This window comes from Rhinoraja longicauda, chromosome 16, assembly GCF_053455715.1.
Source record: "Rhinoraja longicauda isolate Sanriku21f chromosome 16, sRhiLon1.1, whole genome shotgun sequence".
Classification (NCBI taxonomy): Eukaryota; Metazoa; Chordata; class Chondrichthyes; order Rajiformes; family Arhynchobatidae; genus Rhinoraja; species Rhinoraja longicauda.
In genome coordinates, this window is record NC_135968.1 from 16,024,348 (window position 1) to 16,096,436 (window position 72,089).

The window sequence follows — 72,089 nt, forward strand, 5'->3', positions numbered from 1 at the left end:
TCGGTCTGAAGAAGAGTCCCGACCTAAAACATCCTTTTTCTCCAGAGATGCTGCCTGACCCACTAAGTTACTCCAGCACATCTATCTTCCGTACGTACCAGCATCTGCAGATCCTTCCGACACACTCAATGACATCCTTCCGGCAGCTGGGCGACCAAAACTGCACACAGAACTGCAAGTGTGGTCTCACTCACGACATGTACAGCTGCATCATGATGTCCCAACTTCTGTACTCAACACCCTTTCCAATGAAGGCAAGTTTGTAGCTCTCCGTTGCATTAATCTGTGCATTCTTTATGTTCTTAAGAACCCACGAAGATCCAGCTAGCTCACTGGCGATGAGGAAGGGGTGAACCAATGTCAGCTTGCTTGAGCAACTCATTGAAGGTCTGGAGCAGCTGTATCCTCAGGAGGTTGGGAGAGACTTGGTGAAACCATCCTGTAGACCAGAGGTGATGGACACTGGATTGCACTCAGGATCAAGGGGAGTCAAGTTATGAAGCAAGTCCGATGGCTATCAGATCGTAAACAAAATCATGAGTGGAATAGGTCGGGTAAACGCACAGAGTCTCTTGCCCAGACTAGGGGAATCGAAAACCGGAGTATATGGGTTTAAGGTGAAAGGGGAAAGATTTAATAAAAACCTGAGAGGGATAACTTTTTTACATAAAGGATAGTAGGTGTATGGAACGAGCTGCCGGAGCACATAGTGGAGACAAGTACTATCGCAACGTGTAAGATTGAGACAGGTACATCGATAGGGTAGGTTTGGAGGGACATGGGCCAAACGCAGGCAGGTGGGACTAGTGTAGATGGGACTTGTTGGGTGGTGTGGTCAAATTGGGCTGAAAGTCCTGTTTCCACACTGTGTGACTCCATCCAACCCAGCCACGCCAGGAGCCGTGCATCTATGATGATACATACCTTCCATACTTTAGACAGCCCAGCGGTAGAGTTGCTGCCTTACAGCCCCAGAGGCCCGGGTTTAATCCCGACTACGGGTTTTGCCTGTACGGAGTTTGTATGTCCTCCCCGCGGCCTGCGTGGGTTTTCTTCGAGATCTTCGGTTTCCTCCCACACTCCAAAGGCGTACAGGTTTGCATGTTAATTGGCTTGCTAAATGTAAAAATAGTCACTAGTGTGTGTGTGTGTGTTATAGGATAGTGTTAATATGTCGAGATCACTGGTCGGCACGGACCTGGTGGGCCGAAGAACCTTTTTCCGCGGTGTATCTCTAAACTAAACTAAACTAAATTGGGCAGAAAGCACGTACCACCAGATTTAGTAACAGCTTCTTCTCTGCTGTTATCAGACTACTGAACGCACCTCCCATAAGCTATGGTGCAGTCCCGACCAACCAAACTACCTCTTTGCAAACTTGCACTTTTTTTCCTCTGCAGTCCTGGGTATTGCCTGGACGTTGTGTCAAACAAAGGTTCGCGAGTTGATCAGTTCAGTTTAAACAGCAGGTGAAATTTGGATCATGGAACATTGGTCCACACCTCCGTCCAGTCCAAACTCAGCTAGGGAAACGGAGAGCTCCGTGTGTGCGGAGAACGAGGCACCGGCGATCATCTCTCCAGAAGCTCAGCTTCAACAATGAAGACTTGGCCCGCACGTTGTACCAGGGACACAGCCCGCAGCAGCCTACCCCTCACCCCGGGCCGGCACATGGTGAGATTGGTTCAGCCATGGCTCTTCCTCAATCCCACCTCACTCACTGACCCTCTCCCCACTGACCACTCCCCACTGACACCACTCCTTACCAACTGACCCCTCTCCCCCACCGACCCACTACGCACCGACCCCCCTCTCTCACCGATCCCTCTCCCTCACTGACCCCTCTCCCCCACCGACCCACTCCTCACTGACTCATCTCCGTAACTGACCCCTCCCCCACCGCCCCCTCTCCCCTCCAACCCCTCGTCCCACTGAGCCCTCCCCACTGACCCCCTCTCCCCACTGACCCCACTCCCCCACTGACCCCTCTCCTCACGGACCCTCTCCCCACTGACCCCTCTCCCCACTGACCCCTCTCCCCACTGACCCCTCTCCCCACTGACCCCTCTCCCTCACTGACCCCTCACCCTCACTGACCCCTCTCCCTCACTGACCCCATTCCCTCACTGACCCCTCTCCCTCACTGACCCCTCCCCCCACCGCCCCCACTCCCCTCCACCCCCTCTCCCCACTGACCCCTCCCCCACTGACCCCTCCCCCCACTGATCCCTCTCCCTCACTGACCCCTCTCCCCTCCACCCCCTCTCCCTGCTGACCCCTCCCCACTGACCCCTCACCCCACTGACCCCTCACCCCACTGACCCCTCTCCCCACAGACCCCTCTCCTCACTGACCCCTCCCCCCACTGACCCCTCCCCCACTGACCCCTCCCCCACTGACCCCTCTCCCCACTGACCTCCCTCCTCACTGACCCCTCTCCCCCACTGACCCCTCTCCTCACTGACCCCTCCCCCACTGACCCCTCCCCCACTGACCCCTCTCCCCACTGACCCCTCTCCCTCCCTCCCCACTGACCCCTCTCCCTACTGACCTCCCTCCTAATTGATCCTTCTCCCCACTGACCCCTCTCCCCACTGACCCCTCTCCCTACTGACCTCCCTCCTCATTGATCCCTCTCCCCACTGACCTCTCTCCCCACTGACCCCTCTCCCCTCTACCGACTCTACGCCCTCACCGACCCCTCCTCCCAACGACCCCTTTCTCCCCATGAAGCACTTGACCATCTCCACTTCAGCACTATTGATGCTGACTGGGGTACCAAACCTACCAAAGCTGGTGTAAAATAAACCTGGCAAATTCTTTGACAAAACTACTTCCTCTCACCTTAAACCTGAGCCCTCATTTTCACCCCATGGGATGGCATGGTGGCGCAGCTGGTAGAACTGCTGCCTCACAGCGCCAGAGACTTGGGTTTGATCCTGACCCTGGGTGCTGTCTGTGTAGAGTTTGCACGTCTTCCTGTGACCCTGTGGGGTTTCTTCGGGTGCTCCAGGTTCCTCCCATATCCCAAAGATGTGCTAGTTTGTAGGTTAATTGGCTTCTGTAAATTGTTCCGAGTGTATAGTATGCAAACGTGGAATAACAAAGAACTGGTGTATGGGTGATCGATGGTTAGCATGGACCTGGTGGGCTGAAGGGCCTGTTTCCATGCTGTTTCTAAAACTAAAATTAAACTAAAACCCCCTTCTTTCTTAATTTGTGGGACATGGATTCGTCACACCTCTGCTGAATTAATTAGAACCTTCCAATCCCCAGGAACAATTTAATAATCAATCTACAGAATTTGGAAAATGATAGCCAATGTGTCTGCAGTTACTTCTTTAACTCTGGGATGTAGGTCAGATCAGCTTTCAAACCAACCATTTCTCTGAAAATATATTTTGCCTAAAAGTCTTTAGGTCTAGGTTTATTATTGTCATGTGTACCGAGCTATAGCGCAGAGCTTTGTTTTCCATGCTATTCAATCATATCAGATAATATTACACATAAATACAATCAAGTCAAACTCAAGTACAATCGGTAGAGCAAAGGGGAAGATACAGAATGTAGCATATAGTTCTCAGCATTGTAGCACATTAGTTCTACAGACAAAGTCCAATGTCCGCAATGGGGTAAAGGTGAATCGGACAGTACCCTAGCTTATGGAAGGACTGTTCAGAAACTAGTGGGGTGCAACAAGGCTCATTGCTGGGACTCCAGTTATTTACAATATATATTAACGATTTAGATGAGGGAATTAAATGTGACATTTCCAAGTTTGCGGATAACACGGAGCTGGGTGGCAGTGTGAGCTGAGATGAGGATGCTATGAGGCTGCAGGGTGACTTGGATAGGTTGGGTGAGTGGGCTGATGCATGGCAGATGCAGTATAATGTGGATAAATGTGAGGTTATCCACTTTGGTGGCAAGAACAGGAAGGCAGATTATTATCTGAATGGTGTCAGATTAGGATAAGGGGAGGTGCAACGAGACCTGGGTGTGCTTGTACATCAGTCACTGAAAGTAAGCATGCAGGTACAGCAGGCAGTGAAGAGAGCTTCATTGCGAGAGGATTTGAGTTTAGGAGCAAGGAGGTCCTACTACTGATCTACAGGGCCCTGGTGAGACCGCACCTGGGGTATTGTGTGCAATTTTGGGCTCTAAAATTTTGGTCCTAATTTGAGGAAGGACAGTCTTGCTATTGAGGGAGTGCAGCGTAATTCCAGGTTAATTCCCGGGATAGCGTGACTTGCATATGATGAAAGAATGGGTCAAATGGGCTGGTACTCACTGGAATTTACACGGATGAGAGGGGATCTTATGCAAACATATATAATTCTTCAAGGATTGGACAGGCTAGCTGCAGAAAAAATGTTCCCGATGATGTGGGAGTCCAGAACTAGGGGTCACAGTTTAAGAATAATGGGTAGGCCATTTAGGGCTGAGATGAGGAAAAACCTTTTCACCCAGAGAGTTGTGAATCTATGGAATTCTTTCAGTTTGAACAGTAGGTGAAATGTGGATCATGGAACATCGTTCCACCCCCCCCCCCCCCCCCCCCGTCCCGTCCCGTCCCGTCCAAATTCAGCTGGAGAAACGGAGAGCTCCGTGTGTGCGGAGAACGAAGCACCAGCGATCATCTCTCCAGGAGCTCAGCTTCAACGATGGAGACTTGGCCCGCACGTTGTCCCGGAGATACACCCTGCAGCGGCCTACCCCTCACCCCGAGACGGCACATGGTGAGATTGGTTCAGCCTTGGCTCTTCCTCAAATCCCACCTCTCTCACTGACACTCTCCCAATTGACCTCTCCCCACCGACCCCACTCCTTACCAACTGACCCCTCTCCCCCACCAACCCACTGCGCACCGACCCCCCTCTCTCACCTACCCATTCCCCACTGACTCATCTCCCTCACTAACTCCTCTCCTCCACCGACCCCACCACCTCACAACCCCTCTCCCCCACCGACCCCACTCCCTCACTAACCCCTCTCCCCCACCAACCCCTCTCCCCCACCAACCCCTCTCCCCCACCAACCTCTCTTCCCCACTGACTCCCCTCCCCTACCGACTCCCCTCCCCCACCAACCCCTCTCCACAACCAACCCCTCTCCCCCACCTATCCCTCTCCCCCACCAACCCCTCTCCCCCACCAACCCCTCTCCCCCACCAACCCCTCTCCCCCACCGTCCCCTCTCCCTCACCAACCCCTCTCCCCCACTGACTCCCCTCCCCCACTGACCCCACTACCTCACCTACCCCTCTCCCCCACCAACCCCTCTCCCCCACCAACCCCTCTCCCCCACCAACCCCTCCCCCACCAACCCCTCTCCCCACCAACCCCTCTCCCCCACTAACTCCCCTCCCCCACTGACTCCCCTCCCCCACCAACCCCTCTCCCCCACCAACCCCTCTCCCCCACCGTCCCCTCTCCCTCACCAACCCCTCTCCCCCACTGACTCCCCTCCCCCACCAACCCCTCTCCCCCACAGTCCCCTCTCCCCCACCAACCCCTCTCCCTCACCAACCCCTCTCCACCACTGACCCCTCTCCCCCACCGACCCCTCTCTTCCACCGACCCCTCTCCCCCACCAACTCCTCTCCCCCACCGACTCCTCTCCCCCACCGACCCCTCTCTCCCACCGTCCCCTCCCCCACCAACCCCTCTCCCCCACCAACCCCTCTCCCTCACCAACCCCTCTCCCCCACCGACCCCTCTCCCCCACCGACCCCTCTCCCCCACTGACTCCCCTCCCCCACTGACTCCCCTCCCCCACCAACCCTTCTCCCCCACTGACCCCTCTCCCCCACCAACCCCTCTCCCCCACCAACCCCTCTCCCCCACCAACCCTCTCCCCCACTGACTCCTCTCCCCCACAGACCCCTCTGCCCCAGACATGTCTTCCCTACCGACCTTGTGCTCAGACCCCTCCCCCTCAGATCCCCTACACTCTCCGATTCCCTCCCTCCCTCATAGTTGTGCTACAAGCGTTCTGCCGATCCTTTCTCAGGTTAAAACACAAAATTAATGTTCTCCCCCTGTGGGTTGGATGTGCCCGCTGGTCGGGACGGTGTGTCACAGTTGATCCCTGTAGAAATGTGAAGCCCCGTGTATAATAGGCATGGAGCTGTGCCGTTTAACCTCTCGCTGGGACAAATTATTTCTGGGCTTCCAGAACCCTCAGTGCACAGAGCCTGAATGATCCGGGTCACATCGAGGTATATCTGCTTACAAAAAACAATCACATCTGTTCCAAAAATCTAAGCAATTTTTACGATGTTAAAACGGCAAAGTTACTGAGAATACGCATTGTACTGCCACTCAGTACCACCCCTCCCCCAGTGCGGCGCTCCCTCATTACCGCCCCTCCCTCAGTGCGGCGCTCCCTCATTACCGCCCCTCCCTCAGTGCGGCGCTCCCTCATTACCGCCCCTCCCCCTGCGCGGCGCTCCCGCACTACCGCCCCTCCCTCAGTGCGGCGCTCCCTCATTACCGCCCCTCCCTCAGTGCGGCGCTCCCTCATTACCGCCCCTCCCCCAGTGCGGCGCTCCCTCATTACCGCCCCTCCCTCAGTGCGCCGCTCCCTCATTACCGCCCCTCCCTCAGTGCGGCGCTCCCTCATTAATGCCGATGTGAATTGTAAATTGTCCCTGGTGTGGGATATTGCTAGTGTACGGGGGTGATCGACGGTCGGCAAGGACTAAGTGGACTGTGGGGCCTGTTTCCACTGTATCTCTCAAGGCCTCTGTCGAAGCAGCTCTCTGCAGAATCAGTCGGTTCCCTGGACTAAAGAGCAGTTGTCAGTAACAGTGCGGTGGATCCATTGATACCAGGAATCCCCAGTGGGTCACCATGTCGCATCGTGAAGGGGCTCAGCCTGAAGCTAAGAGGGTTCCCGGACTTCCCTTCCTCAGAATGGTGATGGGAGCTACTTCCTCGCCTCATCGACACCCCAGACACCCGGGAACCGAGAGGAAGCATCCCCAGACTTTTTCACCATGTCTCCATTGGAGAAATAAAGAACTTCAGATACTGGATAACAAAACACCCTCAGTCTGAAGAAGGGTCCCGACCCAAAACGTCTCCTCTCCATGTTCTACAGAGATGATGCCTGACCCACTGAGTTATTCCAACACCTTGTGCCTTCTTTTGCAGGTCAATAGGACTAGCGTAGTTGGGGTATCTTGATCAGCATGGATATGTTGTGCTGAGAGACTTGTTTCCATGCTGTAGAGTTCTACGATTCTATGAATTACTTTACAAATTTTAATTATTGTGGACGCAGCATCACACAAACCAATGTCTCTTCCATTTACTCCATTTACACTTCACGCTGCCTCGGCAAGGCCACCAGCGTAATCAAGGATGAATTTCACCCAGGTCACTCCCTCTTCTCCCCTCTCCCAACAGGCAACAGGTACAGAAGTGTGAAAACACACAATTCCAGATACAGGGACAGTTTCTTCCCATCTGTTATCAGGCAACTAAACCATCCTATCACCAACTAGAGAGTGGTCCTGAGCTACAATCTACCTTAGACTATCTGTAATCAGACTTTACTGGACTTTGTCTTGCACTAAACATTATTCCGTTTATCCTATATCTGTACACTGTGGACGGCTTGTATATAATCATGTATTGTTGACTGGATAGCATACACACTTTCAAGAGAGAGCTGGATAGAGCTCTTAAGGATAGCGGAGTGAGGGGGTATGGGGAGAAGGCAGGAACGGGGTACTGATTGAGAGTGATCAGCCATGATCGCATTGAATGGCGGTGCTGGCTCGAAGGGCTGAATGGCCTACTCCTGCACCTATTGTCTATTGTCTATTGTCTATAAAAGCTTTTCACTATACCTCGGTACATGTCACAATAAACTAAACTAAACTAAACTAAACTTATTCCTGTTTTATTCATTTTTACTTCAATTTGTTTTATTCTTTTACATCTCCATTGGACATCCACATCACCAATTAAGAGTCAAGAATTAAATCAAGAGTGTTTCATTGTCATAAATATAGCAAGCACATAATGAAATTATCATTGTTGTGGCTTAACAGGCCCATTAATACAAAAACATACAAATAAATATATAATAATCAATAGTACAATATATTAATGTCATAATGCAGGGTAACCATAATAGTGCAAAACTGAAGTCCATAGTTCAACCAAAGATACTTAGAAGATCACAGTTGCTGAAGTTGGTGTTGTGCAGTGTTCAAGAGCCTGATGGTTGCTGGGAAGAAGCTGTTCTTGAACCTGGAGGTCACAGTTTTCAGGTTCCTGTACCTTCTTCCCGATTATAGCAGCGAGATGAGAGCATGGCCAGGGTGGTGTGGGTCTTTGATGATGCTGGCTGCCTTTTTGAAGCAGCACCTCCTGTAGATGCAATTGATGGTTTGGAGGTCAGTACCCGTGATGGACCGGGCAGGGTCCACCACTCTCTGTAGTCTCCTTCGTTCCTGGGTGAAGAGTTCAAATTTCACCTGTCCATTCCCTCCACAGATGCTGCCTGACCCGCTGAATTCCTCCAGCATTTTGTGTTTTGATCAAGATTCCAGCATCTACAGTTTCTTGTGCCTCAATGTTAGAAGCTTGGGAGTTTAGGGAGGAGAGGAAAGAGAGGGCCGGCACAATGATGCAATGGTAGATTTGCTGCCTCGCAGCTCCCGAGACCCGAGTTCGAATCTGACTATGGCTGCTGTCTGTACAGAGTTTGTACGTTCGCCCTGTGACTGCGAGGGTTTTCTCCGGGTGCTCCGGTTTCCTCCCACACTCCAAAGACGTGCAGGATTGTAGGTTAATTGGCTTCTGTAAATTGTAAATTGTCCCTAGTGTAGAATAGTGCTAGTGTATGGGGATCGTTGGTCAGCGCGGGTTTGGTGGATCGAAGGATTGTTTCCGCGCAGTATCTCTAAAGTAAACTAAACTAAAGAAGGGGAGACGAGGGGTGAGGAGGCAGCTTTGGAGACTGGGGTCCAATGGAGGGGGAGGGGGCGTGCGAGGGTGAGGACTAGCGGGAGCTTGGAGATGCAAGTGTCCCGTCAGGCCTAAGGTTCAGTGAGAGTCCACGCACCTCCCAGCCACCATCAATCTGGGAATGTGGGCTCGGCACGGTTAGCCTGTCGGCTGTGATGTGAATGGATTGTGCTGCGCGCCGTGCCGTGTGTCAGTAACCCGACACCCAGCTCGTTACTGAGGAGTCTGTCGGCTGGCGGGGAGCACTCCCCTAATCCCCGCTCCATGGCCAGAGGCACGTGTGGCACGGGAGCTGTGCTCCAATCATTAATCTGCGGCCGGTAATATCCCACTTCAATATCCCTTCATGCCAGCTCAGTTTTCACCGGGTTGCCAACAGGCCCCATCCACCCAACTTCAGGGAAAACCATTTATTACATTATTAACTGCTGTTGTTGAAATCCATCTCCGTATAATTGTCATGAAGACTCACTCATCGAGTCATAGATTCACAGAGTCACACAGCGTGGAGACACTCTGCAGCCCAACTTGCCAATACCGACCAACATGTCCCATCTACACTAGCCCCACCTGCCTGCATTTAGCCAATAGCCCTCTCAACCTGTCCTATCCATGTATCTGTCTAGATGTTTCTTAAACATTTAGCATTTAAGGCACTCATCAGGCATTAAGGGACTACTAACAGTTTAGTTTAGTTCAGGAATACAGCATGGAAGCTGGCCCTTCAGACCACCAAGAAAGGCCCAGATAAAGGCCTAGGTAGACTGGATGGGGAGAGGACATTGCCACAGACTGCAGTGGAGGCCAAGTCTGCAGGTGTTTTTAAAGTGGAGATTGATAGGTTCTTGATTACTAAGGGTGTCAAAGGTTACAGGGAGAAGGCAGGAGAATGGGGTTGAGAGGGAAAAATAGATCAGCCATGATGGAATGGTAGAGCAGATTCGATGGGCTGAATGGTCGATTTCTGCTCCTATGTGTTATGTTTTGATAGCAATTTCTTCCATTTTCTATTTCATGAGCCAAGGCTGAAAAAAGTAGTTTGAAATCCGAGATATTTCCATCCGTGGCAGGCAGCATCTCTAGAGAACATGGATGGGCGTTTCACGTTAGGACCCTTCTTCGGACAATACTTCACCCCCACTACAATCAATTTTTAAATATTTTTAAAAGATACAGGATGAAACAGGCCGTTTGGTCCACCGAGTCCATGCGAACAACCAATCACTCGTTCACACTAGTTTAAAAATAGTGGAAGGGCCTGTTTCCATGTCGTATCTTAAAACTCTCAAAATGAACTTTTTTGTGTTTAAAGAGTGATTGGTTGTTGAAGAGTGCTATATAAATGCAAGGGATGCCATGGATAAGCCTATTCAGTTGCCAAGGTAGCAAGTGATGATACACGCAAATGCACACAGAAACCGAAGAAGGGTCTCGACCCAAAACACCACCCATCCTTTTTCTGCAGAAATACTGGCTGACCAGCTGAGTTACTCCAACACTTTGTGTCTATCTTTGGTATATACTAGCATCTGCATTTCCTTCCTACACACTGAAATGTGGTGTTGCAGGATTAATTGGGCCTTGTCAAATCCTTGTCTAATAATAGCCCATTCCAACAGCTCCCTTTAGCAGGGCCAGTGGTGTTGCCAAGCTGAAGATCGCTGTGTTAATGCGGTCTATATTAAGCCAACACTCCTCGGTTAATGAGATCTAATGCGACGCAAAGCTATACTTAGGCATCCAATCCCTCAGATAACAAGCCTTTGGTTTGGTGCCAGGGTGGTTATAAGTGAGTCCTGTCACCGTTTGAGGCAGTGATTAGGGTGTGAGCGGGAGGAATGTTTCTGTGGAGGTTGTGAGTGGGGGCAGGGGTGTAGGGAGCACACTCTGCCTCTGGCTGAGAGATCCTTTGACACGCGATGTGGTGAGGTTGGATTTCAGGACGAGGGTTGAGCTCGAGGGGAATGCGGCCGTCGCTGATAAATGGGGCAGCTGTCCAGAGCACGGGGTTGGGACCGCACTGGCTGGGGAGGCTAGGCCAAGGATGGTCTTTACACTGTAGAGATACAGCCCTGAAACAGGCCCTTCGGCCCACCGAGTCTGTGCCGGCCAGCGATCACCCCCTACACTAGCACTATCCTACACACTCGGGACAATTTATAATTTTGCAGAAGTCAATTAACCTGCAAACCTGCATGTTTTTGGGATGTGGGAGGAAACCGGAGCACCCGGAGTAAACCCACGTGAAATGTGCAAACAACGTACAGACAGCACCCGGAGTCAGGATCGAACCCGGGTCTCTGGCGCTGTAAGGCAGCAACTCTAACATTGTGCCACTGTGCTGCCTGCATGGTAACTGAAGGACTGGGACCCCTGCAACTACCAGCAGCCTCGGGGTGTAACCCCACCTCCCTGCTGCTCCTTCATTAACTTACACATTTACAGAACAGTGCAGCACGGGAACAGGCCCTTCAGCCACAATGTCCTTACCGAACATGATGCCAAGTCAAACTAATGCCCTCTGCCTGCACATGATCCATATCCCTCCATTCCCGGCGTAGCATGGAACATAGAACAGTACAATACAGGGATAGGCCCTTCAGCCCACAATGTCCATGCTGAACATGATGCCAAGACCAACTCTGACGGCACAGTGAGCTGCAGTAGAGTTGCTGCCTCACAGTGCCAGAGACCCAGGTTCGATCCTGACTACGGGTGCTGTCAGTATGGAGTTTGTACATTCTCGCCATGATTGCGTGGGCTTTCTCTGGGTTCTCCAGTTTCCTCCCACACTCCAAAGACGTACAGGTTTGTAGGTTAATTGTCTTCATTAAAATTGTAAAATTGTCCCAAGTGTGTAGAATAGTGTGGGGCGTATGGGGTGATCGCTGGTCAGCACAGACTCAGTGAGCCGAAGGGCCTGTTTCCACGCTGTATGTCTAAAGTCTAAATCTCCACGTGAGTCGGGAAAATGTATTTTAGGAGAGGCTGGACAAGCAGAGGAGAGAGAAGGGGACAGAGGGACAGAGGATGGGAACACAGTTCAGGAAGTTCAAGTGGACTTATAGAGTCATAGAGTGATACAGCGTGGAAACAGGCCCTTTGACCCAACTTGCCCACACCGACCAACATGTCCCAGCTACGCTAGTCCCACCTGCCTGCATTTCGTTCATATCCCCCAAACCTGTCCAATCCATGCACCTGTATAACTGTTTCTTAAATGTTGGGATAGTCCCAGCCTCAACTACGTCCTCTGTTTCATACTTCATACTATTTCATGTTTCATGTTTCATACTACCTCCTCTTGTTTCATACACCCACCGCTAGAACTGTTTCTTAAATGTTGGGATAGTCCCAGCCTCAACTACCTCCTCTGTTTCATACTTCATACTATTTCATGTTTCATGTTTCATACTACCTCCTCTTGTTTCATACACCCACCGCCCTTTGTCTGAAAAATTTACCCCTCAGATTTCTATTAAATCTTTTTCCCTTCAACTTAAACCTATGTCCTTTGGGCCTTAATTCCCCTACTTTGGGCAAGAGACTCTGTGCATCTACCTGATCTATTCATTTCATGATTTTATACACTTCTATAAGATCACCACTCATCCTCCTGCGCTCCAAGGAATAGAGTCTCAGCCTACTCAACCTCTCCCTACAGCTCAGACCCTCTAGTCCCGGCAACATCCTCATTTATCTTCTCTGTACCTTCCAGCTTGACATCTTTTCTATAACATGGTGCCCAGAACTGAACACAATACTCTAAATGCGGACTCACTAACGTCTTCTACAACTGCAACGTAACCTCCCAACTTCTGTGCCAAAAGCCTTTCTGACCACCTTATCCTCCCAACCTTCAAGGAACTATGCACCTGCACTCCTAGATCCATCTGCTCTACAACACTCCCCAGAATCCTACCATTTACTGTATAGGTCCTGGCCATGTTAGGCTTCCCAAAATGCAACACCTCAAATTGCATCTTGCAATTATTAATACATTATTAATACATAATACCTCTGTATTAAATTCCATCAACCATTCCTCCGCCCACATGGCCAATCGATCCAGATCCTGCTGCAATCTTTTACAACCATCTTCACTATCTGCAAAACCACTCACCTTTGTATCATTAGTAAACTCGCTAATCTTGCCCTGTCTGTTCTCATCCAGATCATTGATGTAGATGACAAACAGTAACGGGCCCAGCACCGAACCCTGAGGCACACCACTCGTCATAGGCCTCCAGTCTGAGAAGCAACCTTCCACCGTCACCATCTGCTTCCTTCCATGGAGCCAATTTGCTATCCATTCAGCTATCTCTCCTTGGATCCCATGCGAACTAACCTTCCAGAGCAGCCTACCATGCAGAACATTGTCGAATGTCTTACTGAAATCCATGTATACAACGTCTACAGCTCTGCCCTCATCAACCTTTTTGGTCACGTCTTCAAAAAACTCAATCAGATTGGTGAGACACGATTTCCCACGTACAAGACAATACTGATTATCCCTACTCAGCCCTTGTCCAGCCAAATGTCTGTATATCCTATCCCTCAGAATACTCTCCAGTAACTTTCCGACTACAGATGTTAAGCTCACCGGCCTATAGTTCCCAGCATTTTCCCTGCAGCCTTTGTGTCCCAGACTTATGTCCCAGCACAGGCTTGATGGTATGAATGGCATGTTTCACGGCTGTATGTCCTGGTGATTCACTCAAAGGACTGTCTCTGCAAAATGAGAACCTAACAATGGCAATGAAACCTCCAGCTGATGAATTTTATAAAACTGTGACAGCACAAGGATGCAATTTCATAAATGTTGGATGTGTGTGTGGAGATGTCATGAAAGATTTATCAGGAATCCAGTCAGGAGGTTAGTTGGTGAAGGGAGGGGGTGCCAGGGTTGAATTCTGTGCCAATGGCTTATTAGCTCCTCACAAGGCAACAGCTTCTCCATTGATATACTGTGGCACCTTCAGTGCTGCAAAGTATCCTGCAGGCACTTCGCACGACGAGATCAAATGCCGGAGAGACAAGTAACTGCAGATGCTGGAATTGTGGGTCGAAGGGCTCATTCCTGTGCTGTGAACACCTTCAGAGGGTGAAAGGTGTTCCAATGAACCAGGGGACACAGGTTTAAGGTGAGAGGGGAAAGGTGTAATAGGAAGCTGAGGACAACTTTTCTGTTGCTGTGCGGTTCTGTGTTCAGTCAGTGGTGAGTGGCTTGGGGCTTTGTAAATAATCTGTCTGAAGCACACTTTATACAAAGCCACCGCACTACATATTGTCTGCTTTCCTTCCTACATGTTATCTTGTCTATCTATTTAACAACAGATTATTTCAAAATTTGCTCTGGTCTCATGAGTTAATTATCACACAACTCCTTCCCCTCTAGTTACACTCCCGTGGCCATTTGGTTGCCTGAATAACACAGATCAATGTACACAAACGCATGCACACACACATAAAAACATGTATGTGCGTACGCACGCACACACACACATGCCCGCAAACACACACGGACACATGCACAAAACACACACATGCTCACACATACCCACACACGCTCACACAGTGACACACAAATACACAAACACGCACACACAGACAGACACACTCACAAACACACACACTAACACACATAGAAACACACACAGAAACACACACACAAATACACACAGACACATACGCACAGGCAAACACACACACACGCCCACACGCACACAGTCTGTGACCCATTTGCAGTTACAGACTTACTGAGTTTGACGTTGTAAATTACGTACGACTCAGGCCGGCCCTTTGCACTGGCTGCACTGTTTCCATTCCATTCATGGGATCCGAATGTTACTGGCAAGACCATTGCCCCTTGGGAGGATGGGGCGCGCGGTCTGCTTGAGCAGCTGCCCTTCTGCTGAGAAGCTCAGAGAGGGCTGCCTGGGAGGAAGTTCTGTGATCCTCGTGGTCATAGAGTCATAGAGCATGGAAAAAGGCTCTTCAGCCCAACTCCGTGCTGAACGAGATACCCCATTAAAGCCAGTCCCATTTGTCCACATTAAGCCCATATCCCTCTAAACTCTTCCTATCCACACACATCTGTCCAAATGTCTTTTAAATGTTGTAATTGTGTCTGCTACTGTAGCTTTCTCTGACAACTCGTTCCAGATATGGACTAACTTCCATGTGGAAAAGTTCCTCTGAGGACCCTCTTTAAAGTCTCCCTTCTCACCTTAAGCCTGTGTCCTCTTGTGAAAAAGACTGTGAGCGTTCATAGGTACTATCACACGTTTAAAAAACATTTGGACAGGTAAATGGATAGGAAATGTTTAGAGGGATATGGGCCAAACGTAGGCAGATGGGACCAGTGTAGATGAGGGATGTTAGTCGGCGTGGGCAAGTTGGGGCGAAGGGCCTGTTTCCACACTGTATAACTCTATGCATTTATCCAGGCTCCTCATGATCTTGTCCACCTAAACGAGGTCACCCCGCAACCTCCTACACTCCAAACAAAAAGTCTCAGCCTATCCAGCCTCTCCCTATAACTCTGGGCAGCACAGTGGTGGAGCGGTAGAGTTGCTGCCTTACAGTGGCAGAGATCCGGGTTAGATCCTGACCATGGGTGCTTTCTTTACGGAGCTTGTACGTTCTCCCTGTGATGTTTTCTCCGTCTGTTTACTCCGGGTGCTCCGGTTTCCCCCCATGCTCCAAAGACTTGCGGGTTTGTAGGTTAATTTGCATTGCTGGTCGGCGCAGATTCGGTGTGCGAAAAGGGCCTGTTTCTGTGATGTATCCCTAAAATCTAAAGTCTAAAACTCAAGCCTGAAGCCCAGGTGACATCCTGGTGAATCTCATCTGCACCCTTTCCAACCTAATGACTTAAGGACAATAGAGTCCACTAGATGGTGTGAACTTCCTGAGGGGTGTTGGAGATGCACTCACCCTGATAACGGAGAGAGCTTCATCCTGCTCTTACTCGTAGCTGGTAGGAAGATCGGAGGTTGGCAGGAGGTGAGACACTCATTGCAGTTAACTGTGCATTCAGTTTAGTTTACTATTGTTTAGAGATACAGCGCGGAAACAGGCCCTTCGGCCCACCGAATCCGCACTGACCAGCGATCTCTGCACATTAACATTATCCTACACAACTAGGGACAGTTTACATTTATATCAAGGCAATTAACCTACAAACCTGTACGTCGTTGGAGTGTGGGAGGAAAACGAAGTTCTCGGAAAAAACCCATAGTCGGGTTTGAACCCAGGTCTCCGGCGCTGCAAGCACTGTAAGATAGCGACTCTACTGCTCCCTGCACCATGAATGATGGGAGGGTTCCTGAGATGGTGCTGGAGAGATCCGTGGAAGGTTCCAGTGTTGAAGAGTGTAGCTCTGGGGTTAGCCCGGATAAGCCTGAATTAGTTTATTGGAGGTGGGTTGACAGGTGGATAAGCTCACCACGGGTGCAGGGAGGAGAAGGCCTTCTTCTACCCTGAAGGTCCCAAGCCTGACCTGGGCCTACTATTATCCTAAGCACTGGTGCACTGGTGCTTATTTCCACACTGCAGTCCCAGGCTTCATTGGGGCCTACTCCCCCTTTCCAGTCCCAGGCCTCTCTGGGGCCTACTTCGCCCCACTAGGCCCAGGCCCCTCCTCCCTCCAGGCCCTGGCCTCTCTTGTGCCTACATTCATCCTGCCCAGCCAGACCTTGCTGTCAACCACCTCTCGTCCTGTCACCTGTCTCCCGAATGCTAATCCAGTTTATTTTAAACCCTGAAGCAAAATGAACACTTTAGCATTTATTTGAAGCAGCGATGGGGAAAAAAGATGAGAACAGCTGAGAGAGGCTGGGGGCTGCGGGAGCCTTGTCTTCATCTGTCTCCGCTGGGTTACCCTCTGACCTGCTCCTAAAGCCAAGGCTTAGGCCCAAGCTGCTTCCTGTCCCGGGTTTGAACGAGACAGGTTTAGTCAGTTTGGTTCAGGAGGGCGTTACTAAGCCCTGGTCTATCTGTGTGTCCCTAGTTATCTGATCCAGGGCTTGCACAGTATAGTTTAGTTTAGTTTAGAGATACAGCGCGGAAATGGGGCCTTCGGCCCACCTAGTCCGCGCCGACCAGCGATCACCCGTTCACAATAGTTCTACCCTGCACACGCTAGGGACAATTTGCAATTTTACAGAAGCCAATTAACCGACAAACCTGAACGTCTTTCGAGTGTGGAAGGAAACCGGAGCACCCAGAGAAAACCCATGCATTCACGGGGAGAATGTTCGAAGTCCATACAGACAGCACCCGTAGTCAGGATCGAACCCGGGTCTCTGGCGCTGTAAGGCAGCAACTCTACCGCCTCACCACTGTGCCGCCCCTAAACAGGTTGCATCTGATTTGTGAATCACCAGATGCCTGCAAACTCCCAGAGAGGGTTCCACACAGGACCAGGAGGTGGGGGGTTGGGGGGTGACAGAAACAGGCAGAAGTTCCTGCCAACAGATGATGCACCCACATTTGTGGGACAAAGGCAGCTCCGTGAATGCGTCCAATGCAAGCACAGCGACCATAATTACGCTCCTCACTGCCCTCATAGCGATGCATCACAGCTTGATTTAGGAACAGCTCGATCCAAGAAATTGCAGCGAATTGTAGAACGCAGCCCAGACCATCATGCAAACCAATTGTAAATTGTCTCTCGTGTGCAGGATAGTGCTAGTGTACGGGTTGATCACTGGTCAGCACCGACTCGGTGGGCCGAAGGGCCTGTTTCCATACTGTTTCTCTCAAGTCTAAAGTCTAAAGGTATGGAGGCGTCGAGGGTTGATTGTGAGTCTTAGCCCTGTTTGATGTCTTTACGAATTGACCCCAGGAGGAAGTGTGAGCAATATTCCTGGATTAAGGTGCCGAAAACAACAGCCAGTTAATGACCAGTTAGTAAATCTACCCAACAAATGTGTCAGAAGTTTAAAGCCACAGCCATGAAGTTGTAAATAAACTTTTCTCATGTTTGATACCCAAACGTTAAAGACAAAATGCGTCTCAGGTTTCCCTGGTCGTTCTGCAGGGATTCATAAAGAACGGCCGATATTAACCAGCGTGTCCACACCGACTGTGGCACCATCCATCATCTTCGCTCATCGACGGCCTACAAAATACGGCCCTTCCTGAAAACACCCGCGGCCTCAGGAAAGCAGGATTGTCATCAAGAATGCGGGGCGAGAGTCAGGATGGAGTTTAATGTGAGGAGGGATGAGGTGTGAGATTGTTTCAGACTAGATATACAGTGCAGAAACAGGCCCTTCGGCCCACCGAGTCCGCGCCGACCCGCGATCATCCCGTACACTAGCACTATCCTAAACACTAGGGACAATATTGCAATTTCACCTAAGCCAATTAACCAACAAACCTGCACAACTTTGAAGTGTGGAAGGAGCACCCGGACAAAACCCACGCGGTCACGGGGACAATGTACAAACTCTGTACAGACAGCACCTGTAGTCAGGATTGATCCGGGTGTCTGGCGCCGTGAGGCAGCAACTCTGGCGCCGTGCGTGAGATGAGAAGTGTGAGAAGTGAGGTGTTGCACTTTGGGAGGTTGAATGTACGGGGAAAGTAAACAGTTAATAGAGTAATCCAGTAGAATATTGCCGTACCTAAGCACAGCCCCAATTTTCAAGTGCACAGAAATAGTCTACTTATCCCATGTGCAAGAAACACCAAGTTTTGACACCATTTTCAGAGTCCCAGTCAATGCTCTAGTTGTATGAGCAGGTCCCGATCCAGGCAAGCCCCAGGCTGCTGCGGCCCTCTAGCCATTCCCTTCCCTTGGACGTGTGGATCGACCAGCGAAACTCCCTCTCCTCGCCCGTCCACCCTTGTTTCCCGAGGGTGCCTCTCGCAACTGACCTCGAGGGCTCAATAAGCCAAACCTGATTCCTTCTCCTCTCCTGCCGGCCTCGCTCCTTGTCCGTCGCGGCCGTCATCGGAGCCAGCTCCATCCTCCCTGTCTCTAGTCTTCGGTGGGCGAGCAGGGGCTGGCTTGGTGGGCTCCTTCTTCCAGGCCGCGGTCCAGGTTGCTGAGGTTAGTGTTGTGCGGTGTTCAAGAGCATGATGGTTTAGTTAAGTTTATTCTCACGTGTACTGAGGTACAGTGAAAAGCTCTTTTGGTTGCATGTTATAGAGTCAGCAGAAAGGCTATACATGATTACAATCAAGCCATCCACAGTGCACAGATACAGGGTTTTATTAAAGATAGCTTGCTGGGAAGAAGCTGTTCTTGAACCTGGTGGTCACGGTTTTCAGGCTCCTTCTTCCCACTAGTAGCAGTGAGATGAGAGCGTGGCCAGGGTGGTGTGGGTCTTTGATATTGGCTGCCTTTTTGAGGCAGTGTCTCCTGTAGATCCCTTCAATGGTGGGGAGGTCAGTACCCGTGATGGACCGGGCAGTGTCCACCACTCTCTGTAGTCTCCTTCATTCCTGGGCGATCGAGTTACTGAACCAGGCCTCGATGCAACCGGTTAGTGTGCTCTCTACTGCAGGAGTCCGATTGATCAGTGGTCAACATGCCGAAGACATCGATCGATATCTGCACAGCAAGCTCCCAGAAACAGAGTCAGGAGATGAAAGGTGCAAATATATTCAACATTATACTATAAGTAGCGAAATGACAAGGGAAGATACAAGAGTCGGCAGGGTAATAACTGATGAAACCTTCTTGTTATTCTACAAAGCTCACTTGAAGCTGATGTTAAAAGCATCTTATAACTCACTCTCATGAGATGCGTAATTATTAATACAGGCAGCAGCACGAGTGACAGAATGTTTCTATATTTTATTTCAATAAAACCTTTACACATCAGGCAGGTGCCTGGAGATATTTTGTAATGGGTTCCTGCCTACAAGGATGTGCAGAGTTAATCAGAAGCTCTCTCTCTCTCTCTCTCTCTCTCGCCGTGCGGACAAGGGTAGAGGATGCATCATCTGACGGCCCAACAGTGTCTGTCAGAAGCCGAGAGGATGAGCTGCCATTCCGATCATTTCCGCACAGCCGTGATAGGCTTGAGGCCATCAAAGGCGCTTTTCAAATACACGCCGGTTGCTTCTGCTCCCCTAGCATGGGACTGTGAGTCCAGGTGCACGGCTCCCCTCAAAGTGGAGGGCCGCCGAGAATAAATGGGGACCCGGCCTAGGGTGAAGACACAGAGAACACAGGTGGGCCTGGTGTGTAGGGGCCAACAAGAACACAGGGGGGGCTCGGCATGTGGGGGCCAACAAGAACACGGGGGGGGGGCTCGGCGTCTGGGGACCAACAAGAACACAGGGGGGGCTCGACGTGTGGGGGCCAACAAGAACACAGGAGGACCCGACGTGTGGGGGGCAACAAGAACACAGGGGGACCCAGTGTGTAGGGGCCGCCAAGAACACAGGGGGACCTGGTGTGTGGGGGCCGCCAAGAACAGAGGGGGACCTGGTGTGTGGGGGCCGCCAAGAACAGAGGGGGACCATTAGGGACTAAATGTAATACTTTGTAACTTTGTCGACTCTTTGCATACCTTGTGTATGCAAAACAAAGCATCTCACTGTGACATGTCAAATGTGATAATAAAGTATCATTCATCCATTCAGGTGGACAGGGTGGTGAAGAATGTGTTTGGCATGTTTGCCTTCATTGGGAAGGGTGTAGAGTACAAAAGTTGGGACATCATGATGCAGCTGTACAAGTCGTTGGTGTGACCACACTTGGAGTTCTGTGTGCAGTTCTGATTGCCCAGATATAGGGAGGATGCCATTGAGTTGGAGAGGTTGCAGAAGAGATTCACTGGGATGTTACCTGGGCTTGTGGACTTGAGTGACAGAGAGAGGTTGGATTGGCTGGGATTGTTTTCATTGGAGTGTAGGAGGCTGAGGGGTGACATTGTTGAGGTGTACAAGATCATAAGGTCAGAAATGATAGGAGTAGAATTAGGCCATTCAGCCCATCGTCTACTCCGCGATTCAATCATGGCTGATCTATATCTGCCTCCTTACTCCATTCTGCCTTCTCCCCATGACCTCTGACACTTGTATTAATCAAGAATCTATCTATCTCTGCCTTAAAAATATCTACCGACGGCCTCCACAGCCTTCTGTGGCAAATAATTCCACAGATTTATCACCCTCTGACTAAATAAATTTCTCCTCATCTCCTTCCTAAAAGAACGTCCTTTAATTCTGAGTCCATGACCTCTCGTCCTAGACTCTCCCACTAGTGGAAACATCCTCTCCACATCCACTCGATCCAAGCCTTTCACTATTCTGTATTTTTCAATGAGATCCCCCCTCATTCTTCTAAACTCCAGCAAGTACACGGCAAGTGCCAACAAATGCACATCATAGGTTAACCTACTCATTCCTGGGATCATTTTTGTAAAACTCCTCTGGACCCTCTCCAGAGCCAGCACATCCTTCCTCAGATATGGTGCCCAAAATTGCTCACAATATTCCAAATGTGGCCTTACCAGCGCCTTATAGAGCCTCAGCATTACATCCCTGTTTTTGTATACAAGCCTTCTTGAAATAAATGCTAGCATTGAGTTTGCTTTCTTTACTACCGATTCGATTTGCAGATGAACTTAATATTTTGGGAATCCTGCACCAGCACTCCTAAGTTCCTTTGCACCTCCAATTTCTGGATTCTCTCCCCATTTAGAAAATAGTCTACGCCTTTATTCCTGCTGCCAAAATGCATGACTCCACACTTTGTAACACTATATTCTATCTGCCACTTCTCTGCTCACTCTCCCAACCTGTCCAAGTCCTTCTGCAGAGTACCTGCTTTCTCTACACTACCTGCCCTTCCACCTATTTTCGTGTCATCTGCAAACATGGCCACAAAGTCTTCAATCCCCTCGTCCAAATCATTAATATACAAGAGTAGCGGCCCCAGCACTGACCCCTGTGGAACTAGTCACTGGCAGCCAACTAGAAAAAGCCCCCTTTATTGCCACTCTTTGTCTTCTGCCATCCAGCCAACCTGCTATCCATGCTAGTATCTGCCCTTTGATACCTTGGGCTCTCGTCTTCCTTCAAAATATGGCACCTTATCAAAGGCTTTCTGAAAATCTATGTAAAGAACATCTACTGACGCTCCTTTGTCTGTGATTTTTGGAATATCACTGTCAATGCCTCCACAATCTCTTTCAGAACCCCAGGGTGCAGTCTGGTCCAGGTGACCTGTCCACCTTCAGCCCTTTCAGCTTCCCAAGCACCTTCTCTCTAATAATAGCCTTCCAACAACTTCCACCCCTTGACTCTCTTGAATTTCATACACGTTGCTGGTGTCTTCCACTGTGAAGACTGATGCAAAAAGATAATTCAACTCCTCTGCCATTTCTTTATTCCCCATTATCACTTCTCCTCCATCATTCTCCAGCAGTCGAACGCCCACTCTTGCCTCTTTCTTACTCTTTATATAACTGAAGAAACTCTTGCTGTCCTCTTTTATATTATTGGCTAGCTTACCTTCGTATTTCATCTTTTCTCCCCTTATTGCCTTTTGAGTTACCTTCTGTTGTTCTTTAAAAGTTTCCCAATCCTCTGGCTTCCCACTAATCTTTGCTATGTTATACGGCTTCTCTTTTAGTTTTATACTATCCTTGACTTCCCTTGTCAGCCACGATCGCCCCTTTCTCCCCCTAGAATCTTTCTTCCTTTATGGAATGAAGAGATCCTGCATCTTCTGGGTTATCCCCTGAAATTCCTGCCATTGCCGTTCCACCGTCACCCCTTTCCAATCAACTCTGGCCAGCTCCTCTCTCGTGTCTCCGTAGACCCCTTTGCTCAACTGCAATACCGACGCATCCGATTTCACCTTCTCCCTCTCAAATTGCAGAATAAAACGTATCATGTTACCTCCTAATGGTTCCTTTACCTTGAGTTCCCTTATCAAATCCAGTTCATTACATATCATGGGGGGCATGGATAAAGTGAATGCTCACCGTCCTTTTTCCCTAGGGTAGAGGATTCTAAAACTAGAGGGCACAGGCTTGAGGTGAGAGGGGAGAGATTTAAGAGGGACTCTGGCAGTCCAGGAAGGATCTGACTGGGAATGTCCCCCTCAGCTCCTGCCACGGGAGGTCTTGGTGACACAAGGAACTGCAGATGCTGGAATCTTGAGTAACACACAAAGTGCTGGAGAAACTCAGCGGGTCAGACAGCATCTCTGGAGAACGTGAATAGGTGATGTTTTGTGTTGGGACCCTTCTTCAGACTGATTCACCTATCCATGTTCTCCGGAGATGCTGCCTGACCCGCAAGTACTTTGTGTCCTTTTTCTTTACTGTTTCAGGTTGATGTTTGGGAAATGGAGACACAAGAGACAGCAGATGCTGGAGTCTTAAGCAAAACACAAAGTACTGGCGGAACATAGTGGGTCAGGCTGCATCTGTGGAGGGAATGAACTGATGATGTTTCCGGTCGGGACCCTTCTTGGCTCGCTTGACAACCTTCTTCTGATGTTTTGGTTTGTTGCTGGGTTCTGGTGATGGTTTGGAGGGGGGACCTCCTCACAGTCATAGAGTCTAGGTATGAGTCTATGACTCATACAGCATGGAAACAGACCCTTCCGCCCAACTTGCACGGGGTGAGAGTGGCCCCTGATTATGCTGGAGGCCTTGCCCAAGCAGCGTGAGGTGTAGATGAAGTCAATGGAGGGGAGGTTGGTTTGTGTGACAAATGGTCCTCTTCTGGAGTAAGGTCTCTCTCACCATGTGGGCTTCGGGCCCACGCCCTTCTGAGACAGGACAGAACAATGGCCCAGACTTGGTGGAGATAGTTAAAACAATCCCAGATCCAGCTAGCTGCGGGCAAATGTGAAGCAGGCAAATAAAAAAATGACACAATGGAAAGATACAAACAAAATGCTTGGATAATGAGCTAACTAGCGACCTGCCCTCTAATTGTGTGAACAGCATGGGTTGTTTTATGATATGATCTGATTCTGCATTGTACGTACAGTGTCTCATAATCTCTCTTGCATGACGTGATAGAGTTGTTAGTCCTGTTAGTTTAAAGAGTGTTTGAATTCTATTAGAATATTACATTATCCCACTCAGTCCCCCAGCAAACCGTCTGTTCTCTGCACCGTTTGTCTGCCTGATTGATCAGCTGTCAGTCTCCCACTAACTTATCCATGTTTAAGAGATTAAAAAATTCTGTTATATTGTCCTTGAAAATTGACTCATCTCCCGATGGGTAACATTCCTGCTCCTCTCTCTACCTGTCTGCTGCCGCCTCGTCTGTCTGCTTCGACTTTACTTTACTTTGGAGATACAGCACAGAAACAGGCCCTTCGGCCCACCTGTTTATCCTTGGCTCTATCTCAACTCAATACGGATGCAAAAAAACAGACCGGGCTCTGGGGAGGATTGAAGTCCAGATGGACAATGGATCTCTAAAGGTGGCAACACAAGTAGACATGGTGGTGAAGCCTGAGGAGATACTTGCTTTCATTGGCCATGGTGTAGAATAGTAGGGATGTCTTGGTCCAGCTTTTTAACTCATTGATGAGGCCACGTTTGGAGTGTGGTGAGCATATCTGGCCACCACATTGTTGGAGGTTTGGGTGCAGAGGAGATTTACCAGGTGCTTGGAGTCGGAGAGTAGTCACAGTAACAGTTCACATTCCGAATTTTTAATGCTATTCCGAATGTTTAGGCTATTTCTGCTCCTATAACTTATAGCCCATTCGGCCCATCAAGTCTACTCCACCATTCAATCGTTGCTTATCAATCTTTCCCTCTCAACACCATTCTCCTGCCTTCTCCCCAAAACTTTTGACAACTTTACTAATCAGAATCTGTTAATCTTCACCATAAAAATATCCATTGATGGCCTCCGCCGCCTTCTGTGGCAATGAATTTCACGGATTCACCACCCTCTGACTAAAGAAATTCCTCCTCATCTCCTTTCTAAAGGTACATCTTTTCATTCTATTTCAGGCTATGGCCTCTGGTCCTAGACTCCCCCACCAGTGGAAACATCCTCTCCATATCCACTCTATAGAGGCCTTTACTCCTTGGAGCGCAGGAGGATGAGGGATGATCTTCTTGAGGTGTATAAAATCATGAGAGGAAGAGATTGGGTAAACGCTTAGTCTTTCAGTCTTTTAACCAGAGGAGGGGAATCGAGAACCAGATGACAGGTTTAAGATGAGGGGGGGAGGTTTTAATAGGAACCAGAGGGGTAACCTTTTTACACAGAGGGTGATGGGTGTATGGAACGAACTGCCATAGTTGAAGCAGGTACTATCACAACGTTTAGACATGTACATGAATAGGATAGGTCTAGAGGGATAAAGGCCAAATGCAGGCAGGTGGGACTAGTGCAGATGAGGCATGTTGGTCAGCATGGGCAGGTTGGGCCAAAGGGCCTGTTTCCCTGCTGTATAACTCTATGTCTCTAAATCTTTCCCCTCTCACCTTAAGCCTACACCATCTAGTTCTTGATTCCCTTACCCTGGGAAAGAAGACTTTGTGCATTCACCTTGCCTATGCCCCTCTGAGCTTTTCCACTTAAAAGAAGCTTGCAGATCTTCAATGAGAAGGGGTTTTACACGATATCCACCCGGGGGTAGATGCCTGGTCCATGAACATGTTTGCCTTGTACAAAATGGCACGGTTCGCAATGACCCAGTAAGCGAAAGTCAAAAGTATCACATTGGCTGCAAAGTGCTCTGAAACGCTCTGAAAGGAATCTAAAAGGCAGGACTTTCAGCGAAGGGGTCACCTCTCTCCTTGCGATCAAAGCAGTCAGGAAGAGAATTTCACGTCTGCAACTAAATCACTATGTAAATTTTTGAAATATGGCCCATTTGATGAATGTTCTTGGGAAACTGCCTTTGCACCCGGCAAAGGACATTCATATTGTTCAAATTTATAATGTAATCTCACTTTCCTTTTCATATTTATGAGTTGTGTTGATGGAAGTCTTTATGCAATAATTTCAAAAATGTGCTAAAACATTGCCTCCAACCACTTCAAAGTTGTGTAATTGACATTGGCACATTCTTTCATTATAAGAGATTTAGCATATGTCTGCTGGAAGAACTCACACCATTGAGAAACATATTACTTTCTCATCCTCCTCCATTACAAATTCAAATTACCTCTCCCTCCTCCAGCTACTGCGCTATTCTCTTCCTTTCAGCTGATTTTTTTGGGGCTTTGATTTTGTTTTAACAGAAACATGGAATATTACAACAGTTTTGAATAATTTAGTCGGGCTGGCAGTTCACTCATCTCGGGTACGGAGCCAGAATGACGACAGATAGAGGCCATATTTACAGCGGGCAATGGTATTGAGACACTCTCTCAATACCATCTTTCACTCGTACACTCACATAGTCGTACGGCACAGAAACGCTATTCAGCCCAACTCCAAGCACGTCGACCAAGATGACTCATCTTGCAATTTAGTTATTTTAGAATTTAGAACATTGAGGGGCCGCGCCGCCCAGGGACTATCCTACACACACTAGGGACAAATTTTTTTTTTTTTTACATTTGCCCAGCCAATTAACCTACATACCTGTACGTCTTTAGAGTGTGGGAGGAAACCGAAGATCTCGGAGAAAACCCACGCAGGTCACGGGGAGAACGTACAAACTCCGTACTGACGGCGCCCGTAGTCAGGATTGAACCTGAGTCTCCGGCGCTGCATTCGCTGTAAGGCAGCAACTCTACCGCTGCGCCACCGTACAGCAAGAATATGGAGGCTTTAGAAAGCGTGTGGAGGAGGTTTACCAGAATGATGCCTGGATTAGAGGGTTTTAGCTACAGGGTTGGACAGACTTGAATTGTTTTAACTGGAACACCAGAGGGTGCAGGGAGAACTGATAGAAGTATATAAAATTATGAGAGGCATAGGTCGGGTAGACAGTCAGAGACTTTTTCCAAGGATACCAGAGGGCCTACCTTTAAGGTGAGAGGGGCAACGTTTAAAGGAGATGGGCAGGTACAGGTTTTTATTCACAGAGCGGTGGGTGCCAGGAATATGCTGTCAGAGATGGTGGTGGAGGCAAATATGTTAGTGGCATTTAAAAGAGGTTTGGATAGGCACATGGATATGTAGGGAATGGAGGGATACAGGCTATGTGCAGATAGATAAGGGACGGTCATGGCATCCTGTAGAAACAAAGAACTGCAGATGCTGGTTTATACCAAAGATAGACACAAAGTGCTGGAGTAATTCAGCGGGTCAGGCAGCATAGAAACATAGAAAATAGGCGCAGGAGGAGGCCATTTGGCCCTTGGATTATCGTGATCATGGCTGATCATCTACAATCAGTAACCTGTCCCTGCCTTCTCCCCATATCCCTTGATTCCACTAGCCCCTAGAGCTCTATCTAACTCTGGGAGATTATTTGTGTCTTCCTTTGTGAAGACAGATCCGAAGTACCTGTTCAACTCTTCTGCCATTTCCTTGTTACCCATAATAATTTCACCCGTTTCTGCCTTCAAGGGACCCACATTTGGCTTTACTAATCTTTTCCTCTTGACATACCTAAAGAAGCTTTCACTGTCCTTCTTTATATTCTTGGCCAGCTTACCCCCGTACTTCATCTTTTCAGCCCGTAATGCCCTTTTTGTTACCTTCTATTGTCCTTTGAAAGTTGCCCAATCCTCTGGCTTCCTGCTACTCTTTGCTATGTTATACATATTTTCTTTTAGTTTTATTCCATCTCTAACTTCCCTTGTCAGCCACAGCTGCCTCTTACTCCCCTTGGAATCTTTCTTCCTCTTTGGAATGAAATAATCCTGCATCTTCTGGATTATGTCCAGAAATTCCTGCCATTGCTGTTCCACCATCATTCCTGCTAGGATCCTTTTCCAGTCGACCTTGGCTACCTCCTCTCTCATGCCTTCATAGTCCCCTTTGTTCAACTGCAACATTGACACTTCTGATTTAACCTTCTCCCTCTCAAATTGCAGATTAAAACTAATCATATTATGGTCACTACCACCAAGCTGTTCCTTTACCTTGAGTTCCCTTAGTAAATCTGGTTCATTGGACAACACTAAATCCAGAATTGCCTTCTCTCTGGTAGGCTCCAGTACAAGCTGCTCTAAGAATCCATCTTCGAGGCACTCTACAAACTCCCTTTCTTGGGGTCCAGAACCAACCTGATTTTCCCAGTTTACCTGCATATTGAAATCCCCCATAACCACATTGGCATTACCTTTGTTACATGCCAGTTTTAACTCCTGCTGCAACTTACACCCTATATCCGGGTTACTGTTTGGGGGCTTGTAGATAACTCCCATTAGTGTCTTCTTACCTTTACAATTCTTCAACTCTATCCACAGTGACTCTACATTGTCAGTCCCTATATCACACCTCGCAAGGGACTGAATTTCATCCCTCACCAACAGAGCTACCCCTCCTCCTCTGCCCACCTGCCTGTCCTTTCTACAGGACGTATAACCCTGAATATTTAGTTCCCAGTCCTGATCCTTCTGCAGCCACATCTCAGTAATCCCCACAATGTCATACCTACCAATCTCTAACTGAGCCTCAAGTTCATCCACTTTACTTCTTATACTTTGTGCATTCATATATAATACTTTTAATCCATTACTCACCTCACCTTTCACATCGGTTCTTATTACACTTGGCAATACTCTCCTATCCCTTCATGAGTTTTCTGTCCCGTTAATTCCAGGGTCTTTCTTAACATTTCCTATACTCTCTTTCCCTGTAACTCCATCCTTGTCTATACTATTTGACACCCCCCCCACTATTTAGTTTAAAACCACCCGTGTAGCAGTGGCAAACTTGCCTGCCAGAATGCTGGTCCCCCGTCTGTTGAGGTGCAACCCGTCTCTTTTGTGCAATTCACCCTTACCCCAAAGAGATCCCAGTGGTCTAAGAATCTAAATCCCTGCCTCCTGCACCAGTTCCTCAGCCACACATTCAGATCCCCTATCTCCCTGTTCCTGCCCTCACCAGCACGAAGAACTGGAAGCAAACTGGAGATAACCACCCTGGAGGTCCTGCTTTTAAGCCTTCCTCTGAGCTCTCTAAAGTCACGCTGTAGAATCTCTTTCCTCTTCTTCTCGACGTTGTTTGTGCTGACATGCGCTACCACTTCCGGCTGCTCACCTTCACCCTTGAGGATGCTCTACAATCGGTCTGGGACTTCCTGGATCCTGGCACCAGGGAGGCAACACACCATCCTTGAATCCCACTTGTTGCCGCAGAAACCCCTGTCTGTACCTCTCACGATGGAGTCCCCTACTACCGCGGCTCTACCTGACGTCGGTCTATTCGGCTTTGCCTCAGCAGACGTCCTTCGCTCAGACTGGCAGTGTCTTCTGTCCCGACAGCTTCCAATAGGGTCCTGTTTTCAAGAGGTACAACCCCTGGGGTCTCTTGTACTCCAAGGTTCCTTCCCTTCCTCACCGTCACCCACCTTCTCTCTTCCGGTACCTCTGGTGTAACAATCTCACTGTAGGTCCTGTCCAGCATCTCTGGAGAAAATGGATGGGTGACGTTTCAGATCAGGACCCTTCTTCAGACCTTCTTCTGAAGAATGATCCTGACCCAAAACATCACCCATCCTTTTTCTCCAGATTTGCTGCCTGACCCGCTAAGTTACACCCGCTTCAACTATCTCTTCTGGCAGCTCGTTCCATATACCCACCACCCTCTGTGTGAAAAGGTTGTCCCTCAGGATCCTATTAAATCTTTCCCCTTTCACCTTAAACCCGTACCCTCTGGTTTTATCCTCCCCTACCCTGGGCAAAAGAAGGGCACTATTCACTTTATCCATTTTACAAACTTGCATAAGATCACCTCTCCATCTCCTACATTCTAGGGAGAGAAATGTTCCACCCATCCAGACTCTCCCTATGATGGAGAGTCTATTGGGAAGTACGATGGTGCAGTAGTAGAGTTACTGCCTTACAGCGTCAGAGACCCGGGTTTTGATCATGACTGCGGGTGTTGTTTGTACGGAATTTGTACGTTCTCCCTGTGACCACGTTGGTTTTCTCCGGGTGCTCCGGTTTCCTCCCACACTCCAAAGACGTACAGGTTTGTAGGTGAATTGGCTTCTGTAAATTGTCCCTAGTGTGAAGGATAGTGCTACTGTGGTGATCGCTGGCCGGCGCATACCTGTTTCCGCTCTGCATCTCTAAACTAAACTAAACTAAACTAAATTAAACTCAAGAATGTTATTAATCTGGATAAAGCTGGACAGGGTGGAGATTCATGAGGATGTTACTGGGTCTGGAGGGCTTGTTAAAAGTAGAGGGTGAATAAGTTCATAAGTTCTAGGAGTAGAATAAGGCCATTCAGCCCATCTGGTCTACTCCGCCATTCAATCATGGCTGATCAATTTTTCCCTCTCAACCCCATTCTCCTGCCTTCTCCCCATAACCCCTGACACCCTGACTAATAGGGTGGGCTGGGACAATTCCCTGGGGAGTAGGAGGCTGCCTTGTGAAGACCCAGCGACTGGGCGACACTTCACTTGAGCAGATAGTTCTGATGGCACCTGTACCCTGAACCATTCCATGGGCACCTTGCAAAGCCCTTTCAATTTCCTCCGACTCTTCAAGACTGAGCAAGGTATTTAAGGAACCCAGACATTGACAGCATGATAAGACCATTCACCCCATTCTCTCCATACTGGCCATTACCAGACTGCCTTGGTAACTCCATGCTCATGAACAAAGACTATTACTCCAGCTTCCAGCACTCTTCCCCCACCCTCCTACAATCAGTCTGAAGAAGGGTCCTGACCCAAAACGTCACCTATCCATGTCCTTCAGAGATGCTGCCTGACCCACTGAGTTACTCCAGCACTTTGTGTCTTCTTTTTTTTTGTAAACCAGCATCTGCAGTTCCTTGTTTCTACTACAGCGAGTGGTGGACACTGCCCGGTCCATCGCAGATACTGACCTCCCCACCATGAAAGGGATCTACAGGAGCTTGATTTCCCATCTCTTTTCCTGCTAGGAACCTGAGGGGTAACCTTTTAACTCAGACGGTGGTGGGTTTATGGAATGAGCTGCCAGAGCAGGTAACTGAGGCAGGTACTATAACAACATTTAAAAGACATTTGGACAGGTACATGGATAGAAAAAGTATTGGTATTGGTTTATTATTGTCACGTGCATTGAGATACCATACCATACATGAGTACAATCATGCCACACACAAGCACAACAGGTAGTGCAAAGAGAAAAATACCAGAGTGCAGGATGAAGCGTTACAGTGACAGAGGAAAAAGTACAAGGTCTGCAGTGAGCTACGTTGGAAGATCAGGACTACACACTAGCTTGGAGGACGGTTCAGTAGTCTGGTAACAGTGGACACAAGAACTCAGTCTGACCAGATGTGCTCAGGTGTTGAGCCAGCCACCCAGTGCCTGGACAAAGATCCTCTCCCCGACTCCCACCCATTCATTCTCTCCTTCCCTTTCTCTCTATTTTCACCGATCCTTTGCTCTATCTTTAGTTTACACTCAGTTTCACAATATCTTTCCTGTCACTCTCTCTCTCTCTGCATACCTATCTATCAACTCTCTTTCTCCCTCATTCCTTTGTCCTCCATTCTGTCAAGATCTCGTGCTCTCTCTCGCTTTCTCCCCATATGTCCCTCTCTCTCTCCTCTTTCTCTCTCTCCCTCTATCCTTTCTCCCTCCATGCCTCTCTTCTCTTCGCCCTCTCTCTTTCTTTCTCCCTCTCTGGCGACCTCTCCTTTCTCTCCATCTCTCTCTCTCTCTCTCTCTAGGTCTCCCTCTTTCTCTCTCTCCCTTTCTCTCTCCATTCCTTCTCTCTCCCCCCCTCTCTTTCTCTATCTCTTCTTTCTCTCTCTCTCCATCCCTTCCTCCCCCTACACTTCCCTTGTCCTCCCTCTCTCTCTCCTCACATCCACCTTCCTCCCGACACAGCCGTAGACTGAGATCTGCATCCTTCACAAGCCTCGCTTGTGCTACAGGGCTTATCTGATCAATAAATAAACATAGCAGGGAAAGGGATACAAGAAATAGAAGCTGTGTGCTTGCTAACATATCCATCAACGGAGCAGGAGAAGAATCACAGCCCCACAGAGATGCAGGTGACATCAGCAAGTTCACTAGACATCATCCTCAAACATCACTCTCCCATCGTAACTCCATCACACACTCCCAGAGTGCTGCCACACGCGACACCTTGGTGATAAATACTTGCCCAGCAAGGCTGACTGGTGAGATTTGCTGCCCTGCCTCTGTCACATCAAGCTCCAAATCCCAGAAAGAAATCACTCGTGGAATGGGGACTCATCAGCACAAGCTCTTTCAGCTAATGTTTTCAGGCAGTGTAGAGGGAGCTTCACTCTCTGTCTGACCCTGGGAATACGTGATGGGACAGTGCAGAGGGAGCTTCACTCTGTGTCTGACCCAGGGACGGTATAGAGGGAGTGTCAGAAAAAGTGAGTCAACGCCTCCTGTAGATCCCTTTGATGATGGGGAGGTCAGTATTCGTGATGGACCGGGCAGTATCCACCGCTCTCTGTAGTTTCCTTTGCTCCTAGCCATGATGCAACCAGTCAGTGTGCTCTGTTCTATAGAGTATTTGTTGGCAAACCAAATCTCCTCCATCTTCTAAGGCTTTCTCTGTGCAGTCACAAATACATTGTCCATGGAACTGATGCACTACAATGCTGAGGCCTATATTCTGTAATGTATCTTCCTCTTTGCTCTACCTATTGTATTTGAGGATGACTTGGTTGTATTTATGTATGGTATGCCTGATCTGTTTGGCTAGCATGCAAAACAAAGCATTTACTGTACCTCACTACACGTGACAATAATAAACCTAAATCTAAAGTACTGGGCCTGTTGGAAATGGGCTGAGGGGGGGGGGAGGTGAGGAGACGAGGTGAGGATGGGAGGGGGAGCTGAGGAGAGAATGGAGGGGGTGAGGAGCGGATGGAGGGGATGAGGGAGATGAAGAGGATGAGGGAGGAGAAGGGAAAAGGTTAGGAGTGGAGGAAGATGAGGGGCGGAGGGGTCAGGACGAAGGGGTGAGGAGAGGAGGGGGTGAGGAGTAGAGGGTATGAGGGGAGGGGTGAGGGCGAGGGAGTGAGGAGTGGAGGGTATGAGGAGGGAAGAGGTGAGGGCGAGGGAGGAGGGGATGAGGAGTGGAGAGGGTGAGGAGAGGTGGTGGTGAAGAGAGGAGATGGTGAAGAGAGGAGGGGGTGAATAATGGAGGGGGCGAGGAATGGAGGGGGATGGGGAGAGGAGGTGGTAAAGTGAGGAGGGGGTGAGGAGAGGAGGTGGTGAAGGGAGGAGGAGGGGAGGAGAGGAGGGGGTGAGGAGAGGAGGGGGTGAGGCAGGGGAGAAGGGGGTGAGGGTGTGATCCAGTGCGGACACTCCCCATGGCCAGACTGCCCTCTGGGCTGGGTCGGCACTGCCACGCTGGGCTCGGTAAGGCGATAGTGCAGAGTAACACAATACAAATGTCTCTGGTTCTCCGCGCCGCTCCCAGGAGCAAGGGTTATGAGCCCAGGCGGGGAGCGGGGAGCGATCGGCGTCGTTTAATCCGGACCCTTTACACCTGGCCTCGTAAAATTCAAAGGAAGTGTGAGCGATACTTTTTATTCCCGGGCAGCGGAGACAACATGCCTCACCTCTGCCGTGGCATCGTAAACGGTTCATTGATTGCGCCGCTCACGTTTTATTTCTCACTGGCCAGAGTAATCCGACCTTCAAACAGAAACTGAATCCACTCGCCCGTCTCTAGCACGACAGAGCAGCCCAGCCCGGCTAATGTGCGAGGAAGGAAGGAGGGAAGGAGAGGAGGAGGGGAAGGGTGGAGGGGATGCAGAGAGGAGGAGGGGAGAGGGGGTGAGGAGGGGAGGGGCGAGGAGGGGAGAGGAGGAGGGGGTGGGGAGAGGAGGGGGGTGGGGAGAGGAGGGGGGTGGGGAGAGGAGGGGGTGGGGAGAGGAGGGGTGGGGAGAGGAGGAGGGGGTGGGGAGAGGAGGGGGTGGGGAGAGGAGGGGGTGGGGAGAGGAGGGGGGGTGGGGAGAGGAGGGGGGGTGGGGAGAGGAGGGGGTGGGGAGAGGAGGGGGTGGGGAGAGGAGGGGGTGGGGAGAGGAGGGGGTGGGGAGAGGAGGGGGTGTGGAGAGGAGGGGGTGGGGAGAGGAGGGGGTGGGGAGAGGAGGGGGTGGGGAGAGGAGGAGGGGTGGGGAGAGGAGGAGGGGTGGGGAGAGGAGGAGGGGTGGGGAGAGGAGGGGGTGGGGAGAGGAGGGGGTGAGGAGAGGGGGGGGTGGGGAGAGGGGGGGGTGGGGAGAGGGGGGGGGTGGGGAGAGGAGGGGGGGTGGGGAGAGGAGAGGTGGGGAGAGGAGAGGTGGGGAGAGGAGGGGTGGGGAGAGGAGGGGGTGGGGAGAGGAGGGGGTGGGGAGAGGAGGGGGTGGGGAGAGGAGGGGGTGGGGAGAGGAGGGGGTGGGGAGAGGAGGGGGTGGGGAGAGGAGGGGTGGGGAGAGGGAGCTGATTGTATAGTATACAGAACAAATCTCGGTACACGTGACAATAATAAACCCAAACCTTCCATATTCATGCACTTCTTTGTCTTTGTCTTTGTAATATTATTATACCTGCCTCAACTACTTCCTCTGGCAGTTCATTCCATATACCTGTATCCACCCCTCTCTGTGTGAAAAAGTTTCCCCTCAGGTTCCTATTTAATCTTTCCCCTCTCATCTTAAACCTATGTCTTTTGGTTCTCGATTTCCCTACAGGCAGTACGAGGAACAGAGTTACTGCCTCAAGTCTTTTAGACTTTAGAATTTAAAGTCACAGCGCGGAAAAATACTCTTGTTCATGTTCTTGAAAAAGACTGTGCATTCATCCGATCCATTTCCCTCATGACTTTATACACCTCCATAAGATCACCCCCCATCCTCCTGCACTCCGAGGAATAGAGTCCTAGCCTGCTCAACCTCTCCCTGTAGCTCAGACCCTCGAGTCCTGGCAACATCCTCGTGAATCTTCTCTGCACTCTTTCCAGCTTGCCTGTATTCCGATGCATAAATATTTTGAGCAACAAAATGCAGGGAAAAGGCCACCCACTATTTGTATTATACTGTGAACATCCTCATGAAAAAAAAAATTCCTTGACAAAAATTCTGGTGGGACACATCCGGGACATGATAAACAGCAGGTGTTTTTGCAAAACCTTGGCTGTTTGACAGAATCTCAGCAGGCACGGATTATGTGGGCAGACGGGGCAGGGGCAGGGGGCACATATCCGTTCTCCAAGGGTGGAAGCTTCAAAGACAAGATTCTCCTCGATTTCAGATTTTCCAGCTTTAGGAACACTGTTGGATTTTGGATCCAGTTCCTACTTAAAGCCGTTCACACAGCTGAAGATTTGGGAGCTAAGAGTTAGATCCTCCAGACTTGTTCTAGGCATGGGCTACACACTTCACGCTGTCTCGGTAAAGCAGGCAACATAATCAAGGACCACTCACATCCCGGTCATTCCCTCTTTACCCTTCCCTCGCCAGGCTGAACACACAGAAACTTGAAAGCGTGACCACCAAATTCAGGAACAGCTTCTTATCAGACTCGTGAACGGTTCTCACATAAGCTAGGGTGTAGTCCCGATCTTCCAACCTACCTCATTGTGGAAATTGGACTTATTCTCTGTAACTTTACTTTAGTCTTTACAAGATTAAACTAAACTACTTTAGAGATACAGCATGGAAACAGGCCCTTCGGTCCACCGAGTCTGCACAGATCAGTGATCATCCTGTACAGTAGTACTATCCTACACACTGGGGACAATTTTACGATTTTACCAAAGCCAATTAACCTACAAACATGTACGTCCTTGGAATGTGGGAGCACCTGAAGAAAACACAAGCGGTTACAGGGAGAACGTACAAACTCCATACAGACAGCACCTGTGGTCAAGATCGAACCTGGATCTCTGGCACTGTGAGGCAACCATTCTACCACTGTGTCACTGTGCCGCCCGTCTTTTTCTCTGTAACCGTAACACTTTCTTCTACACTCTGGTATTTTTCTCTTTGCACTACCTGTTGTACCTGTGTATGGCTTGTTTGTGCGGTATGATTTTATTTAATCGGATAACTCGCTAACAAAACTTTTTAACTATATCTCGGTACACGTGACAATAATAAGCCAATGCCAATACCAAACAAAATCCAAACCAAACCAGTCTAAGCTCTTTGCCTGAATGAATGCTTCTGTTGTGTAAAGTTTGGCTAACCCTTAATAAATGATTCAGAATTCATAGGTCAATTGAAACTGAAGTGTGTGTCATTCAGCCAGGATGTCAGTGAATAATGAGTTAAGCTGATAGATTTAGATGAGTAATTAACAGTTTAACCTCACTGCAAAGTGGAAACAGGGATCATTAATTTGGTGCGTGGTGTTCCGAGTGTCCCCACATGGACACCACATGGGACACCTCCACAAGGCCAGACAGAGGCCACAGTAACGACTCCTCCCTGCGATAAATTATTAGTTGCGATACCCGAGTGTGGGTACCACTGCCTGGTCCATTTCGGGTACTGACCCCACCATCGAAGGTCCATCACAGGTACTGACCTCCCCACCATCGAAAGGATCTACAGGAGTGGCTGCCTCAAAAAGGCAGCCAATATCATCAGAGACCCACACCACCCTGGCCACACTCTCATCTCGCTGCTACCATCGAGGAGAAGGTACAGGAGCCTGAAAACTGTAATGTCCAGGTTCAGCAGTTTCTTCTCTACAATCATCAGGCTATTAAACACTACAATTGCCAAAAATCTCTAAACTACATAGACTTGGGGACATTATTTTGGACAACACTATGATTGTTTGTTTAGTTATCTGTGTGTGTTTTTTTATATACAGAATGTTTTTGTTGTTTACTATGGTATTTACAGAGTACTATGTTTACATTCTTGTTGTGCTGCTGCAAGTAAGAATTTCATTGTTCAAGACATATGACAATAAATTACACGTGACTCATGTCTTCTTGGAATAACTCAGAAGACCAGGCAGCATCTTTGAAGGACATGGATCGGTGATGTTTCGGATCTGGAGCCTTCTTCAGACTGGTGGAGTGGGGGGGGTGGTGGGAGAAAGCTGGAAAAGAGAGGTGGGGGTGGGACAAAATCTGGCAAGCGATAAGGAAGTCTGAAGAAGGGTTCCGATCCGAAACGTCACCTACCCATGTTCTCCATAGATGGAGCCTGACTCGCTGAGTTACTCCAGCACCGTGCGTCTTTTTTTCTGCCACGTGATCGGTGTGGGGGGGGGGGGGGGGGAGTAATTGGCAGATGAGTGGAGCAAGTGACAAAGGCTGGGGGTGAAAAGGTGATATAAGGTTGTCAGATAAGGAGAGGAGTGAAATGCAAGTTTGAGATTGTTGATTTTATTGTCAGATATACAAGCACGGTGAGGTACAGGTACAATGGAAATCTTGTCTGCAGCAGCATCATAGGCACATGGGCTCAGACAACACAGAAACATAAATTATACACAAATTGCACAAGCCAGTGAAAAGAAAAAAGGGACAAAAATCAAGACATTTGGAGCAAAACAAAATTATAAAACAAGTCCCCAGCAGTGCAAGAGGGGGGGTCAGTCTGTTCCGTTGCCGAGGTAGGATTAGGGTTGTGTGGGTCGGTTCAAGAACCTGGTGGTTGTAGGAAAGTAACTGTTTCTGAACCTGATGATGTGGGGTTTTTGTACCTCCCGCCCGACGGTAGCAGCGAGAAGAGGGCATGGCCCGGATGGTGGAGATTCCTGATGGTAGATGCAGCGGCCTTGATGATAGTGAAGAGGTTCTTGATGAAGTCTGTGGGATTGATCCCTAATGAATTGAGGTTAATAAATTCTACGTAACCCTACGTCATATTTCCATTGGCCAATCTGCTTGTGTTTTTTCCCCACACACTTTCCACCTCCACCATCATCTGTAAGCCTACACTGATGTTCACACACACACTGCCCACACACACTGTCCACAAACACACACAGCCCACAACCATACACAGTCCACAAACACATACACACACACACACACACACACACACACACACACACACACACACACACACACACACACACACACACAGTCCACAAACACACACAGCCCACAACCATACACAGTCCACAAACACACAGTCCACAATCATATACAGTCCACAAACACACAGTCCACAATCACACACAGTCCACAAACACACACACATACTGTCCACAAACACACACATACTGCCCACAAACACACAGTCCACAAACACACACACAGTCCACAAACACAAAGCCCACAAACACACAGTCCACAAACAAACACACAGCTCAAACACACACAGCCCACAAACACACACTGCCCACCCACACACACACACACTCCACAAACATACAGTCCACAAACACAAACACACAGCCCATAAACACGCACAGCCCACAAACACACATACTGCCCACCCACACACATACACTCCACAAACACACACAGCCCACGAACACTGCCCACAAACATACACACTGCCCACAAACATACACACTGCCCACAAGCACACACACACAGCCCACAAACACTGCCCACAAACACACTGCCCACCAACACACAGTCCACAAACACACAGCCCACACACAGTCCACAAACACACGCACACTACCCACAAGCACACACTGCCCACAAACACACACACACACACTGCCCCCACACACACACTGCCCAACCAACACACAGCCCACAAACACACAGCCCACACACACACACACAGCCCACAAACACACACAGCTCACAAACACACAGCCCACACACGCACACAGCCCACACACTGCCCACAAACACACACTCAAACACAGCCCACACACACGCACACTGCCCGCACACTCACATACACACACAACCCACAAACACACACTGCCCACACCCATGTGTATGTGTATATATACCCACACACACACACTATGCACACACAAACACTGCGCACACACAGCCCACAAATGCACATACAGCCCACAAACACACACTCACACAGAGCCCATGCACACACACACAAACACCCACACACACACAGAGCCCATTCACACATACACACACTACCATACACACACACACACACAGTGACGCACAACCTGAGAGTTGCCTCTGTTCTTGACTGGGTTAGGGACCTGGGGAGTTGACCTGTATTCTCCCCCCATACCCCTGGCCATACCCTGGTTAGAGGGATATAGGCTAATCACGGGCAGATAGGGCTAGCAGAGATGGGGCTCCATGGTCAGCATGGACGAGTTGGGCCAAAGGGTCTGTTTCTCTGCTCTATGAATCCATGACTCTGTAAACAGAGCTACAGTCATACAGGCCCCTTGGCCCAACTTGCCATGCCATATCTACGATTGTTCCACCTCCCTGTCATTAGCCCATATCCCTCAAAACTGTCCTATCCATAAACCACATACACACACACACACACAAAGACACAGGCCCACACAGCACACACATACACGTATGCACGCATTCAGAATTATAGATTAACCTTGGAAGGCTTCTGTGATAACAACAGTGCATGTAAATAAGTCGGGTGATAAGTGTGAGCTAGTTAATGCTGGCTAAATAAGATCTATAATGAGCATCACTGCAGGATGATGTGAGCTGTCCAAGGCAGCACCATCACTGTGACATATTTCTGCAATCTACCCACTTTAACACTGCATCTAATTTACGTCTTGTAGGGAGCTGGAATGAAATGTTAATAAAGAATATTTGCTTGTCCTCACCTTAGCAGCAGCCTGAGGCTGCGAGGCATCTGTTTCAGAGCAAAACAGTTAAAAATGCACAGCTCATTGCGGGTGACATCGGTATCTCGCTCCTGACAGCTCATTCCTTCTATCGACCCTCGATCTGTCAATAGAGCCATTTCACAGATACATTCAACATGCAGAAATTATATGCAATTTACTCCGAAGGACTTTAATCAAGGCAAGAGAAATCAGCCTGTTGTGTTTACTGAAATGATTTTCCTGTAGCACATCAAACATTTACAGCACAAAGCTCTGGAAACTATCCAGCTCCCACTGTTACACACAGTGCTCATGAGCCTGCCGCCGCCTTGCTGAATCTGGCTCCAAAGCCTCACTCCAAACCCATCCTCCAAACCATACCCTACAAACCCTTCCTCCAAACCTTTCAAACCAGTCCCTCCAAACCCTCCTTTAGCCAGAGGGTGGTGAACCTGTGGAGTTCATTGCCACAAACAGCTGTGAAGGCCATCATTGGGTATTTTTAAGGCGGAGATTGTCAGATTTGTGATTATTAAGGGCATCAATGGTTGTGAGGAGAAGGCAGGGGAATGAGGTTGAGAGGAAAAGATAGATCAGCCATGATTGAATGGCAGCATGGACTTGATAGGCTGCTCCTATGACTAATGAACTGATGAACATTGACTCCCACATCACACAAGCTCATTATATCAAAATCCCCATTCATTCGTGCAATTCCCTTGCACCCAGCCCTTCCCACTCAGTCCTATTGAACTCAATGTCCAGTGGACCCAATCCATTCCAATTCAACCTCATTAGGTCACAATCCCAACGGATGAAACACTTTCCATTCATTCCCATTGACCAGGTTTAATGGATCCAGTCACTTCCACCAGTCACCAGTCCCATTGGACTAACTCCTTCCCGTGCATTCCTCTAGTAGACAAACACAACAATCTTGTTCACTTCACTTGACTGATCCCCATTTTCTTTGTCCCAAAACTCCCTCCTTAAACAACTCTGTCTTGCACCATGTTCAATCCATCCTTCCCTTCCTGATAACAACCAAGTCCCAAGAGGACACAAAATGCTGGAGTAACTCAGTGGGTCAGGCAGCATCTCGAGAGGACAGGCATTAGGTGAGTTTTTTGGTTGGAGCCCTTCTTCAGACCCTTTGAGATGTTGCCTTTTGTGTAAACCAGCATCTGCAACTACAACTGCCGAGTCCCATTCAGATTCTCCAAGCTTTCTGCTCCATTAACAAGAAGCACAGTCTTCGACAGAGTCTTGGTACAGAGCACCCTGACTGGTTGCATCGTGGCCTGGTTCAGCAACTCAAATACCCATGGACAAAGGAGGCAACAAAGAGTGGTAGACACTGCCCGGTCCATCACGGGGACCATTCCCTTTAAATCTTGCCCCATTTATCTAAAACCTGTGCCCTCTAGTTTTAAGACCCCTCTACCCTGGAAAAAGGACTGTCACCATTCATGTCGCCTGCTTACGCCCCACATGATTTTATAAACTACTGATTTTATAAGGTCATCCCTCAGCCTGCTTAACTCCAGAAAAAACAACCCCAGCCTAAAGAAGAGCCCCAACAGAAATGTCACCTCCCCATGTTCTCCAGAGATGCTGCCTGACCCATTGAGTTACTCCAGTACTTTGTGACCCAGCCTATCTAGTCCTCTCCTTATAATTCAAACCCTCCAGTCCCGGAAACATCCTTGTGGCCCCAGAATCTTTCCCCTTGCTTCCCTCAATCATATGGGATGCACTTGGTCAAGTAATGGGGAATCCATCCACTTTTACGCACCTCAAGATTCAGATTTAGATGAGTTTATTATCAAATCAGGTTAGTTTATTAACAAAAACACCAGGCAGCAATGAAATTGGAGACTATTGGACTTCATTGGAGACCCTCAGACTCATTGGAGACTCTCAGATTCATTGGAGAGCCTTGGACTATCTGTAATCGGACTTTACTGGACTTTATCTTGCACTAAACATTGTTCCCTTAATCATATATCTGTACACTGTGGATGGCTCGATTGTAATCATATATAGTCTTTCCACTGACTGGATAGCACAAACCAAAAAACCTTTTCTCTGTACTTCGGTATATTTGACCACAAACTAAACTCCTTGTTCATATGAAGTTCACCGAGTAAACAGTGCACATACAATAATGATAAATACAATCATAAATACAACAACAGATGCAAAACCACAGCATGGTACAGGATTATGGTGCAACATCCGAGTAGCACTAAATAAAATAAAAGTGCAATAATGGAATCACCGTACGAGATAGAGTTAGGAGGAAGAGTACCTGGCAGAACCTCCGGGAAGTAGGTGTGAAAGGGGTGATTAGTTCAGGAGTCAGATAGCAGTGGGTAAGCAGGCTTTAGAGATCCAGCGAGAAACAGGCCACTCGGTCAACCAAATCTGCACCGACCAGCAATCACCACGTACACTCGCACTATCCTGCACACTAGGGATAATGTACAATTTTACCGAAGCCAAATTAACCCACAAACATGTAAATCTTTGGAGTGTGGGAGGAAACCAGAGCTCCCGGAGAAAACCCACGTGGTCACAGCGGGAACATGCAAACTCTATACTGACAGCACCCACAGTCAGGGTCTAACCCGGTTCTCTGGTGCTCTAGGGCAGCAACTCTACTGCTGCGCCACTGTGCCACCCAATCTTTCAAAGTACTCCAACTTAACCTATGCCCAATCTAGTTCCTGATTCCCCTAGCCTGGGTAAAAAACTCTGTACGTTCACACTAGCTATTTGCCTCATGGTTTTATACACCTCCACAAGATCACCCCACATCCTCCTGCGCTGCAAGGAATAAAGTCCTAGCCTGCAAAACTCTCCCTGTAGCTCAGAGTCCTGGCAACATCTTTGTAAATCCTCCCTGCACTCTTTCCACCAGAACAACATCTAAGCTTTGATGGGGTCGTCGTGTTAGAAACTGTCTGCCACACCTGACGTGGAGGGGGTTACAGAGACAGGGAGGGGTGTAGGGGCTGGAGGGGGTTACAAAGACAGGGAGGGGCGTAGGAGCTGGAGGGGGTGACAGAGACAGGGCGAGGGTGTAGGGGCCAGAGGGGATCGCAGAGATGGGAAGAGGGGTATTGAGACGATGAGAGCAGGGCTGGAGAGGGTTACAGAGGCTGGGATGGGTGTAGGAGCCAGAGGGGGGGTTACAGAGACAGGGAGGGGCCAGCAGGAGTTAGAGACAGGGAGGGGCGTTGGAGCTGGAGTGGGTTAGGGAGACAGGGAGCGGTGTAGGGGCTGGAGTGGGTTACAGAGACGAGGAGGGGGTTACAGAGATGGGGAGGGGTGTCGGGCTGGAAGGGTCTGGCTGATGGGACACTGATGAAGGCGTGAGGCAGGCCTGGAGATGGCATCGCTGTGACTCAGCACTGCCACCTGCAGGGCAGGGAGGGACGTGCAGGGGCCGCCACAGACCCAGGGAGAATGAACAAAGACGGCTGCTGGCAGATGGGGAGAGATATATCATCACCTCCGTGACTGCGGGTCTCTGAGTGCTGACGTAAGGTGTACACACACACAAACAGCCCAGGGGAAGCCGGCGGCTCAGGATCGATACCAGCAGCAGCTCGACAGTAGCAGGGGGAAGTAGTGAGACGGGGCACCGTGATATCTCCAGCGTCTGATTCTGCTGCTTATTGAGTAATGAGGTGTCCCACTGACACATTAAGATAAACAATTAGCAGATTAGTGTTTACAGAGGTGAGAATGCGGCCATTAATCAATTTGTGAGACCCAGTGTTTGTTGCAGAGGCAAAGACATCAGCTACCCGTTACCTGACGGTGTAGTTAGTGCATTGAGACACTCCGCACATTCCCCCTGTACCCTGAGGGTGGATGCCACCACCCAGCCATAGAGTCACACAGCACCGAAACAGGCCCTTCAGCCCAGCTCATCCATGCTGACCTTCTAAACTACCCCCATTTGCCTATAAACAAAGGCACAAAGTGCTGGAGTAACTCAGCAAGTCAGGCAGCATCTCTGGGGAACATGATTTTGTACACTTTCATGTTCAAAATTATGAAATTCTACAAAATCATTTGAGGAATAGGCCGAGTAAATGCACAGAGTCGTTTGGCCAGAGTAGGGGAATCAAGAATCAAAGGATATAGATTTAAGGTGAGAGGGGAAAGATTTAATAGGACTAATATACCACAAAGGGTGGTATATGTATGGAACGAGCTGCTAGGGGAAGTTAGTTGAGGCAGGTACAATTGCAACATTTAAGAAACATTTAGACCGGTATATGGATAGAATAGGTTTTGAGGGATAAGGGCCAAATGTAGGCATTTGGATGGGCATGTTGGTCAGCATGGGCAAGTTGGGCCAAAGGGCCTGTTTCTTGCCGTAGGACTCTATGACACCCTATGGATAGGTGATGCTTCTAATCAGGTTGTTTCCACCATTTCCCCCACGTTTGGCCCATATCCCATTAAACCTTTCCTACCCATGTACCTGTTCAAATGTCTTTTAAATGTCTGAAGAAGGGTCCCAACCCGAAATGTCTCCTTGTTCTTGTTCTCTAGAAATGCTGCCTGACCCGCTGAGTTACTCCAGCACTTTGTGTCGTTTAAATGTTGTCATTGTACCTACTCCAACTACCTCCTCTGGAAGCTCATTCCATACACCCACCACCCTCTGTGTAAAAAAAGTTGCCCTCAGGTTCCTATTAAATCTTTCCTCTTGCACCTTAAACCTGTGCCCTCTAGATTTAATGGGACCCTGAGGGGTGACTTTCTCAGCTTAACAAGTCTTTTGTTCCAAAGGGTTGGAAATGTTTGGAATTATCGCCCCCAGAGAGTTGTGCGGGCAGTCATTGAATCTACCAGTCATTGAAGTACCCTGGCTTTTTAAAGGACGTTCAGAAGCCTGATAACAGAGGGGAAGAAGCTGTTTCTGAGTCTAGTGGTGTGCACGTTCAAGCTTCTAAACCTTCTGCCGGATGAGAGCAGGGAGAAGAAGGAATGACCGGGGTGGTACGTGTCATATTATGACAATAAAGATATATTGTATTGTATTGTATTGTATGTCTGCTCATGTTGGCTACTTTTCCGAGGCAGCGGGAACTGTAGATCAAGTCAGCGGTGGGGAATCTGGTCTGTGTGATGGACTGGGTCACATCCACAACTCTCTGTAATTTCTTGCTGTCTTGGGCAAAACTGTTGCCAAACCAAGCTGTGATACAACCCAATAGGAACAGCTCCTCATATTCCACTTGGGTTGCTTATACCCCAACAGTATGAACATTAAATTCTCCAATTTTACAAACCCCTCCACCTCCCCTTTCTCCCCTACACCCCCCTCCCCCAAGAACTACCTACTCTTTCTCCCCCACCCCTCTCCACACTACTTCCTCTGGCTTCACAATTCACAACTCTTCAACCCTTTTGTCTCACACCTTTGGTTTTAATCTCCTTTGATCTTTGCCCAAGCATCTGCCTATCAACCCCCCCCCCCCCCACCTTGCCTGTGTCTGCAACATTTTGTCCTGCCTCTCCTCTCTTCCACTTTTCTTCCCCCCCCATCCACAATCAGTCTCAAGAAGGGTCCCAATCCAAAATGTTATCGAGGCATTTTCTCCAGAGATGCTGCTTGACCCGCTGAGTTACTCCAGCACTTTATGTCCTTTTTTTGCAAACCACAATCCGCAGTTCCTTGTTTCTGCCAAGAGGATGCATTGTGTGGATCAAGTCAGCAACTTCCAGCATCAACTGAAAGCCAGAAATGTCAGCCCACATTCCAAGAGGGAATATTTTAAAAGGCCTTGATAGATGTGACAAAATGTGGACTTTAGGGCAGAGAACTGACTGGTGGGATACCGAATGTTACCATGGCTTACAATCCATGTTGTGGTTCAGTCACAAAGCAAACAATTAGAAATAACCCAAGAGATGTGTTTCTACAAACTGATTCAACTATAAACTACTTTTCTGGTTTCAGAGACAACATCTGCAGGCAAGGATGCCAAGGATTGGTCGACTTGGAATCCTGCTTTGTGATGATTGAAAGCTCAATGCTGCCTTTAGTTTAGTTTAGAGATATAGCGTGGAATCAGGCCCTTCGGCCCACCGAGTCCGCACCAACCAGCAATCACCCTGTACACTAGTACTATCCTACACACTAGGGACAACTTACAAAACCAATAAACCTACAAACTGTACGTGTTTGGCATGTGGGAGGCATCCGGAGGAAACCCATGTCACAGGGAGAAAATACAAACGCTGTAAAGACAGCACCCGTAGTCAGGATCGAACCCGAGTCTCTGGTGCAGTAAGGTAGCAGCTCTACCACTGCGCCGCCCCTTGTACCCGACCCAATTGGTGGCAGGGACTCTTTGCAAATGAAAAACTGCGGTGTGATTGAGACAAACATTCACGGGACTTTTAATAATTGCCATTTATTGCCAGGCATATTATCTGCACAAACTATCGACGTACTGAGGTGAACTACATCAAAGTAACTGGGTCAGAACTGAACTGGCTTTCATGAGCACAAAACCAGTTAGCATTGATTATCACGGTGCTGCATGGAATTAATAACCAACCAGCACGGAAATGTTAGGGTGACCTATGATATTCTGGGCCCTATCAATACAGAACCTCTACCTCTACTTGCTCCGCTGTGTCGGATATTGAAGAAAACAGACTAATTAGATCTGCTATAGATGCTCTGTAGAAAGCATCCTATTGGGATGCATCACAGCTTGGTTCGGGAACAGCTCTGCCCAAGACCACAAGAAATTGCAGAGCTGTGAATATAGCCCAGTCTATCACACAGACCAGACTCCCCACCATAGAACACCTCTTCGTGTTCTCCAGAAATGCCGCCTGACCTGATGTGTTACTCCAGCACTTTGTGTCCTTTTGTGTATTAACCAGCATCTGCAGTTCTTTGTTTCTTTACCTTATGCCTTATTTACCTCTCTATCTAGTTGTGTTGTCACTTTCCGCTATTACTGTACAGAAATAGATGCGTCTGTTGCATAAAAAGGAACTGCAGATGCTAGTTTATACCAAAGATATAAAGTGCTGGAGTAACTCTGAGTCAGGCAGCATGAAATTAGAGGAAAGGGAACTCGAGGTAGGGAAAGTCAAGAACTGGCAGTCGGAAGTGATAAAATCAGAGGAGGTCTGAGAGATAATGGCCTGGTGCTTATGTGTGGGATCATGGTCCAGGGGTGAGTCGGAGGAGGTTTTCGAGAGCTGGCGCCTGGCCTGAGCCTGGTAGAGGTTAGCCATCTTCAGCCTTGGTACTGACCTTTTCCCACTTCTAGTTACCTCCCCTCTACTTTCTGTCCGAAGAAGGGTTCCGACCCGAAGCGTCACCCATCCTTTTTCTCCAGAGATGCTGCCTGACCCACTGAGTTACTCCAGCGCTGTGTGTCTATTTTCAGGTACGTCTATTACGAAATTGAGTTCCATCGGAAGCAGGTTCGTAGAGCAGAGAGTGGGGCTGCCTTCACCATGGCTGTGCATCCAGAGCTACTGTGTGTTTGCCACCATTTAATGAGCCTAATGTCAGCGCAGTTCAGGGTATTAAATGAGAGAACTTTGCTGAATAAACCCAACTCCATTGCCTCTCTTCAAATAATCAAGTATACCCTTTATAACTGCATTCCATAATTAATAAACCTCTGCTAGCAAATGTCTAATTTGCCAATACATATACTGACAGGAGCAGATTAACTGTCCATTGACTTATTGTGCGATTGGAACTCACACATCTTCCAGTGAGCAGAAGCGAGCCATTAATCAACATCCTGTTCCCCGGCAACGTATGATCTTAAAAGAAGGTTTTACACAGTTGATAAATTTTTCATAACACACACCAGCACCTTTCAGTTCTCATAAATCATCTTCATCTTCCCTCACAGCCGTTAAAAAGGTATTGGCTTTTCATGCAGATTGCTTATGTAAATCATATATTTTGCAAAGGATTGGAGAGCAATCGGAGACTCGAAATTCAAATCATTAAAAAATTTGAAATGAACTTTACAAGGCCTTTGATAGACACTGGAGTGAATCAGCGGGCCAGGCAGCATCTCCGGAGAAAAAGGATAGGTGACGTCTGAAGAAGGGGACCGATGGACAGGTATAGGGATAGGAGAGATTTGGAAGGATATGGGCCAAATGCTGGCAAATTGGACTAGCTCAGATGGGGCACCTTGGTGGGCATGGATGAGTTGGGCCGAAGGGCCTGTTTCTGTGCTATTTGACTCCATGACTCCTGAGAGGGAGGCATTAGGCATGTGGTACCAGTTTCAGTTACTCAGTCTCTCCTCTACCACTCAAACCTTTGAGGGTAAACTTTAGAAACTCAATTAGACTGCCAGAGTCAAGAGTGTTTAATTGTCATAAACACCACCAACAGCGGGCTGCAAGGCCCGTTTTACACTGGACAACTCTAGGATTCTACTTTGGTTCTATCTTCACGAAGGAGAGATATCATCCACCCTCCAGTCACCCTGCTCCTTTCCCCTTCTCCATACATTCATCTCCGAACCCCGAGTCCCACATTTCACTTTTCATAAGTTATAGGAGCAGAATTAGGCCATTCGGCCCATCAAGTCTGCTCTGCTAGACAAGCATGGCTGATCTATCTTCCCCTCTCAACCCCATCCTCCTGCCTTCTCCCCATAACCCCTGACACCCGTACTAATCAAGAATCTGTCAATCTCTGCTTTAAAAATATCCACTGACTTGGTCTCCACAGCCTTCTGTGGCAATGAATTCCACAGATTCACCACCCGCTGACTAAATAAATTCTGTCTTATTCCCTCCTTTCCCCTTCCCCTGCCCCCTTCCTCCAACAGGGGGCAGGGGACAATTTTCAACAGAATCCAATTAACTTTTCGATCCTTCTTCCAGCTTTACATTTCACTCCACCACCTCTCTGCTTATCTGACACCTTTTGCCTCCTTTTCACCTCTCGCCTTTGTCACTTATTGCACCTATCTACCAATCAATGCCCCCCCCCCCCCCCCATTACCTGTATCCACCTATTGTTGGCCAGGTATTGTCCGGCCCCCAACCTCTCTTTTCTAGCTTTCCCTCCCCCCCCCCCTCCCCCTCCCCATTTGGCATGGAGGCACAGCAGCAGAGTTGCTGCCTTACAGCGCCAGAGACCCAGGCTCCATCCTAACCACGGATGCTGTCTGTACAGAGTTAGTACATTCCCCCTGTGACCACGCTAGGTTTTTCTGGGTGCTCTGGTTTCCTCTCACATTTGAAAGCAGGTTAATTGGCTTCCGTAAATTGCCCCTACTGTGTTGGATAGAAATAGTGTAGGGGCGATTGCTGGTTGGCGTGGACTCGGTGGGCTGAAGAGCCTGTTTCCATGCTGTGCCCCTAAACTAAAACTAAGCACACCATCAGTCTGAAGAAGGGTCCCACCTGAAACATTGCGTGTCTATTCACCTCCATAGATGTTGTCTGACCCGCTGAGATACTCCAGCACTTTGTGTTTTGCTCAAGTTTCTGCTGAAGTCCCCAGCAGATTTATTAACAACTATCTGATATTTATGGCCTGGGGTTTTGGACTCCCTTACGAGTGGAAACATCTTCTCAAGGTTCACTCTATCAAAGGCCTTCATAATCTTAAAGATATCTGTCAGGTCAGACATCACTTTCTCACTTCTGACAATAAGACCCACATTTATCCTGGTAATTCTTGATAGTTATAGTCCTTCAGTTCGGCTGCTGTTCTTGTAAATCTTATTTTGCGACTTCCCCAGTGCCTCTGTATCATTTTTATTTGGAAGCGGTGATTAAATAGGACTGAGTTTGGGCTGTAATAGCCCGCTAATTCTATGAAGCCATGACTGAACGAGGTAAGGCATGGCTCTCTTTCAACGTCCAGCGAAGCAATGGGTTCCAGCAGCTTCAATTTTAAACATAGATAATTTGGTTACAACTGTCTTCACAAACTGGAAGATGTCAGCACAAAATTGGGCAGAGCAGAGCAAAATAAGAAAGATTTTACTCAGAGGAGCAGTGAGTCAAACAACTGCCCATAGAAAGGAGCTGGATGTGAACTGGAATCATGATTAAAAACTGTTCAGATGAGCCACTCTCCACAGAATTGAGCACTGGGCCAATGCTTCATTGGGTACAGTGGTAAGTAGTTAGCGGACTGTTACGTTTAGAAAAGCAAGAGGTATTCTTCGTTGAAACACACAGGATCCTGAGGGGCTCCACATGGCAGATATGGAGAGGATGTTTCCTTTGGTTGGCGAGTCTAGAACTAGGGAGTCACAGTTTAAAAGTAATCCATCTGGATCATAGGACTTCATCTGTGGAGAGAGTTCAGACAGGCTGGGCTTGTTTTGGGAAAAAAAACCTGCAGATGCTGGTTTAAATCGAAGGTAGACACAAAATGCTGGAGTAACTCAGCGGGTCAGACAGAAGGGTCTCGACCTGAAACGTCACACATTCCTTCTCTCCTGAGATGCTGCCTGACCCGCTGAGTTACTCCAGCATTTTGTGTCTACCCTCGGCTTGCTTTTGCTGGAGTGGACGTGTCTGAGGGGTGAGGTCATGAGAGACACACCTAGGGTAGGTAGTCAAGAACCTTTTACCCCATGGGAGAGTCATCGCGTCATAGAGTCACACAGCACGGAAACAGGCCCTTCGGCCCAACTTGCCCATGCTGACCAAGGTGCCCCATCTACACTAGTCCCACCTGCCCGCATTTGGCCCATATACCCTCTTAACCTTTCCTATCCATGCACCTGTCCAAATGTATCTTAAATGTTCTTATAGTACCTGCCTCAACTACCTCCTCAGGCAGCTCGTTCCAGCTACCCACCACTGATAGGGGCATTCATATTACCACAGAGGTATTGAAAACAACAGGGCGTACGTTTAAGGGAAGAGGAAGGAGGTTTAAATGGAAATTGGCTTAATGCCTCTTTTAATTTAGTTTAGAGATGCAGGACAACAACAGGCCCTTTGGCCCACCAAGCCCATGCCGGCCATCGGTCATTCGTTCACATTAGTTCTACGTTATCCCACTTTCTCATCCCTGCACACTTGGGACAATTTACAGAGGCCAATTAATCTTTCAACCTGCACGTCTTTGGGATGTGAGAGGAAACTGGGGCACCCGGAGAAAACCCATGCGGGGATAGGAAGGATGTGCCTACAGACAGCAGCCAAGGACTGTGCGGCATCAGACACCCCGGCTTGATTCTGACCTCTCAGTGGGTGAAAACAGTCGTAGAGACAACAAGACCGTTCCCTCCTCTCCCCGCTTCCGCCCGGCAGAAGGTACAGAAGCTTGAAAGCACACACCATCAGATTAAGGAACAGCCTTTTCACCGATCAGCGATCACCTTGTACACTAGCACTCCCTACAGACAGCACCCATAGTCAGGATTGAACCCAGGTCTCTGGTGCTGTAAGGCAGTAACTCTACCCCTGCACCACAGTTCCACCCTTGTTTGCATCTATTGTTCTTAAGTTTGAACTGATTGTATGTATGCATGGTGGATCTGATTTGTTTGGATAGCATGTAAAACAAACTTTTTCACTGTATCTCAGTACATATGACAATAACAAACTTAAACCTAAACATCTCTGACATCCAGGAAAGACAGCGAGCAAGGACTTAAGACCGAGAGCCCAGATGAATATGAAGACAGTAAAGAAGACATTGAGATACATCATAGCGAGTGAAAGAATATTTGTACCCTTAACATTTATTTAAAGTACTCAAACATCTATCTGTTCAATAATAATAAAATTTCAAGACAGGCTCACGAATATGTTTTATAAATCTCATTCCTGTGCAATGCAATATTCTGAGGACCTTGGTGTGTAAAATTGGATTACATACCATTCTTTCTTTCTTTCGACAATGATGAAAATTGGTTGAATCCAGAATAAATCATGTTGTGACCATTTCCCCGGCCAGGTCACACCAGTCGGGTGATTTGACCGGCCACTTCCTGTTGAATTCAGCCTTTGAATCCAACGGGATGATGCCATTCCAAATGCAAAACCACTTTTGCAGCTTTGCAGGGGAATTAGGACCACATTCGGCAAGACACAAAGTGCTGGAAGGGCTCAGCGGGTCAGGCAGCATCTGTAGAGGGAATGGACACACGATGTTTTGGGCCGGGACCGTTCATCAGATCCTCTTCCGCCACGTTCCGGCACTATTTTGCAACTTCCAAGTTTCCGAAAAGTCCAATCATGGCCCACGGAGATCTGCAGTATCTTATTTTCTTACGTTAAGGCCAGGTGTCCGGGCGGCATTGGATGGGTGAAGTAGGGGTCGGCCTGGCCCAGCGTGATGCAGTCGGCTCCTACCACCACTGCTCTGTGCAATTGCAGGCTGCGCTCAATCCGCTCGCTTGCCCGGCTGCTGTCGGGCCTCCGTCTACACCACCGCCCGCGACCTCCGCAAACGTGCCATCCGTCACCTCCAGCAGCCGTCCTTCCAGCTCCATGCATCGAGGTCGCCGTGTCCCATTTCCCCAGCCGATCACGGAACTTTAGGGTGCTTTCCAAGGGCACGGGAAGTGAGTTCACGGACTGTTCACAGCCGCTGACTTTCACCTTCATCTTTCACCACTGCCATCTTGAAAGAAATATGGTGATTGTATCTGATTCCACCACCTTCTCATGCAGTCAGATGTAGATATCAACCACTCTGTGTCAAAAACTTTCCCCTTAGATACCTCTTAAAACATCTTTCTCTCATCTTAAACCTATGCCCTCTTGGTTTTGACAGCCCTACCTTGGGAAAAAGGTTCTGAGCACCTACCCCATGTATGTCTCTCATGAGTTTAGAAACCTTCCCCTCAGCTTTCTTTGTTCTCGGAAGGGCAATCCGAGCCTGTCCAAGGTCTCCCTCTAACCGAAGTCCTCCAATCCACAGAGCATCTGGTGAAGCTCCTCCAGTAGTTTCTATCCTTCCTATGGACTAGAAGTGCACAGAGTACCTCAAGTGCAGCCTAACCAATGTTTTGCAAAGTTGCAACAAAACCTCCCAACATTTATAACTTATACCCTGACCTATGAAGGTCACAGAGATTAGGAGAAAGGGAGGTGCAACTAGACCTGGGTATCCTTGTACATCAGTCACTGAAAATAAGCATGCAGATACGGCAGGCAGTGAAGAAAGCCAATAGCATATTGGCCTTCATTGCGAGAGGATTTGAGTTTAGGAGCAAGGAGGTCCTACTGCAGTTGTACAGGGCCCTGACGAGACTGCACCTGGAGTATTGTGTGCAATTTTGGTCTCCTAATTTGAGGAAGGATATCATTGCTATTGAGGGAGTGCAGCGTAGGATCATCAGATTAATTCCCGGGATGGCAGGACTGACGTATGATGAAAGAATGGGTCGACTGAGCTTGTATTCACTGGAATTTAGAAGGATGAGAGGGGATCTTATAGAAACATATAAAATTCTTGGATTGGACAAGTAAATGCAGGAAAAATGTTCCCAATGTTGGGGGAGTCCAGAACCAGGGGTCACAGTTTAAAAATCAGCGGTAGGCCATTTAAGATTGAGATGAGGAAAAACTTTTTCACCCAGAGAGTTGTGAATCTGTGGAATTTTCTGCTACAGAAGGCAGTGGAGGCCAATTCACTGGATGTTTTCAAGAGAGTTAGATTTAGCTCTTAGGGCCAATGGAATCAAGGGACATGGGGAAAAAGTCGGAATGGGGTAGTGATTTTGGATGATCAGCCATGATCATGTTGAAAGGCTGTGCTGGCTCGAAGGGTTGAATGGCCTACTCCTGCACCTATTTTCCACGTTTCTCTGTTTGGAGAGGGTGAAGGTTACCTGGAACTTTCTGCCTGGGGTGGTGGTGGAGGCATACAATAGTGGCGTTTAAGAGACTTTTGGATAGGCATGTGAATATGCAGGGAATGGAGGGATAGAGATCTCATGCAGGCAGAGAAGAATAGTTTATCTTGGCATCATGTTCAGCACATACCGTGTGGGCTGAAGGGCCTGTTCCTCTACTGTACTGTTCTGTCCTAAGAAACTGAGGTCAACTTGAGGGAAGCAGGTCAAGTTGTGACCTTCCCAAGATGGCACCGTGCAGGTGACCTCACTCTGCCATCACATCCACCCGCCTGCAACAGAAGTTGACCCAAGCATACCACATTACTCCTTCACTACCCTATCTACCCCTCAGGGAGATTTGGACTGTGTCTGTTCATCAGCATTCCTCAATGTCCATCCATTACTGTTAGTCCTACCTCTATTTGACTCCCAAAATGCAACACCTTGAGCTTGTCGGGATTAAATTCCACCTGCCAACACTCCTCCAATCCCAGGGCCATGCGATTACTTCAATGGGGGCAAACATTTAATCTATCTTTTTTGTGCTCAACGTAACTAATACAGGAAAATGTGGCACCCCTTCTCAGTACCTTCGTGCTTCATCTCCTCAAACCACCATGAAATCCTCCAAACAGTAACTCAATCACTACTCCTGCACCATTGTGCCGTCCTTAAGCACGCTGTGTCATTTTTTGAGAGTGACGTTCTTAGCCTGTGAACTATAAATGCTTAAAGCTCCCATAGAATACTCCTGCTTGCGATAATAAAATAGATAAATAAACACCCAGGTGGCAAAAGTCCACAAGAATATCAGAAGGAAGCTTTAAGCATTTGCTTTACCAATCAACATTATACCTCTATCTGGACAAGCAGAGTCAAGCATTCCCAAGCTCAGCAGCATTGACCAGGTATAAAAACATCCAAATTAGTAATGGGAACTAGGGAAGGGTGAATGGCATGTTATCCTGCACCATTCTATGTCTGCCCACTCACCTGCTCCACACCCAGCCTGCTATTGACCTCCCCGCCTCACCTGCCCACTCCAGTTCCACTCTCCCTGTCCCCACTGGCCTGACCAAGGAGCAAGTCATCCCAGCAGCCAGCATTTGCTTTCCTGACCTTGCCAAAAAAAACGTTAAAAACTCCAATTTTAAAACAAACGCACATTTTCAACAGCTCCAAACCGAGCAGAGGTCGTGCTAGGCGGGGGAGCGGTTCGGGCGAACTCCCTGCGCCGAGCTCCAGCGATGGGTCGGGCAGTGGGACTGCGATGGGTTGCGGGCTGCGAGATGGAGGCCGGGAGGAGGACTAGTCACGCAGTACTGTTTCTCCAGCTCGTCTGCACCACCCAGCTAACTGGGGGGCCGCGTAGAGTATGCACAGGTCCTGCAAATTGTACCGGCAGCTAACCCTGATGAACCTGCATCAGTGCCAGAGGTCTCTGATGCTGAGCTGCTTTGGACTCCAACCTATCCGGGGTGGCACCTCCAACCGCTTGCGGAGGATGCTTGGTCAGCAGCGAGCCTTTGCCGGAGCGACCGCCTGCAGGCCGAGACTGTGTTGATCCACTGCTGGAGGCCATCCTGTCATGCTGATCCATAAACTGTGTGAGCACCGAGCACTGGGCTTCGATGAAACTCTGGAACCCTTCCGCCATGGTCGCCTGCAGACGTTCTCCCAGTGATACGAAGCCCGCCTTGACGGCGTCTTGGAGTTTGGAGCCCAAAGCCTCAATGGCAGAGGTGTGGGCATTCACAAGCGAGGTGCTGGCTGTTTCCAAGGCCTGTGTTAGGGAGGTTTCCACTGCAGAGGCCACTGGCATTGACAATTGCTCGATGGCAGACTGCAGAGCATTCAGCCGCTGGTCCAACATGACCATGCCATCTTCCACGGTAGTGTGGATGGAGGCCAGCCTCTGCTCGACACTGAACTCGTGTTCCAACAGTCTGCGTATGAAGGCAGGCCCACTGAGATCTGTGTCTACATCTGCCTCCATCGGCGAGCCCAGCACAGTGGGTCTCCAGTCTTCAAATGAAGAAGACCTCTCATCCTCCTCTACTAGGATTGGTCCCGCTCCTTCCTCACCAACATCCAGTGACTCACCCAGTGCCTCCTCATCCTCAGCACTACCATCTCCTGCGGTGGGCGTGCCTGTACTGGTGCCTGCTTCAGGGTGGGCTGCGGATATTTGGAATTCGGGTGTGCAGTGCCGTTTTGCAGCAATGGTGGATGATCCACTTGTTTCCCCTTGGTCTGTGGAGAGATGGAGAAGTCACGGCATGAGTGCGGAGGTGCACACCCGTTCCGCTTCACTACAACCAGCAGATGAACCTATGCAATGCCAATGCGCTCAATGGACTCAAGGACACAAAGTGCTGGAGTAACTCAGCGGGTCTGGCAGCATCCCTGGAGAACACGGATAGGTGACGTTTCGGGTTGAGAAGCTTCTTCAGTCTGAAGAAAGGTCTCGACCCAAAAGTCACCTATCCACATTCTCCAGAGATACTGACTGATTCGCTGAGTTACTCCAGCACTTTGTGTCCTTTTGTGTTTGAACCAGCACCTGCAGTTCTTTGTGTCTAAGCTGAGTGGACTCATTCCTATCACACCACGAGCAGGCACATATACTCACCGCTCAGTCGGGACGTTACTGCAAGGTCACCTGGGTCAAAGCCCTCGAAGGTTTCCTTTCCAAAGAGAGCAATCATATCATTCTCAAACTCGGTCAAGGTTTTGACAACCGGTCGGCCGCCCCCTGATAGTTGGCATGACCTTCTATTATAGGCCAGTTTCTCCTTTGAAGATAAAAGAGCGGAGATTAGAATAGAATGGTCTGAAGAAGCATCTCAACCCGAAATGTCACCCATTCCTTCCCTCGAGATGCTGCCTGTCTCGCTGTAACTCCAGCTTTTTGTGTCCATCTTCGATTTAAATCAGCATTTGCAGTTCCTTCCTGTACACAGAATGATTTTTGATTGATTGAATTGATTGAATGTTACAGCATAGTAATGCTCCCTTTGGCTCAACGAGTCTATACGGAACATCAATCGGGAGAGGGCAGGAGAATGGGGTTGAGAGGGAAGAATAGATCAGCCATGATTGAATGGTGGAGTAGACTCGATGGGCAGAATGGCCTAATTCTGCTCCTTTGTCTTAAGGTCTTATTGTAGACATTGGAGTTTGTCTCATTGTTTCTTTGTCGGTACGCATGACAATTTAAGCATCCTTGACTCTCACTACACTACAATGCTGGGAATCACATTCTGCACTCCGGTATCTTTACTCTTCGAAGTACCTTTTATACTTGAGTTTCGTTTGATTGTATCCATGTATAGTATTGCCTGCTTTGACAGGATTGCTTGCAAAATAAAGCTGTTGACTGTACCATGGTACATGTGACAATAATAAACCTAAACCCAAATGGTAAGCTGTACTCTGGCAAATGGAGCCTACCAAGTAACAGCAAAATGTCAACTGTCCTTGTAAACTATGCAGAGATGTGATGAAGGCACAAGGACCTTCAGTTAATTGACTCCCGGTTGAGGTTTGTTTTATTTAACTCCATGGCAAGCAACCACATTGTTTCACTGTACTTCTGCACATGAGACAATAATAAACCTGAGCCTAAACCCACCCACATCCTTGCCTGACATCACTACGTCCCCACCACACCCAATCCCCTCTTGCCCCACCCCCCCTCCACTTCACACTGCCACACCCTCACCCTACCTCACCCCACCCTCACCCTATCACTCTCTTGACCTGCCCTCACTCTACTCTACCTCTCCACATCCTTACCCCTCCCTCATCTCACCCTCTCCCCACCCACCCTCACCTTCACACCCCTCTCTTACCCCCACCTCACCCCACCCCTCCTCCACCTTGCTCTCCCTCACATCTTCATCCCACCCCACAATTCCTCTCCTCCTCCAACCCCCTGCCTCACCCTCACCCCTTCCTCACCACAGCCTCTTCTCTCTCCTCATCCCAACCTCACCCTTGCCCCTCCCTCACCCCATCTGTCCCTCCCCTCGCACACCTCCTCCACTCTCGCTCCTCACCACATCCCACCCACACTTACCACGCCCTTGTCCCTCCCCTCCCTTACACCACACGCCTCCCTCCCTCCCTCCACACCCCGTCCCGTCTCCATCCTCTCTCTTCCCACAACACACCCCCGACTCGCCGTGAGCCCCCCGCCCGCCATCACCCTGTCTCCTCCTTCACACAACCCCTCGCCACCTTGGTGCTCTTCTTCAGGTCGTGCACCTTCTTGCGCACCTCCTCCCAGGAGCGGCGGGTGCCCGACACGGCGTTGACCCGTTCGGTGACGAAGAGCCAGGCCCGGCGGCGGCTCTGCAGGCTGGGCGGCCGCCCGCCCTGCCCGAAGATGTCCCGCCGCCGCTCCATCACCGAGTCGACCAGCACCCGCAGGTCGCGCTGCTTGAAGCGGGCCTTGCGGATCCGCCGCTCGGGCAGCCTGCGCAGGCCCGGCCCGCCCCACACCGGCTCCCGCATCTTCTGACCCCGTCGCCAAAGGCAACTCGGACACAAGGGTGGAACTACATTTCATTCGCACTGTCTCCCTTCGCTGGGAAGACCGATGTCAGCGGCGCCGCCGCCAGCGCACGGAACTACAACTCCCAACGGCCACTGCGCGCTCCCACCCCCGCGCGCTGCCTGCTGGGAGCTGTGGTCCGCTCGCCACCACTGGCCGATGGCGGCGGGAACTACAATTCCCAGGAGGCCTGGGGCCCGTTGTTTGCCGGGGCCGCAGCTCGGAGCCCCGGCACTGTGGACGGGCACGTACATGTACACGTACACGGTGGTGTGCAAGATGGAGGGATGGGAAGAAAGGGATGGAGGCAGAAGAGAAGAGAGGGGGAAGGCAAGGGCCAGGGAAGATGAGGGATGGGGAGGCGAGGAGGGATGTGAGGGGGCAGATGGAGGAGGTTGGGATGGGAGGGGGGCATAAGGAGAGACATCCCTTTAAAATCTCCATAAAGAGAGACATTAACAGAAGGAAACGTCTATAATAATGCAAACAAAAAAATGATTTTGCTGCTTGCTAGGCTAGTTTTAGACAACTTCACAGGCACATTGACAGGAAGATTCATATTGCTCATAAATCCTACATGCAGAGAAGATGTACAAGGATTTTGCCAGGACTCAAAGGCCTGAGCCACAGGGAGAGGTTGGGCAGGCTGAAACTTTATTCCTTAGAGCGCAGGAGGCCGAAGGATAATCTGACCTGTTTAAAATCACGAGGGAAATAGATAGCGTGAACGCACAATCTTTTTTCCAGGGTCATGGATTCAAGAACTAGAGGGCATTGGTTTAAGATAAGAGAGAAAAGATTTATAACGTACTTGAGGGTCAACATTTTCACACAGGGTGGTGGGTATATGGAAGGAGTTGCCAGATGAGATTGTTGAGGCAGGTACTATAACAACATTTAAAAGAAATGTGTACTGGTACATGAATAGAAAAGGTTTAGAGGGACATAGATCAGGTGCAGACAAATGGGTCTGACTGAGATAGTGTATTATGGTTGGCATGGATGAGTTGGGCCAAAGGGCCTGTTTCCGTACTGTGCGAATCTTAAGTATTATTGATGTTCTGCACTGATTTCACATCAGAAATGGCAGCCAATTTGCATGCATCTAGCTCCCATAAATAGAGATGTAATCATCTTTTTAGTACAGGGTTCTTTATTGAGAAACGAGTATTGGCACAGGACTCCAGACGGAACTGCTTTTCAAATGGAGACACTGTGTATTTGGTGACCTCCCAATAGGATGAGATCTTTTTCAGCTTTCCAACTCTGAAAACTTAATTAATTGATTCATTGCAAAACGTGTGACTATGATAGATTGGCACAAAATGCTGGAGTAGACAGCAGCATCTCTGGATAGAAGGAATGGGTGAAGTTTTAGGTTGAGATCCTTCTTCAGACTGAGAGTCGGGAGAGGGAGACAGAGATATGGACGGCTAAGGTGTGAAAACGAGACATCAAAGGGGACGTAGTTCAAGAAAAATGTAGAATAGATCATTGTTAGATAGGGGAAGGTGACAATGACCAATACAAAGATAAAAGATACAAAGACTGTATGATACTTTATTCCTAGTACCCATCACATACATGACACTGCCTGTCTTACTGAGCTGTGGATGATGTGAAGATGGCAGTGAGGTAAAGGATCTTAAAGCAGTCAAATTAAGTTGATGCGGTTTGCTGAAAGGGCATACAGTTTAACAAATTTTCTGGAGGTTTTTAAGGAAGTAAAAAGCAGAGTTGAAAGACGGGAACCTGTTGGTGCATTGCACTTGGATTTCCAGAAGGCATTCAATAAAGTGCATCATAAAATGAGAGATGGTGTTGTGCGTGTGTGTGAACATGGATCGAACACTTGTGGGAATAAGTGGGGCTACTTCAGACTGGTAAAACAGAACTAAAGAAGTACCATTGGTCCGTGGCCCTCAAATATTGGTTTATTGTCACATTCACCAAGATACAGTTACAAAATCTATTGCGTTGTCCATTTAAATCATAATATACACAAATGCAATCAAGCCATACGCAAGTATAACAAATAGTGCAAAGAGAAAAAAGAGTTCAAAAATATCAGAGTTGCCAAATGTAATGTAACATTCTCTGCAATATTACAATTACAGAGAAGGTGCAGATATGAAAAAGTGCAAGGTCCACGATGAGGTAGATTGGAAGATTGGGATTACACCCAGCTGATGGGAGGACCATTCATTAGTCTGACAACAGCAGGGAAGATGTTTTTGAATCTGTGGTACGTGCTTTCAAGCTTATGTACCTTCTGCCTGACTGGGGGGGGGGGGGGGCGGGTGGGGGGGGGGGAGAGATGAGGGAATAACCAGGATGTGAGCGGTCCCTGATTATGTTGGCTGCTTTCCTGAAGTATTGATGGAGTCGATGGAGGTGGGGAAGTCTGGTCTGACTGTGTGATGGACTGTGCTAGATCCACAACTTTGAAATTTCTTGTGGTCTTGGGCAGAGCTGATGCCGAACCAGGCTGCGTTGCATCCCTTCAGTTCTGGGCCGTCCAATTCACAATCTGCTTTAGTTTAGAGACACTGCGCGGAAACAGGCCCTTTCAGCCTACCGGGTCCGCGCCGACCAACAATCCCCACACATTAACATTATCCTACACCCACTGTATATTAATGACGTAAAGGAAAGGGCAGAGTGTAAGTTATCTAAATATGCTGATGACACACAAATTGGTGGGGGTGGGGGGTGGGCTTGCGATCATCAGGATATTTGGGCTTTGCAGGCAGATAAAGATAGGTTGACTGAGTGGGAAGAAACTTGACAAATGGGAGTTCAACGTGGGAAAGTGTGAGGTCTTGCACTTCAGTGAGGCAGACTGTTCTGTAAATGGGGATGGACTGCAAATGATGGAGTGCAGATGGAGTGTTTGTGTTCTTGAAACACTAAACGTTAGTGTGCAGGTGCATAATAACAAATATAGCTTGTTGGCCTTTGTTGCTGGGATTTGCAGTTTAAAAACAGAGCCAACTTGCTGCAATTTGTGAGGCTCCATCTGCAGTACTGCACACAGGTGTGGTCCCCTTACCTAAACATGTAACATTGGAGGCAATCCAAAGAAGATTCACCAGGCTAGTGCCTGGCGTGAGCGGTCTGTCTATCATGAATGACTGAAACAGTTACACCTGTTCTCTTTGGAGTTTTGAAAGTTAATGGGATGTTCGTACTGAAACAACCATATAGTGCGGAAACGGGCCCCTTCATATACCTTCATTGGAAAAGTTTGTGAATTGAGGAATTGCTGTAAATCTAATTGTCCCTCTTGATTAAATTTACCGAGTGCACATCTGAAAAAGACATTTGGATGTGTAAGTGGACAGTTTGGTTTAGAGAAACTGCGTGGAAACAGGCCCTTCTGCTCACTGAGTCTGCGCCAACCAGCGATCACCCATACACTTGTTCCATCCTACACTCTAGGGGCAATTTACAGATGCCAATTAACCTACAAACCTGCAGGTCTTTGGGATGTGGGAGGAAACCGGAGCACCTGGGGAAAACCCACGCAGTCACAGGGTGAACGTGCAAACTCTGTACAGACAGCACCCATAGTCAGGATCAAACCCAGGTCTCTGGCGCTGTAAGGCAGCAACTCTACCGCTGCGCCACCGTGCGTTCCCTCCTGTGCTGTGGTTAATACAGGTAAGAATCTCTTTACCACTAGCCTCATATTGAAAAGAACAGACATGGGAGTTCCAGGACTCAGGGGACTGAGGTTGAGTAAGCTAGGACTTTATTCCGTGGATTGCGGGAGGATGAGGGGTGATCTTATAGAGGTGTATAAAATCATGAGGAATAGATTGGGTACATAGATAGGGTGAATAGATAGGGTGAATGCACAGAGTCTTTTGCCCAGATTAGGGGAATCGAGAACCAGAGGGCATAGGTTTAAGGTGAGGGGGGAAAGATTTAAGAGGAATGAGAAGTAACTTTTTTGCACAAAGGGTGGTGGGAGTATGGAATGAGTTGCTGGTGGAGGTACTTGAGGCAAGTATTATCAGAATATTTAGGATACATTTGGACAAGTTCATGGTAGGATAGGTTTAGAAGGATATGGGCCAAAAGCTGGCAGGTGGGACTAGCATGGATGGGTCATCTTGGATGGCATGGTCAAGTTGGGCCAAAGGACCTGTTTCCATGCTCTGGACCCTTGGATAAAGGATTATCCAGCAGGGACTATTGTCAAGAGAGTGAAGCAACAGTGGGAAAGTTTGTGTTGGAACTTTCCATTCAAACTGACATGGGAATTGATCAACTTTGAAAGCCAGGGCTGAAGTACATTTGCACTCCATGTTCCAATTACCTGCCTGTCTGGGTACCTTACTTCAAGGCTGCACATGGACCTGATTTCCCAAGTGCAAGGCGACCAGTAATATATTAAAAGCCTTGTATTTGTGAGAATGTAGCACTTGCGTCCTGTACCACTCTTGCTTTCACACTTCACCAATCAAACCAAACTGAAATAAAACATCAGAACATTGGAGACCCAAAAAGTTACAGAATATATAAACCAAAAGTAAGGAAACTACCCAGAAAAATTCCAACAGAAAACGAAGGAAATCTAAAAACAACCACCCGTAAATGAGCAGTGATAACTGTAGTAATGTTGAACCTGTTGGATGGTCTGACTGTGAACATTCCATTTTTAAGTAGTTAAAAGTCTAATGTCCAAAAACAGTGTTTTGAAATAGTATTTAAAAAAATAACCCAGTTAAATTTACCCAATGAATTAATTATTTTTTTCTTCTTGAAATACTCCATCTCTTCCTATGAGATGGAGTATTTCAATGTGAGAATTTACGGCTTCATTGGAATATATGCAGAGCTAAATTTTCTCAAATCTCTACAGGTGTACGAACGGTGGAGAGCATACTGACTGTTTACATCACGGCCTGGTTTTCTAACTCGCACGCTCAGGAACAAAGAAGGTTACAGAGAGTGGTAGACCTATCCAGTCCATCACACGTACTGAACTCCCTACTATCAAAGGGATCCACAGGAGACGCTGCCTCAGAAAGGCAACCAGCATCATCAAAGACCCACACAATCCTGACCGCACTCATCGCCTGATACCATCGAGACGAAGGTACAGAAGTCTACAAAACGTGACCTCCAGGATCAAGAACAGCTTCTTCTCAGCAACCATCAGGCTCTTGAACTACACTGCGATCTCGATCTTCTGTGGACTGTGTCTCTGGTTGCACTAGTGACATCGGTTTTGCACTGTTATGATTATAGAATCATAGATTTGTATAGAATGGAAACAGGCCCAATGGCTCAACTCATCTATCTAAGCCAGTGGTATTTGCCCACATTTGGCCCATATCTCTAAACCTTTCCTATCCATGTACCAAGTGTCTTAAATGCTGTTAATGTACCTGCCTCAACTACCTGCTCTGGCAACTCATTCCATATACTCACCATCCTTTGCCCCTCAAGTTGGTATGAAATCTTTCTCCTCTCACCTGAAACATATGTCCTTTTGTTTTTGATTCCCCTGCCCTGAGTAAAAGACTTTGCGCATTCATCCTATCGATCCCCTCATAATTTTATACACCTACATAAGATCACCCCATGGCCTCCTGTGCTCCAATTAATAAAGTTGTAGCCTGCTCAACCTTTCCTTATCGAACAATGCCCCAAGTCCTGACAACATTCTTGCAAATGGTTACCTTGTATTATGATTATTAATTTATTATTGATTAATGTACATTTATCTGTGCGTTATTGCATTTACAGGCATGTTAAGCTGCAGCAGGTAAGAATTTCATTGTTCGGTTGCCCGTACACATGACAAGTAAACACTTTTGATGCACAGCAGCTGAGTCAACCAATTCAAGAACATTTATTTTCAGTTTTTAAATATCTGTTTTGTGGTTTTGCAGAATTATTTCATGAAAAGCCCGGGGATATATTTTCAGAGTTTAAGTTTATTGAACACTTTAGAAACCGGGAAAGAGAAAGTAATTTCACTTTAGTATTAGTACTGTTTTGTTATTGTCACGTAACGAGATGCAGTGAAAAACTGTGTGGACCAAGTCCACTCATTGCACTACAGTTCCAGCTTTTTATCTATGTTTAGTTATTAACGATATCGGTTTTATTTTTTGAGTGCCACATGTTGTCATTTCTTGTGATACTGATTTGTAGAAAGATTTGTAGATAATGAGATTCAAGAGTGTTTAATTGTCATGAGTACCAGCAACAGATCAATTAAATTCTTACTTGCTGCAGTTTTGCAAGTCCACTAATGCAATAGCACAGATAAATATACAGTAACCAATTGTACAATAAAAGAATAATCAGGATTGCTAAATAATCAGATATTAATAGTGCAAAACCAAAATCCGTAGTGCAACTAAAACAAAGTCCATAAGTTGCTGAGGTTAGTGTTGTGCAGTGTTCAAGAGGTTGGTGGTTGCTGGGGAGAAGCTGTTCTTGAACCTGGAGGTCACGGTTTTCAGGCTCTTGTACCTTCTTCCCAATGGTAGCAGCGAGATGAGAGCATGGCCATGGTGGTGTGGGTCTTTGATGACACTGGCTACCTTTTTGAGGCAGTGCCTCCTGCAGATCCCTTCATTGGTGTGGAGATCGGTATTTGTGATGGACCAGGCAGTGTCCACCACTCGCTGTAGTGTTTGTTCTGGGGCATTTGAGACACCGAACCAGGCCTTCAGGCAACCAGTCAGTATTTCATAAATAACTACAGACTCTGGAAATCTGAAAGATTGTAGAAGATGCGTGAAATACTCAGTAGATCAGCCAGCATTTCTGGACAGTTAAATAGATTTGCTATTTTAAATTGACGTTCAAGATGCAGCAGCTGCAGATGCTGAAATCTTGAACAAAACACAAAGTGATGGAGGAAAGAAAGACCAAAGTGCTGGAATAACTGAGCAGGTCAGGCAGCACCTCAGGAAAACGTGGATAGGTGATGTCAGAAGGGTCCCCACCTAAAACGTCACCTATCGACGTTCTCCAGAGATGCTGCCTGACCCGTTGAGTTCTTTTGTGTCTTTCTTTGTAAAACAGCATCTGCAGTTCCTTGTATCTACAAAGTGCTGGAAGAACTCTGGGTCAGGCAGCAACTGTGGAGGAAAATGGACGGACGATGTTTCAGGTCAAGAACCTTCTTGAGACTCCATGCAGGAGACAAGGTGGGAGGAGGTGACTTAGTAGTAGAAGTCAGTCAATTGTCTGATGGGGACAGAGAGATCAAGAAAGGGTAGAGAACGAGGAAAGGTCCCAAACTGAGACATCATCTGTCCATTCATGATACTGCCCGTCCCGCTGAGTTCCTCCAGCACTTTGTTGTGATGCTCGGGAAACGCTGATTGCACGTCTCTTTGCAGGTGCTGCCTGATCTGCATTTTCTGTTATATTTCAGATTCATGTTCCGGGGAAGTACAATCCTGTCCTCAAAAAGTCATTTTGCTGGTTTGGTGTGATCAGCTGTCGTATAAAGGAGTGACTGATTGCTGGGAAGCAGGTCCTTGTTCAATTTTACAAACATTATTACTCTTCTGATTGTACAGGAAAAGAGAAAATTGAGGAACACCATGCCCAGAACCTCTGTGAATCGATGGAACGCAACAGTTGCCGTACAGTATATAATCACAGGACAGGGATGAATGGTTAGCTCTATTCCATATTTGTAAAATTATTCATTTACTGCTGGCTTCTCATTTACATTACAAATATCGTTACGTTTCTGAAAATATAACGTTCACACGGCAGTATATAGGAAAGGTCCCGAACTGAGACATCATCTGTCCATTCATGATGCTGCCTGACCCGCTGAGTTCCTCCAGTACTTTGAAGCTCAGGAAATATTGACTGTTCCTCTCTCAGCAGATCCTGCTTGGCCTGCATTTCCATTATATTTGTATAATATCTGAAGCGTATAAAGCACCAAAGCAAAATGCTGGAGGAACTCAGCAGTTCAGGCAGCATCATAAAAGGACAGATGATGCCACAGTTTGGGACTTTTCCTATTTATTGCTCTGTGAATGTTACATTTTCAGATATGTTACGATATTTGTGATCGCAAAGGAGAAGCCTGCGGTAAATGAATAATTTTGCTTGGGAAGACTAGAATGCAGATACTGAAAAATAAAATGTTACGTATTTACACAATTATACATGTTTGCTCTCTGTCAGAGCAGAAGGATCTTGGAGAACTGGTACATAGTTACCTGAAAGTGGCATCACAGGTGGATATGGTGTTCAAGAGTCTTTAGGAATGATGGCCTTCATCAGTCAGGTCATTGAGTATAGAAGTTGGGACGTTATGTTGCAGTTGTACAAGACATTGTGAAGGCTGCATTTGGAATATGGTTTTCAGTTTTGTAGTCTGAAGGTTGTAGTCTGTAGTTTTGCAGTTCGGTTTTCAGTCTGAAGAAGGGTGTCGACCCGAAACGTCACCCATTCCCTCTCTCCTAGATGCTGCCTGACCTGCTGAGTTACTCCAGCATTTTGTGATATCTTTGGTTTTCAGTTTTGGTCACCCTGCTACAGGACAGATGTCCTTAAGCTGGAAAAAGTGCTGAGATGAGTTACAAGGATTTTGCCAGGACTTGAGGCCCTGAGCGAGAGGGAGAGTTTAGGCAGGCTAGGACTTTATTCCATGGAGTCAGGAGGCTGAGGGTTGATCTTTAAAGGTGTATACAATCATGAGGGGAATAGATAGGGTGAATGCACAGTCTTTTTCCATGCTGTATCTTTAAAGTCTAAAAGACATGAGGCATTAGCTCTGTTCCTCCTGCTGCCTGACCTGCAGAGTGTTTGCAACACTTTCTGGGGTTGTACACTAATCCGTCAACCTCACAGGGATGTTTACGGACCAGGTTTTTATTGTCAGACATCTTGAAAACCCAATTCAACTCGGTGGTGTGATTAGAACTTGTGTTGCTGGCACACGGAGCCGGCAACATCCTCCCTCTCTCCGCCAGCTCGTTGATAGTTGCTCCCAGGTCTGAGTTTAAACCAAACACTGCTCCACTCCTCACTACAGACATCTGTCCGCACATCTGATGTCCCGAGCTCGTCAGGAGAGCTCCAATGTCTAACGGAGCTCTAAAACAGCGCTCTCCCGTCCGTGACCATCTCTCCTGGCACAGCACCAGCGAGTGTTAGCGGTGTGACTGGTCCGGGGGCCGCAGGAAGCTTTCCAGCCTCCACACATGCTCCCTGCATGGGGCTCTGCATGAGCGGTGGATTGCCCCTGCGGCCATTACCGTGGCCATGCCTCCCCACAACACCTGTCCTCCCAGATAAGTTGCATGTTAAAAATTCTATTACATTAGAGGTTGGTTAGTTTTAATTGCAGGCCAGATCCTCATAACTGTTGTTCTGCTGCAGAGAGGTGTGAATGGAATTTGAAGCCTCACAGAGTTGCTCAATGCAGAATCAGGCCTTTCGGCCCATCATCTCCATGTCGACCTTCGATTAACTCTCTGCATTAATCCCATTTGGTATTGGTTTATTATGGTATAAGTTTTTTTGGTTGGCAGCAGCACAGCACATGAGCCACTACCTCATAGCGCCAGAGACCCGGGTTCCATCCCGACCTCGGGCGCTGTCTGGGTGGACATGAAACAGCATGGGTTTCCTCCGGGGGCTCCGGTTTCCTCCCACATCCAAAGGCATGCGGGGCTTTAGGTTAATTGGCCCTTTGTAAAATGCCCCTGGTGTGTTGGGAGTGAATGTGAAAGTGGGATAACATAGCACTAGTGTGAATGAGTGATTGATGGTTGGCATGGACTCAGTGGGCTGAAGGGCCTGTTTCCATGCTATATCTCAACTAAAATAAACTAAACTATTGTCACATGTACCGGATATAGGGAAAAGCTTTAGTCTGCGTGCTATCCAGACAAATCATACCGTATGTGAGTACAATCAAGCTGTACATAAGTACAACAGGTAGTGCAAAGAGAAAAATACCAGAGTGCAGAATATAGTGTTGCAGCATTGCAATTACAGAGGGAAAAGTCCACGATGCGCAATGAGGTAGATGGGAAGATTGGGACTACACCCTAGCTTTTGGGAGGACCCTCACATTAAAGCTGTGCCTTCTGGTCATGGATACCTGTGATAAATACCACCTACATTATCTCTGACCCTTATAATTTCATACACCTCTATTGGGTCCCCTCTCAGCCTCCTGCCCCCTGACCTGCTCCAGCAGTTTGTGTTTTGCTCAATATTCCAGCATCTGCATTCATGTGTCTCCAGCCCATGCAATCTCTTTTCAGAGCTGAAACTCCATCCCAGCCAGCATCCCGCTGAATCTCCTCTGCACCGTCCCCAGTGAAATTACGTTCTCAATGGAAAAGCAGTGTTGATCTTCCCTCCAAGGTCAACTGTGTTTAATTGTTATGTGTCCTGGCAATACAACAATTAAATTCTTACTTGCTGCAACTTAACAGACCCGTAGACACAATAACACAGATAATATAGAGTAATTAATGATACAATAAATTAATAACAGTACTACTAGGTAAACATAATAGCACAAAAACTAAAAGCTGTAGTGCCACCAAAAACACAGTCAATAGAAGATCACAGTTGCTGAGGTCAGTGTTGTACAGTGTTCAAGAGTCTGATGGTTGCTGGGACGAAGCTGTTCTTGAACCTGGAGGTCACGGTTTTCAGGCTCCTGTACCTTCTTCCTAATGGCAGCAGTGAGATGAGAGCGTGGCCAGGGTGGTGTGGGTCTTTGATGACATAGGCTGCCTTGTTGAGGCAGCGACTCCTGTAGATCCCTTCAATGGTGGGGAGGTCAGAACCCATGATAGACCGGACAGTGTCCACCACTCTCTGTAGTCTCCTTCATTGCCGGGCGTTCGAGTTGCTAAACCAGGCCGTGATGCAACCACATAATATGCTCTCTCTATCGTACACCTGTAGAAGCTCTACAGAGTATTTGTCAACATACGAACCTCCTTATGCTTACACTAGGCACAGATTTTCTTTTCATTATCTTGTAAGATTTGCCAGTCTATCCTAGCCAATTCCCGTCTCACACCTTTAATGTCTCCTTTCTTTAAGTTCAGGCCCCTAGTCTCTGAATTAACCGTCTCACTTTCCATCCTAATGCAGAATTGCCAGATGGGTGGGGTACGTGACAAAGACAAGGTGAAAACTAGATTAAAGGGATGTCAAATAAGGAGAGAGATGGAGGAGTGAATGTAAAGCTGGGGTGAGGGATATGGGTGGAAGGGAACGGGCAGGAAAGAGGGGGATTAAAGGAGAGGTCGGGAGAGACTGCTCGAAACCCTTAACACTGTAGACACAGGTTATCTTAGGATAGTGGAGAGCATTAAGCCATCTTCCCATTCATCACCCGCTCTATTTGACAAGAAGCATTATAACAGCTATATCTTGATAAGTGTCTGAGCAGTCTACCACGAAATGTAAAGCTGGGATTGGAGTCTGTGCATTACGGAGGTGTGTGGGGGTGTAATTGTGAAGTGGAATGTTGAGCATTAATTTGATGGGAGAGGGACATTCCACACACACCCTTGCCACCCTGCCGCGGCAGCGAACAGGAGCAATCCCTCTCTCCCTGCACCAGGGATCATTTACTTTACAAAAACCATTAGGAGGCACCTCTGCAACGAGCTCAGTGCAAGAAGGAAGTGAGGACAGAATTCAATCGATCTTCACAAGTTGCTCCCAGACTCGGGGATTTATAATCCAGCTAACATTTACTCAAGGTCATTTTCAAACTCTCTCCTCTCTGGGCTTTGCTATTGAATCAGTGAGGAACCATTCCCTTAATCAGTCTGAGGAAGGGTCCCGACCCAAAATGTCATCTTCATTCCCTCTACAGATGCTGTCTGACCCACTGAGTTCCTCCAGCACTTTGTGTTTCGCTCAGGATTCAGGCATCTACAACCTCACTTAATTTTAATATTTGGATCTGTTGAAATAATAAGATATGGGGTAATTTGTTTTATATCTGCGTTCTTTAGAAAAGATAGGACAACAGAGGCAACAAACCCTGACTCTCAGTCTGAAGGATGGTCTCGACCCGAAACGTTACCTGTTCCTTTTCTCCAGAGATGCTTCCTGACCCACTGAGTTACTCCAGTTTTTTGTGTCTAACAACAATGGCAGGGGTGGTCTCCTGGAGCCCTCTGACTCTGTTCTGTACCATTCCCAGCATCAGTTATCTCAATCCTTCCCATGGAATTTGTCCCATAAACGTTTTCTTTATTCATTCAGGACATGTGGGCTTCGCAGGCTGAGCCAGCATTAAATTGCCCATCCCCATCTTCCATTGAGAAAGGATGGTGAGCTGCCTTCTTGAACTGCTGCAGTCATAAGAGTCATAGAGCACAGAAACAGGCCCTTTGGCCCAACTTGTCCATGGTGAACAAGAGGCTCCATCTACGCTAGTCCTCTTTGGATTTGTCTGGCCCATATCCCTTTCCAAACCTTCCCTATCCATGTACACATCCAAATGTCTTTTAGGTGTTGTTATTGCACCTGCTCAACTACCTCCTCAGGCAGTTCATTCCATTTTCCCACTCCCTTCTGTGTGAAAAAGTCATATGTCCCGGATATGTGAGCATAGTACTCTGAATACCATTACAAAATTGCAGCAAAGTTCAGTGCATATATTGTGTGTGTGTGTAAAATATATATTTATATATATATATATATATATATATATATATGCACATATACACTGAACTTTGCTGCTATTTATATATATATATACTATATATCTTTCCTATCCATGTACCTATCCATATATATAAACAATAATAATGCCCCTAAGTCTATGTAGTTCGGAGCTTAATTGGAAGTTGTGGCCTGATGGTTGTAGGTAAATAGTTGCTCCAGTTTAACGTTACAGTTTTCAGGCTCCTAAACCTTCTTTCCGAAGGCAGGAGTAAGTTGAGAGTGTGGCTAGGTGGTGTGGTGTCCGATGATGCTGGCTGCTTTTTTGAGACAACGATTCCTGTAGATCCCTTCGATGGTGGGGAAGTCAGTAGCTGTGATGGACCAGGCAGCGTCCACCACTTTTTGCAATCTTATTTTTTTTCTGGGCATTTGAATGTCGACGGGGCATTGTGGTCGGCATGGATGTGTTAAGCTGAAGGGCCTGTTTTCAAACTGCACGGTGTGGACGATTCCTACCCCCCTTCCGTTTACTAACCCTCCTTCCCCTACTGTCTCCTCCCCTCCCCTCTCCAAAAGGCGGCTGCAAAGTCCATCAGAATAAATCTCTATCTCGGCCAACCTCGGACTGAAGTGCTTGTGCAGAGGGAACCCTTTTATTTCATGTCCTATTACCGATCCGTCAGCGCTGAAATTCTCTCACAGTGACAGACTGGGCCGGCAGCTGAGGAAATGCCATCAGGGGAATATCAGTGCGGCAGATATTCGCTCTGATAGAGGTCAGGACTCGGTTGGGGAAGGGAGAGAGAGAACCATCCATGCACGAAACACAACCTTGTTTTTTTCCCCCCTTTACTTTCCTCTTCATTTACGGGCCACTTTGCGCGCATTTTCTCGGTTCCGAGCCGAGAGATACAATTACAGCCTAGATTGAGCTTTTGGGCAGGGATCCAATTTATGTTTCCATCTCGAAGACAAAAAAAAACTCTCTGGGAGCCTGAGGCTGTTGGTGCAGCTGAGAGTGGCCTGACATTTTTACCACCATGATCCACCATGCCTGTCAGCTAGAATGAGCCTTTTGTCTTGCCTTGCCACTCTCAGCACTGGCTTTATGGTCTCTTAAGCAACAAGAGGCTCATCAACCCAGGATATGGATGTCTCTAACCAGCTTCCGTCCAGGAGTGCAGTGAAACATTGCCCTTTGCTTTTGTTCCCAACGCTGAGGATTAAAGACCGTGGGTACCGCAGCACTCTGTCTCCAGAATGGGAGAATGGGCGTAACA

The 72,089-nt window shown here is 48.2% G+C and overlaps 1 protein-coding gene across 4 annotated transcripts; it reads right to left on the reverse strand.

The window, feature by feature from the left end:
* Positions 1-18,398: 18,398 nt before the first annotated feature.
* LOC144601267 (uncharacterized) lies at positions 18,399-58,215 on the reverse strand. Of its 4 annotated transcripts, none has more exons than XR_013548279.1 (4): positions 57,840-58,215; positions 56,230-56,392; positions 51,632-55,850; positions 18,399-19,551 (listed from the first exon to the last, which is right to left on the reverse strand). XR_013548279.1 is itself a non-coding variant. In XM_078413287.1 (4 exons), the coding sequence occupies exons 1-3, from the start codon at positions 58,113-58,115 to the stop codon at positions 55,003-55,005; spliced, it is 1,287 nt and encodes a 428-aa protein (XP_078269413.1). In that variant the 5' UTR covers positions 58,116-58,215; the 3' UTR covers positions 51,492-52,378; positions 54,997-55,002. The 4 variants fall into 4 exon arrangements, 3 of the variants coding, with proteins under 3 accessions (XP_078269413.1, XP_078269414.1, XP_078269412.1); XM_078413287.1 differs by lacking the exon at positions 18,399-19,551 and having other exon boundaries at positions 51,492-52,378; positions 54,997-55,850; XM_078413288.1 differs by lacking the exon at positions 18,399-19,551 and having other exon boundaries at positions 51,492-55,850; positions 57,867-58,215.
* Positions 58,216-72,089: the final 13,874 nt, after the last annotated feature.

Coding starts and splice junctions, on each gene's coding strand:
- LOC144601267 (XM_078413287.1), bottom strand. CDS start 58,115: ATGCGGGAGCCGGTGTGGGGCGGGCCGGGCCTGCGCAGGCTGCCCGAG. Junction 56,393..57,839: donor ACCTGAAGAAGAGCACCAAG/GTGGCGAGGGGT, acceptor TTATCTTCAAAG/GAGAAACTGGCCTATAATAG. Junction 55,851..56,229: donor AGTAACGTCCCGACTGAGCG/GTGAGTATATGT, acceptor ATCTCTCCACAG/ACCAAGGGGAAACAAGTGGA.